The 72,089-nt window shown below is 26.4% G+C and overlaps 3 protein-coding genes across 5 annotated transcripts in view; 1 reads left to right on the top strand and 2 right to left on the bottom strand.

Annotated features, from left to right (window-relative positions):
- Positions 1-36,910: 36,910 nt before the first annotated feature.
- Positions 36,911-46,832, bottom strand: LOC129613777 (uncharacterized). Of its 2 annotated transcripts, none has more exons than XM_055527999.1 (2): positions 46,742-46,832; positions 36,911-37,618 (listed from the first exon to the last, which is right to left on the bottom strand). In XM_055527999.1, the coding sequence occupies exons 1-2, from the start codon at positions 46,763-46,765 to the stop codon at positions 37,037-37,039; spliced, it is 606 nt and encodes a 201-aa protein (XP_055383974.1). In that variant the 5' UTR covers positions 46,766-46,832; the 3' UTR covers positions 36,911-37,036. The 2 variants fall into 2 exon arrangements, with proteins under 2 accessions (XP_055383974.1, XP_055383975.1); XM_055528000.1 differs by lacking the exon at positions 46,742-46,832 and adding an exon at positions 37,714-38,069.
- Positions 46,833-51,581: 4,749 nt separating this feature from the next.
- Positions 51,582-54,331, top strand: LOC129613758 (keratin, type I cytoskeletal 9-like). The gene is made up of 3 exons (XM_055527969.1): positions 51,582-51,671; positions 52,729-53,188; positions 53,588-54,331. The coding sequence occupies exons 1-3, from the start codon at positions 51,663-51,665 to the stop codon at positions 54,145-54,147; spliced, it is 1,029 nt and encodes a 342-aa protein (XP_055383944.1). The 5' UTR covers positions 51,582-51,662; the 3' UTR covers positions 54,148-54,331.
- Positions 54,332-71,287: 16,956 nt separating this feature from the next.
- The window catches only part of LOC129613781 (serine-rich adhesin for platelets-like), a 20,285-nt gene continuing 19,483 nt past the window's right edge, over positions 71,288-72,089 (bottom strand). For both annotated transcript variants that reach the window (XM_055528007.1, XM_055528008.1), the window contains exon 7: positions 71,288-72,089. This exon is cut by the window's right edge and continues 1,926 nt beyond it. The gene's annotated coding sequence lies outside the window, so the exon portion shown is untranslated.

The following is a 72,089-nucleotide window of genomic DNA, read 5'->3' as shown; positions in this document are numbered from 1 at the left end:
CCAGCAGAAAAAATAGGAAGCAACTTTTTATTTTTAATTTTCTGAAATTTACTTTAAATGGTTCATGATCGCCTGTTACTTTTCTTAAATTTAAGTTGGGAGAAATGACAAAAATTATAATTTTTATCAAAAAAAATACCAGGCCAGCAGAAAAAATAGGAAGCAACTTTTTATTTTTAATTTTCTGAAATTTACTTTAAATGGTTCATGATCGCCTGTTACTTTTCTTAAATTTAAGATGGGAGAAATGACCAAAATTATAATTTTTATCAAAAAAAATACCAGGCCAGCAGAAAAAATAGGAAGAAACTTTTTATTTTTAATTTTCTGAAATTTTCTTTAAATGGTTCATGATCGCCTTTTACTTTCCCTAAAATTTGAAATTTGCAAAATTGACCAAAATTATAATTTTTATCAAAAAAAATACCAGGCCAGCAGAAAAAATAGGAAGCAACTTTTTATTTTTAATTTTCTGAAATTTACTTTAAATGGTTCATGATCGCCTGTTACTTTTCTTAAATTTAAGTTGGGAGAAATGACCAAAATTATAATTTTTATCAAAAAAAATACCAGGCCAGCAGAAAAAATAGGAAGCAACTTTTTATTTTTAATTTTCTGAAATTTACTTTAAATGGTTCATGATCGCCTGTTACTTTTCTTAAATTTAAGTTAGGAGAAAAGACCAAAATTATAATTTTTATCAAAAAAAATACCAGGCCAGCAGAAAAAATAGGAAGCAACTTTTTATTTTTAATTTTCTGAAATTTTCTTTAAATGGTTCATGATCGCCTTTTACTTTCCCTAAAATTTGAAATTTGCAAAATTGACCAAAATTATAATTTTTATCAAAAAAAATACCAGGCCAGCAGAAAAAATAGGAAGCAACTTTTTATTTTTAATTTTCTGAAATTTACTTTAAATGGTTCATGATTGCCTGTTACTTTTCTTGAATTTAAGTTGGGAGAAAAGACCAAAATTATAATTTTTATCAAAAAAAATACCAGGCCAGCAGAAAAAATAGGAAGCAACTTTTTATTTTTAATTTTCGGAAATTTACTTTAAATGGTTCATGATCGCCTGTTACTTTTCTTAAATTTAAGTTGGGAGAAATGACCAAAATTATAATTTTTATCAAAAAAAATACCAGGCCAGCAGAAAAAATAGGAAGCAACTTTTTATTTTTAATTTTCTGAAATTTTCTTTAAATGGTTCATGATCGCCTGTTACTTTTCTTAAATTAAAGTTGGGAGAAATGACCAAAATTATAATTTTTATCAAAAAAAATACCAGGCCAGCAGAAAAAATAGGAAGCAACTTTTTATTTTTAATTTTCTGAAATTTACTTTAAATGCTTCATGATCGCCTGTTACTTTTCTTAAATTTAAGTTGGGAGAAATGACCAAAATTATAATTTTTATCAAAAAAAATGCCAGGCCAGCAAAAAAAATTGGAAGCAACTTTTTATTTTTAATTTTCTGAAATTTTCTTTAAATGGTTCATGATCGCCTGTTACTTTTCTTAAATTTAAGTTAGGAGAAAAGACCAAAATTATAATTTTTATCAAAAAAAATACCAGGCCAGCAGAAAAAATAGGAAGCAACTTTTTATTTTTAATTTTCTGAAATTTTCTTTAAATGGTTCATGATCGCCTGTTACTTTCCCTAAAATTTGAAATTTGCAAAATTGACCAAAATTATAATTTTTATCAAAAAAAATACCAGGCCAGCAGAAAAAATAGGAAGCAACTTTTTATTTTTAATTTTCTGAAATTTACTTTAAATGGTTCATGATCGCCTGTTACTTTCCCTAAAATTTGAAATTTGCAAAATTGACCAAAATTATAATTTTTATCAAAAAAAATACCAGGCCAGCAGAAAAAATAGGAAGCAACTTTTTATTTTTAATTTTCTGAAATTTACTTTAAATGCTTCATGATCGCCTGTTACTTTTCTTAAATTTAAGTTGGGAGAAAAGACCAAAATTATAATTTTTATCAAAAAAAATACCAGGCCAGCAGAAAAAATAGGAAGCAACTTTTTATTTTTAATTTTCTGAAATTTACTTTAAATGGTTCATGATCGCCTGTTACTTTTCTTAAATTTAAGTTGGGAGAAATGACCAAAATTATAATTTTTATCAAAAAAAATACCAGGCCAGCAGAAAAAATAGGAAGCAACTTTTTATTTTTAATTTTCTGAAATTTACTTTAAATGGTTCATGATCGCCTGTTACTTTTCTTAAATTTAAGTTAGGAGAAAAGACCAAAATTATAATTTTTATCAAAAAAAATACCAGGCCAGCAGAAAAAATAGGAAGCAACTTTTTATTTTTAATTTTCTGAAATTTACTTTAAATGGTTCATGATCGCCTGTTACTTTTCTTAAATTTAAGTTGGGAGAAATGACCAAAATTATAATTTTTATCAAAAAAAATACCAGGCCAGCAGAAAAAATAGGAAGCAACTTTTTATTTTTAATTTTCTGAGATTTACTTTAAATGGTTCATGATCGCCTGTTACTTTTCTTAAATTTAAGTTAGGAGAAAAGACCAAAATTATAATTTTTATCAAAAAAAATACCAGGCCAGCAGAAAAAATAGGAAGCAACTTTTTATTTTTAATTTTCTGAAATTTACTTTAAATGGTTCATGATCGCCTGTTACTTTTCTTAAATTTAAGTTGGGAGAAAAGACCAAAATTATAATTTTTATCAAAAAAAATACCAGGCCAGCAGAAAAAATAGGAAGCAACTTTTTATTTTTAATTTTCTGAAATTTACTTTAAATGGTTCATGATCGCCTGTTACTTTTCTTAAATTTAAGTTGGGAGAAATGACCAAAATTATAATTTTTATCAAAAAAAATACCAGGCCAGCAGAAAAAATAGGAAGCAACTTTTTATTTTTAATTTTCTGAAATTTACTTTAAATGGTTCATGATCGCCTGTTACTTTTCTTAAATTTAAGTTGGGAGAAATGACCAAAATTATAATTTTTATCAAAAAAAATACCAGGCCAGCAGAAAAAATAGGAAGCAACTTTTTATTTTTAATTTTCTGAAATTTACTTTAAATGGTTCATGATCGCCTGTTACTTTTCTTAAATTTAAGTTAGGAGAAAAGACCAAAATTATAATTTTTATCAAAAAAAATACCAGGCCAGCAGAAAAAATAGGAAGCAACTTTTTATTTTTAATTTTCTGAAATTTACTTTAAATGGTTCATGATCGCCTGTTACTTTTCTTAAATTTAAGTTGGGAGAAAAGACCAAAATTATAATTTTTATCAAAAAAAATACCAGGCCAGCAGAAAAAATAGGAAGCAACTTTTTATTTTTAATTTTCTGAAATTTACTTTAAATGGTTCATGATCGCCTGTTACTTTTCTTAAATTTAAGTTAGGAGAAAAGACCAAAATTATAATTTTTATCAAAAAAAATACCAGGCCAGCAGAAAAAATAGGAAGCAACTTTTTATTTTTAATTTTCTGAAATTTACTTTAAATGGTTCATGATCGCCTGTTACTTTTCTTAAATTTAAGTTAGGAGAAAAGACCAAAATTATAATTTTTATCAAAAAAAATACCAGGTCAGCAGAAAAAATAGGAAGCAACTTTTTATTTTTAATTTTCTGAAATTTACTTTAAATGGTTCATGATCGCCTGTTACTTTTCTTAAATTTAAGTTGGGAGAAATGACCAAAATTATAATTTTTATCAAAAAAAATACCAGGCCAGCAGAAAAAATAGGAAGCAACTTTTTATTTTTAATTTTCTGAGATTTATTTTAAATGGTTCATGATCGCCTGTTACTTTTCTTAAATTTAAGTTAGGAGAAAAGACCAAAATTATAATTTTTATCAAAAAAAATACCAGGCCAGCAGAAAAAATAGGAAGCAACTTTTTATTTTTAATTTTCTGAAATTTACTTTAAATGGTTCATGATCGCCTGTTACTTTTCTTAAATTTAAGTTGGGAGAAATGACCAAAATTATAATTTTTATCAAAAAAAATACCAGGCCAGCAGAAAAAATAGGAAGCAACTTTTTATTTTTAATTTTCTGAGATTTACTTTAAATGGTTCATGATCGCCTGTTACTTTCCCTAAAATTTGAAATTTGCAAAATTGACCAAAATTATAATTTTTATCAAAAACAATACCAGACCAGCAGAAAAAATAGGAAGCAACTTTTTATTTTTAATTTTCTGAAATTTACTTTAAATGGTTCATGATCGCCTGTTACTTTTCTTAAATTTAAGTTGGGAGAAATGACCAAAATTATAATTTTTATCAAAAAAAATACCAGGCCAGCAGAAAAAGTAGGAAGCAACTTTTTATTTTTAATTTTCTGAAATTTACTTTAAATGGTTCATGATCGCCTGTTACTTTTCTTAAATTTAAGTTGGGAGAAATGACCAAAATTATAATTTTTATCAAAAAAAATACCAGGCCAGCAGAAAAAATAGGAAGCAACTTTTTATTTTTAATTTTCTGAAATTTACTTTAAATGGTTCATGATCGCCTGTTACTTTTCTTAAATTTAAGTTAGGAGAAAAGACCAAAATTATAATTTTTATCAAAAAAAATACCAGGCCAGCAGAAAAAATAGGAAGCAACTTTTTATTTTTAATTTTCTGAAATTTACTTTAAATGGTTCATGATCGCCTGTTACTTTTCTTAAATTTAAGTTGGGAGAAATGACCAAAATTATAATTTTTATCAAAAAAAATACCAGGCCAGCAGAAAAAATAGGAAGCAACTTTTTATTTTTAATTTTCTGAAATTTACTTTAAATGGTTCATGATCGCCTGTTACTTTTCTTAAATTTAAGTTAGGAGAAAAGACCAAAATTATAATTTTTATCAAAAAAAATACCAGGCCAGCAGAAAAAATAGGAAGCAACTTTTTATTTTTAATTTTCTGAAATTTACTTTAAATGGTTCATGATCGCCTGTTACTTTTCTTAAATTTAAGTTGGGAGAAAAGACCAAAATTATAATTTTTATCAAAAAAAATACCAGGCCAGCAGAAAAAATAGGAAGCAACTTTTTATTTTTAATTTTCTGAAATTTACTTTAAATGGTTCATGATCGCCTGTTACTTTTCTTAAATTTAAGTTAGGAGAAAAGACCAAAATTATAATTTTTATCAAAAAAAATACCAGGCCAGCAGAAAAAATAGGAAGCAACTTTTTATTTTTAATTTTCTGAAATTTACTTTAAATGGTTCATGATCGCCTGTTACTTTTCTTAAATTTAAGTTAGGAGAAAAGACCAAAATTATAATTTTTATCAAAAAAAATACCAGGCCAGCAGAAAAAATAGGAAGCAACTTTTTATTTTTAATTTTCTGAAATTTACTTTAAATGGTTCATGATCGCCTGTTACTTTTCTTAAATTTAAGTTAGGAGAAAAGACCAAAATTATAATTTTTATCAAAAAAAATACCAGGCCAGCAGAAAAAATAGGAAGCAACTTTTTATTTTTAATTTTCTGAAATTTATTTTAAATGGTTCATGATCGCCTGTTACTTTTCTTAAATTTAAGTTGGGAGAAAAGACCAAAATTATAATTTTTATCAAAAAAAATACCAGGCCAGCAGAAAAAATAGGAAGCAACTTTTTATTTTTAATTTTCTGAAATTTACTTTAAATGGTTCATGATCGCCTGTTACTTTTCTTAAATTTAAGTTAGGAGAAAAGACCAAAATTATAATTTTTATCAAAAAAAATACCAGGCCAGCAGAAAAAATAGGAAGCAACTTTTTATTTTTAATTTTCTGAAATTTTCTTTAAATGGTTCATGATCGCCTGTTACTTTTCTTAAATTTAAGTTGGGAGAAATGACCAAAATTATAATTTTTATCAAAAAAAATACCAGGCCAGCAGAAAAAATAGGAAGCAACTTTTTATTTTTAATTTTCTGAAATTTACTTTAAATGGTTCATGATCGCCTGTTACTTTTCTTAAATTTAAGTTGGGAGAAATGACCAAAATTATAATTTTTATCAAAAAAAATACCAGGCCAGCAGAAAAAATAGGAAGCAACTTTTTATTTTTAATTTTCTGAAATATACTTTAAATGGTTCATGATCGCCTGTTACTTTTCTTAAATTTAAGTTGGGAGAAATGACCAAAATTATAATTTTTATCAAAAAAAATACCAGGCCAGCAGAAAAAATAGGAAGCAACTTTTTATTTTTAATTTTCTGAAATTTTCTTTAAATGGTTCATGATCGCCTGTTACTTTTCTTAAATTTAAGTTAGGAGAAAAGACCAAAATTATAGTTTTTATCAAAAAAAATACCAGGCCAGCAGAAAAAATAGGAAGCAACTTTTTATTTTTAATTTTCTGAAATTTTCTTTAAATGGTTCATGATCGCCTGTTACTTTTCTTAAATTTAAGTTGGGAGAAATGACCAAAATTATAATTTTTATCAAAAAAAATACCAGGCCAGCAGAAAAAATAGGAAGCAACTTTTTATTTTTAATTTTCTGAAATTTTCTTTAAATGGTTCATGATCGCCTGTTACTTTTCTTAAATTTAAGTTGGGAGAAATGACCAAAATTATAATTTTTATCAAAAAAAATACCAGGCCAGCAGAAAAAATAGGAAGCAACTTTTTATTTTTAATTTTCTGAAATTTACTTTAAATGGTTCATGATCGCCTGTTACTTTTCTTAAATTTAAGTTAGGAGAAAAGACCAAAATTATAATTTTTATCAAAAAAAATACCAGGCCAGCAGAAAAAATAGGAAGCAACTTTTTATTTTTAATTTTCTGAAATTTTCTTTAAATGGTTCATGATCGCCTGTTACTTTTCTTAAATTTAAGTTGGGAGAAATGACCAAAATTATAATTTTTATCAAAAAAAATACCAGGCCAGCAGAAAAAATAGGAAGCAACTTTTTATTTTTAATTTTCTGAAATTTACTTTAAATGGTTCATGATCGCCTGTTACTTTTCTTAAATTTAAGTTGGGAGAAATGACCAAAATTATAATTTTTATCAAAAAAAATACCAGGCCAGCAGAAAAAATAGGAAGCAACTTTTTATTTTTAATTTTCTGAAATTTTCTTTAAATGGTTCATGATCGCCTGTTACTTTTCTTAAATTTAAGTTAGGAGAAAAGACCAAAATTATAATTTTTATCAAAAAAAATACCAGGCCAGCAGAAAAAATAGGAAGCAACTTTTTATTTTTAATTTTCTGAAATTTACTTTAAATGGTTCATGATCGCCTGTTACTTTTCTTAAATTTAAGTTAGGAGAAAAGACCAAAATTATAATTTTTATCAAAAAAAATACCAGGCCAGCAGAAAAAATAGGAAGCAACTTTTAATTTTTAATTTTCTGAAATTTTCTTTAAATGGTTCATGATCGCCTGTTACTTTTCTTAAATTTAAGTTGGGAGAAATGACCAAAATTATAATTTTTATCAAAAAAAATACCAGGCCAGCAGAAAAAATAGGAAGCAACTTTTTATTTTTAATTTTCTGAAATTTACTTTAAATGGTTCATGATCGCCTGTTACTTTTCTTAAATTTAAGTTGGGAGAAAAGACCAAAATTATAATTTTTATCAAAAAAAATACCAGGCCAGCAGAAAAAATAGGAAGCAACTTTTTATTTTTAATTTTCTGAAATTTACTTTAAATGGTTCATGATCGCCTGTTACTTTCCCTAAAATTTGAAATTTGCAAAATTGACCAGAATTATAATTTTTATCAAAAAAAATACCAGGCCAGCAGAAAAAATAGGAAGCAACTTTTTATTTTTAATTTTCTGAAATTTTCTTTAAATGGTTCATGATCGCCTGTTACTTTTCTTAAATTTAAGTTAGGAGAAAAGACCAAAATTATAATTTTTATCAAAAAAAATACCAGGCCAGCAGAAAAAATAGGAAGCAACTTTTTATTTTTAATTTTCTGAAATTTTCTTTAAATGGTTCATGATCGCCTGTTACTTTTCTTAAATTTAAGTTGGGAGAAGAGACCAAAATTATAATTTTTATCAAAAAAAATACCAGGCCAGCAGAAAAAATAGGAAGCAACTTTTTATTTTTAATTTTCTGAAATTTTCTTTAAATGGTTCATGATCGCCTGTTACTTTTCTTAAATTTAAGTTGGGAGAAATGACCAAAATTATAATTTTTATCAAAAAAAATACCAGGCCAGCAGAAAAAATAGGAAGCAACTTTTTATTTTTAATTTTCTGAAATTTACTTTAAATGGTTCATGATCGCCTGTTACTTTTCTTAAATTTAAGTTGGGAGAAATGACCAAAATTATAATTTTTATCAAAAAAAATACCAGGCCAGCAGAAAAAATAGGAAGCAACTTTTTATTTTTAATTTTCTGAAATTTTCTTTAAATGGTTCATGATCGCCTGTTACTTTTCTTAAATTTAAGTTGGGAGAAATGACCAAAATTATAATTTTTATCAAAAAAAATACCAGGCCAGCAGAAAAAATAGGAAGCAACTTTTTATTTTTAATTTTCTGAAATTTACTTTAAATGGTTCATGATCGCCTGTTACTTTCCCTAAAATTTGAAATTTGCAAAATTGACCAAAATTATAATTTTTATCAAAAAAAATAGCAGGCCAGCAGAAAAAATAGGAAGCAACTTTTTATTTTTAATTTTCTGAAATTTACTTTAAATGGTTCATGATCGCCTGTTACTTTTCTTAAATTTAAGTTAGGAGAAAAGACCAAAATTATAATTTTTATCAAAAAAAATACCAGGCCAGCAGAAAAAATAGGAAGCAACTTTTTATTTTTAATTTTCTGAAATTTACTTTAAATGGTTCATGATCGCCTGTTACTTTCCCTAAAATTTGAAATTTGCAAAATTGACCAGAATTATAATTTTTATCAAAAAAAATACCAGGCCAGCAGAAAAAATAGGAAGCAACTTTTTATTTTTAATTTTCTGAAATTTTCTTTAAATGGTTCATGATCGCCTGTTACTTTTCTTAAATTTAAGTTGGGAGAAATGACCAAAATTATAATTTTTATCAAAAAAAATACCAGGCCAGCAGAAAAAATAGGAAGCAACTTTTTATTTTTAATTTTCTGAAATTTACTTTAAATGGTTCATGATCGCCTGTTACTTTTCTTAAATTTAAGTTGGGAGAAATGACCAAAATTATAATTTTTATCAAAAAAAATACCAGGCCAGCAGAAAAAATAGGAAGCAACTTTTTATTTTTAATTTTCTGAAATTTTCTTTAAATGGTTCATGATCGCCTGTTACTTTTCTTAAATTTAAGTTGGGAGAAATGACCAAAATTATAATTTTTATCAAAAAAAATACCAGGCCAGCAGAAAAAATAGGAAGCAACTTTTTATTTTTAATTTTCTGAAATTTACTTTAAATGGTTCATGATCGCCTGTTACTTTCCCTAAAATTTGAAATTTGCAAAATTGACCAAAATTATAATTTTTATCAAAAAAAATAGCAGGCCAGCAGAAAAAATAGGAAGCAACTTTTTATTTTTAATTTTCTGAAATTTACTTTAAATGGTTCATGATCGCCTGTTACTTTTCTTAAATTTAAGTTAGGAGAAAAGACCAAAATTATAATTTTTATCAAAAAAAATACCAGGCCAGCAGAAAAAATAGGAAGCAACTTTTTATTTTTAATTTTCTGAAATTTACTTTAAATGGTTCATGATCGCCTGTTACTTTTCTTAAATTTAAGTTAGGAGAAAAGACCAAAATTATAATTTTTATCAAAAAAAATACCAGGCCAGCAGAAAAAATAGGAAGCAACTTTTTATTTTTAATTTTCTGAAATTTACTTTAAATGGTTCATGATCGCCTGTTACTTTTCTTAAATTTAAGTTGGGAGAAATGACCAAAATTATAATTTTTATCAAAAAAAATACCAGGCCAGCAGAAAAAATAGGAAGCAACTTTTTATTTTTAATTTTCTGAAATTTACTTTAAATGGTTCATGATCGCCTGTTACTTTTCTTAAATTTAAGTTGGGAGAAAAGACCAAAATTATAATTTTTATCAAAAAAAATACCAGGCCAGCAGAAAAAATAGGAAGCAACTTTTTATTTTTAATTTTCTGAAATTTACTTTAAATGGTTCATGATCGCCTGTTACTTTCCCTAAAATTTGAAATTTGCAAAATTGACCAGAATTATAATTTTTATCAAAAAAAATACCAGGCCAGCAGAAAAAATAGGAAGCAACTTTTTATTTTTAATTTTCTGAAATTTTCTTTAAATGGTTCATGATCGCCTGTTACTTTTCTTAAATTTAAGTTGGGAGAAGAGACCAAAATTATAATTTTTATCAAAAAAAATACCAGGCCAGCAGAAAAAATAGGAAGCAACTTTTTATTTTTAATTTTCTGAAATTTACTTTAAATGGTTCATGATCGCCTGTTACTTTTCTTAAATTTAAGTTGGGAGAAAAGACCAAAATTATAATTTTTATCAAAAAAAATACCAGGCCAGCAGAAAAAATAGGAAGCAACTTTTTATTTTTAATTTTCTGAAATTTTCTTTAAATGGTTCATGATCGCCTGTTACTTTTCTTAAATTTAAGTTGGGAGAAATGACCAAAATTATAATTTTTATCAAAAAAAATACCAGGCCAGCAGAAAAAATAGGAAGCAACTTTTTATTTTTAATTTTCTGAAATATACTTTAAATGGTTCATGATCGCCTGTTACTTTTCTTAAATTTAAGTTGGGAGAAATGACCAAAATTATAATTTTTATCAAAAAAAATACCAGGCCAGCAGAAAAAATAGGAAGCAACTTTTTATTTTTAATTTTCTGAAATTTACTTTAAATGGTTCATGATCGCCTGTTACTTTTCTTAAATTTAAGTTGGGAGAAAAGACCAAAATTATAATTTTTATCAAAAAAAATACCAGGCCAGCAGAAAAAATAGGAAGCAACTTTTTATTTTTAATTTTCTGAAATTTACTTTAAATGGTTCATGATCGCCTGTTACTTTCCCTAAAATTTGAAATTTGCAAAATTGACCAGAATTATAATTTTTATCAAAAAAAATACCAGGCCAGCAGAAAAAATAGGAAGCAACTTTTTATTTTTAATTTTCTGAAATTTTCTTTAAATGGTTCATGATCGCCTGTTACTTTCCCTAAAATTTGAAATTTGCAAAATTGACCAAAATTATAATTTTTATCAAAAAAAATACCAGGCCAGCAGAAAAAATAGGAAGCAACTTTTTATTTTTAATTTTCTGAAATTTTCTTTAAATGGTTCATGATCGCCTGTTACTTTTCTTAAATTTAAGTTGGGAGAAATGACCAAAATTGTAATTTTTATCAAAAAAAATACCAGGCCAGCAGAAAAAATAGGAAGCAACTTTTTATTTTTAATTTTCTGAAATTTACTTTAAATGGTTCATGATCGCCTGTTACTTTTCTTAAATTTAAGTTGGGAGAAAAGACCAAAATTATAATTTTTATCAAAAAAAATACCAGGCCAGCAGAAAAAATAGGAAGCAACTTTTTATTTTTAATTTTCTGAAATTTACTTTAAATGGTTCATGATCGCCTGTTACTTTCCCTAAAATTTGAAATTTGCAAAATTGACCAGAATTATAATTTTTATCAAAAAAAATACCAGGCCAGCAGAAAAAATAGGAAGCAACTTTTTATTTTTAATTTTCTGAAATTTTCTTTAAATGGTTCATGATCGCCTGTTACTTTTCTTAAATTTAAGTTGGGAGAAGAGACCAAAATTATAATTTTTATCAAAAAAAATACCAGGCCAGCAGAAAAAATAGGAAGCAACTTTTTATTTTTAATTTTCTGAAATTTACTTTAAATGGTTCATGATCGCCTGTTACTTTTCTTAAATTTAAGTTGGGAGAAAAGACCAAAATTATAATTTTTATCAAAAAAAATACCAGGCCAGCAGAAAAAATAGGAAGCAACTTTTTATTTTTAATTTTCTGAAATTTTCTTTAAATGGTTCATGATCGCCTGTTACTTTTCTTAAATTTAAGTTGGGAGAAATGACCAAAATTATAATTTTTATCAAAAAAAATACCAGGCCAGCAGAAAAAATAGGAAGCAACTTTTTATTTTTAATTTTCTGAAATTTACTTTAAATGGTTCATGATCGCCTGTTACTTTTCTTAAATTTAAGTTGGGAGAAATGACCAAAATTATAATTTTTATCAAAAAAAATACCAGGCCAGCAGAAAAAATAGGAAGCAACTTTTTATTTTTAATTTTCTGAAATATACTTTAAATGGTTCATGATCGCCTGTTACTTTTCTTAAATTTAAGTTGGGAGAAATGACCAAAATTATAATTTTTATCAAAAAAAATACCAGGCCAGCAGAAAAAATAGGAAGCAACTTTTTATTTTTAATTTTCTGAAATTTACTTTAAATGGTTCATGATCGCCTGTTACTTTTCTTAAATTTAAGTTGGGAGAAAAGACCAAAATTATAATTTTTATCAAAAAAAATACCAGGCCAGCAGAAAAAATAGGAAGCAACTTTTTATTTTTAATTTTCTGAAATTTACTTTAAATGGTTCATGATCGCCTGTTACTTTCCCTAAAATTTGAAATTTGCAAAATTGACCAAAATTATAATTTTTATCAAAAAAAATACCAGGCCAGCAGAAAAAATAGGAAGCAACTTTTTATTTTTAATTTTCTGAAATTTTCTTTAAATGGTTCATGATCGCCTGTTACTTTTCTTAAATTTAAGTTGGGAGAAGAGACCAAAATTATAATTTTTATCAAAAAAAATACCAGGCCAGCAGAAAAAATAGGAAGCAACTTTTTATTTTTAATTTTCTGAAATTTACTTTAAATGGTTCATGATCGCCTGTTACTTTTCTTAAATTTAAGTTGGGAGAAAAGACCAAAATTATAATTTTTATCAAAAAAAATACCAGGCCAGCAGAAAAAATAGGAAGCAACTTTTTATTTTTAATTTTCTGAAATTTACTTTAAATGGTTCATGATCGCCTGTTACTTTTCTTAAATTTAAGTTGGGAGTAAAGACCAAAATTATAATTTTTATCAAAAAAAATACCAGGCCAGCAGAAAAAATAGGAAGCAACTTTTTATTTTTAATTTTCTGAAATTTTCTTTAAATGGTTCATGATCGCCTGTTACTTTTCTTAAATTTAAGTTGGGAGAAATGACCAAAATTATAATTTTTATCAAAAAAAATACCAGGCCAGCAGAAAAAATAGGAAGCAACTTTTTATTTTTAATTTTCTGAAATTTACTTTAAATGGTTCATGATCGCCTGTTACTTTCCCTAAAATTTGAAATTTGCAAAATTGACCAAAATTATAATTTTTATCAAAAAAAATACCAGGCCAGCAGAAAAAATAGGAAGCAACTTTTTATTTTTAATTTTCTGAAATTTTCTTTAAATGGTTCATGATCGCCTGTTACTTTTCTTAAATTTATAATTTTTATCAAAAAAAATACCAGGCCAGCAGAAAAAATAGGAAGCAACTTTTTATTTTTAATTTTCTGAAATTTTCTTTAAATGGTTCATGATCGCCTGTTACTTTTCTTAAATTTAAGTTGGGAGAAATGACCAAAATTATAATTTTTATCAAAAAAAATACCAGGCCAGCAGAAAAAATAGGAAGCAACTTTTTATTTTTAATTTTCTGAAATTTACTTTAAATGGTTCATGATCGCCTGTTACTTTTCTTAAATTTAAGTTGGGAGAAATGACCAAAATTATAATTTTTATCAAAAAAAATACCAGGCCAGCAGAAAAAATAGGAAGCAACTTTTTATTTTTAATTTTCTGAAATATACTTTAAATGGTTCATGATCGCCTGTTACTTTTCTTAAATTTAAGTTGGGAGAAAAGACCAAAATTATAATTTTTATCAAAAAAAATACCAGGCCAGCAGAAAAAATAGGAAGCAACTTTTTATTTTTAATTTTCTGAAATTTACTTTAAATGGTTCATGATCGCCTGTTACTTTTCTTAAATTTAAGTTGGGAGAAAAGACCAAAATTATAATTTTTATCAAACAAAATACCAGGCCAGCAGAAAAAATAGGAAGCAACTTTTTATTTTTAATTTTCTGAAATTTACTTTAAATGGTTCATGATCGCCTGTTACTTTTCTTAAATTTAAGTTGGGAGAAATGACCAAAATTATAATTTTTATCAAAAAAAATACCAGGCCAGCAGAAAAAATAGGAAGCAACTTTTTATTTTTAATTTTCTGAAATATACTTTAAATGGTTCATGATCGCCTGTTACTTTTCTTAAATTTGAGTTGGGAGAAATGACCAAAATTATAATTTTTATCAAAAAAAATACCAGGCCAGCAGAAAAAATAGGAAGCAACTTTTTATTTTTAATTTTCTGAAATTTTCTTTAAATGGTTCATGATCGCCTGTTACTTTTCTTAAATTTAAGTTGGGAGAAATGACCAAAATTATAATTTTTATCAAAAAAAATACCAGGCCAGCAGAAAAAATAGGAAGCAACTTTTTATTTTTAATTTTCTGAAATTTTCTTTAAATGGTTCATGATCGCCTGTTACTTTTCTTAAATTTAAGTTGGGAGAAATGACCAAAATTATAATTTTTATCAAAAAAAATACCAGGCCAGCAGAAAAAATAGGAAGCAACTTTTTATTTTTAATTTTCTGAAATTTACTTTAAATGGTTCATGATCGCCTGTTACTTTCCCTAAAATTTGAAATTTGCAAAATTGACCAAAATTATAATTTTTATCAAAAAAAATACCAGGCCAGCAGAAAAAATAGGAAGCAACTTTTTATTTTTAATTTTCTGAAATTTTCTTTAAATGGTTCATGATCGCCTGTTACATTTCTTAAATTTAAGTTGGGAGAAATGACCAAAATTATAATTTTTATCAAAAAAAATACCAGGCCAGCAGAAAAAATAGGAAGCAACTTTTTATTTTTAATTTTCTGAAATTTACTTTAAATGGTTCATGATCGCCTGTTACTTTTCTTAAATTTAAGTTGGGAGAAAAGACCAAAATTATAATTTTTATCAAAAAAAATACCAGGCCAGCAGACAAAATAGGAAGCAACTTTTTATTTTTAATTTTCTGAAATTTACTTTAAATGGTTCATGATCGCCTGTTACTTTCCCTAAAATTTGAAATTTGCAAAATTGACCAAAATTATAATTTTTATCAAAAAAAATACCAGGCCAGCAGAAAAAATAGGAAGCAACTTTTTATTTTTAATTTTCTGAAATTTTCTTTAAATGGTTCATGATCGCCTGTTACTTTCCTTAAATTTAAGTTGCGAAAAATGACCAAAATTATAATTTTTATCAAAAAAAAATACCAGGCCAGCAAAAAAAGTAGGAAGCAACTTTTTATTTTTAATTTTCTGAAATTTACTTTAAATGGTTCATGATCGCCTGTTACTTTTCTTAAATTTAAGTTGGGAGAAAAGACCAAAATTATAATTTTTATCAAAAAAAATACCAGGCCAGCAGAAAAAATAGGAAGCAACTTTTTATTTTTAATTTTCTGAAATTTACTTTAAATGGTTCATGATCGCCTGTTACTTTTCTTAAATTTAAGTTGGGAGAAATGACCAAAATTATAATTTTTATCAAAAAAAATACCAGGCCAGCAGAAAAAATAGGAAGCAACTTTTTATTTTTAATTTTCTGAAATATACTTTAAATGGTTCATGATCGCCTGTTACTTTTCTTAAATTTAAGTTGGGAGAAATGACCAAAATTATAATTTTTATCAAAAAAAAATACCAGGCCAGCAAAAAAAGTAGGAAGCAACTTTTTATTTTTAATTTTCTGAAATTTACTTTAAATGGTTCATGAACGCCTGTTACTTTTCTTAAATTTAAGTTGGGAGAAATGACCAAAATTATAATTTTTATCAAAAAAAATACCAGGCCAGCAGAAAAAATAGGAAGCAACTTTTTATTTTTAATTTTCTGAAATTTTCTTTAAATGGTTCATGATCGCCTGTTACTTTTCTTAAATTTAAGTTGGGAGAAATGACCAAAATTATAATTTTTATCAAAAAAAAATACCAGGCCAGCAAAAAAAGTAGGAAGCAACTTTTTATTTTTAATTTTCTGAAATTTACTTTAAATGGTTCATGATCGCCTGTTACTTTTCTTAAATTTAAGTTGGGAGAAAAGACCAAAATTATAATTTTTATCAAAAAAAATACCAGGCCAGCAGAAAAAATAGGAAGCAACTTTTTATTTTTAATTTTCTGAAATTTACTTTAAATGGTTCATGATCGCCTGTTACTTTTCTTAAATTTAAGTTGGGAGAAATGACCAAAATTATAATTTTTATCAAAAAAAAATACCAGGCCAGCAAAAAAAGTAGGAAGCAACTTTTTATTTTTAATTTTCTGAAATTTACTTTAAATGGTTCATGAACGCCTGTTACTTTTCTTAAATTTAAGTTGGGAGAAATGACCAAAATTATAATTTTTATCAAAAAAAATACCAGGCCAGCAGAAAAAATAGGAAGCAACTTTTTATTTTTAATTTTCTGAAATTTTCTTTAAATGGTTCATGATCGCCTGTTACTTTTCTTAAATTTAAGTTGGGAGAAATGACCAAAATTATAATTTTTATCAAAAAAAATACCAGGCCAGCACAAAAAATAGGAAGCAACTTTTTATTTTTAATTTTCTGAAATTTACTTTAAATGGTTCATGATCGCCTGTTACTTTCCCTAAAATTTGAAATTTGCAAAATTGACCAAAATTATAATTTTTATCAAAAAAAATAGCAGGCCAGCAGAAAAAATAGGAAGCAACTTTTTATTTTTAATTTTCTGAAATTTACTTTAAATGGTTCATGATCGCCTGTTACTTTTCTTAAATTTAAGTTGGGAGAAAAGACCAAAATTATAATTTTTATCAAAAAAAATACCAGGCCAGCAGAAAAAATAGGAAGCAACTTTTTATTTTTAATTTTCTGAAATTTACTTTAAATGGTTCATGATCGCCTGTTACTTTTCTTAAATTTAAGTTGGGAGAAAAGACCAAAATTATAATTTTTATCAAAAAAAATACCAGGCCAGCAGAAAAAATAGGAAGCAACTTTTTATTTTTAATTTTCTGAAATTTACTTTAAATGGTTCATGATCGCCTGTTACTTTTCATAAATTTAAGTTGGGAGAAAAGACCAAAATTATAATTTTTATCAAAAAAAATACCAGGCTAGCAGAAAAAATAGGAAGCAACTTTTTATTTTTAATTTTCTGAAATTTACTTTAAATGGTTCATGATCGCCTGTTACTTTCCCTAAAATTTGAAATTTGCAAAATTGACCAAAATTATAATTTTTATCAAAAAAAATACCAGGCCAGCAGAAAAAATAGGAAGCAACTTTTTATTTTTAATTTTCTGAAATTTACTTTAAATGGTTCATGATCGCCTGTTACTTTTCTTAAATTTAAGTTGGGAGAAAAGACCAAAATTATAATTTTTATCAAAAAAAATACCAGGACAGCAGAAAAAATAGGAAGCAACTTTTTATTTTTAATTTTCTGAAATTTACTTTAAATGGTTCATGATCGCCTGTTACTTTTCTTAAATTTAAGTTGGGAGAAATGACCAAAATTATAATTTTTATCAAAAAAAAATACCAGGCCAGCAAAAAAAGTAGGAAGCAACTTTTTATTTTTAATTTTCTGAAATTTACTTTAAATGGTTCATGATCGCCTGTTACTTTTCTTAAATTTAAGTTGGGAGAAAAGACCAAAATTATAATTTTTATCAAAAAAAATACCAGGCCAGCAGAAAAAATAGGAAGCAACTTTTTATTTTTAATTTTCTGAAATTTACTTTAAATGGTTCATGATCGCCTGTTACTTTTCTTAAATTTGAGTTGGGAGAAATGACCAAAATTATAATTTTTATCAAAAAAAAATACCAGGCCAGCAAAAAAAGTAGGAACCAACTTTTTATTTTTAATTTTCTGAAATTTACTTTAAATGGTTCATGATCGCCTGTTACTTTTCTTAAATTTAAGTTGGGAGAAAAGACCAAAATTATAATTTTTATCAAAAAAAATACCAGGCCAGCAGAAAAAATAGGAAGCAACTTTTTATTTTTAATTTTCTGAAATTTACTTTAAATGGTTCATGATCGCCTGTTACTTTTCTTAAATTTAAGTTGGGAGAAATGACCAAAATTATAATTTTTATCAAAAAAAAATACCAGGCCAGCAAAAAAAGTAGGAAGCAACTTTTTATTTTTAATTTTCTGAAATTTACTTTAAATGGTTCATGAACGCCTGTTACTTTTCTTAAATTTAAGTTGGGAGAAATGACCATAATTATAATTTTTATCAAAAAAAATACCAGGCCAGCAGAAAAAATAGGAAGCAACTTTTTATTTTTAATTTTCTGAAATTTTCTTTAAATGGTTCATGATCGCCTGTTACTTTTCTTAAATTTAAGTTGGGAGAAATGACCAAAATTATAATTTTTATCAAAAAAAATACCAGGCCAGCAGAAAAAATAGGAAGCAACTTTTTATTTTTAATTTTCTGAAATTTACTTTAAATGGTTCATGATCGCCTGTTACTTTTCTTAAATTTAAGTTGGGAGAAAAGACCAAAATTATAATTTTTATCAAAAAAAATACCAGGCCAGCAGAAAAAATAGGAAGCAACTTTTTATTTTTAATTTTCTGAAATTTACTTTAAATGGTTCATGATCGCCTGTTACTTTTCTTAAATTTAAGTTGGGAGAAAAGACCAAAATTATAATTTTTATCAAAAAAAATACCAGGCCAGCAGAAAAAATAGGAAGCAACTTTTTATTTTTAATTTTCTGAAATTTACTTTAAATGGTTCATGATCGCCTGTTACTTTTCTTAAATTTAAGTTGGGAGAAAAGACCAAAATTATAATTTTTATCAAAAAAAATACCAGGCCAGCAGAAAAAATAGGAAGCAACTTTTTATTTTTAATTTTCTGAAATTTACTTTAAATGGTTCATGATCGCCTGTTACTTTTCTTAAATTTAAGTTGGGAGAAAAGACCAAAATTATAATTTTTATCAAAAAAAATACCAGGCTAGCAGAAAAAATAGGAAGCAACTTTTTATTTTTAATTTTCTGAAATTTACTTTAAATGGTTCATGATCGCCTGTTACTTTCCCTAAAATTTGAAATTTGCAAAATTGACCAAAATTATAATTTTTATCAAAAAAAATACCAGGCCAGCAGAAAAAATAGGAAGCAACTTTTTATTTTTAATTTTCTGAAATTTACTTTAAATGGTTCATGATCGCCTGTTACTTTTCTTAAATTTAAGTTGGGAGAAAAGACCAAAATTATAATTTTTATCAAAAAAAATACCAGGCCAGCAGAAAAAATAGGAAGCAACTTTTTATTTTTAATTTTCTGAAATTTACTTTAAATGGTTCATGATCGCCTGTTACTTTTCTTAAATTTAAGTTGGGAGAAATGACCAAAATTATAATTTTTATCAAAAAAAAATACCAGGCCAGCAAAAAAAGTAGGAAGCAACTTTTTATTTTTAATTTTCTGAAATTTACTTTAAATGGTTCATGATCGCCTGTTACTTTTCTTAAATTTAAGTTGGGAGAAAAGACCAAAATTATAATTTTTATCAAAAAAAATACCAGGCCAGCAGAAAAAATAGGGAGCAACTTTTTATTTTTAATTTTCTGAAATTTACTTTAAATGGTTCATGATCGCCTGTTACTTTTCTTAAATTTGAGTTGGGAGAAATGACCAAAATTATAATTTTTATCAAAAAAAAATACCAGGCCAGCAAAAAAAGTAGGAACCAACTTTTTATTTTTAATTTTCTGAAATTTACTTTAAATGGTTCATGATCGCCTGTTACTTTTCTTAAATTTAAGTTGGGAGAAATGACCAAAATTATAATTTTTATCAAAAAAAAATACCAGGCCAGCAAAAAAAGTAGGAAGCAACTTTTTATTTTTAATTTTCTGAAATTTACTTTAAATGGTTCATGATCGCCTGTTACTTTTCTTAAATTTAAGTTGGGAGAAAAGACCAAAATTATAATTTTTATCAAAAAAAATACCAGGCCAGCAGAAAAAATAGGAAGCAACTTTTTATTTTTAATTTTCTGAAATTTACTTTAAATGGTTCATGATCGCCTGTTACTTTTCTTAAATTTAAGTTGGGAGAAAAGACCAAAATTATAATTTTTATCAAAAAAAATACCAGGCCAGCAGAAAAAATAGGAAGCAACTTTTTATTTTTAATTTTCTGAAATTTACTTTAAATGGTTCATGATCGCCTGTTACTTTTCTTAAATTTAAGTTGGGAGAAAAGACCAAAATTATAATTTTTATCAAAAAAAATACCAGGCCAGCAGAAAAAATAGGAAGCAACTTTTTATTTTTAATTTTCTGAAATTTACTTTAAATGGTTCATGATCGCCTGTTACTTTTCTTAAATTTAAGTTGGGAGAAATGACCAAAATTATAATTTTTATCAAAAAAAATACCAGGCCAGCAGAAAAAATAGGGAGCAACTTTTTATTTTTAATTTTCTGAAATTTACTTTAAATGGTTCATGATCGCCTGTTACTTTTCTTAAATTTAAGTTGGGAGAAATGACCAAAATTATAATTTTTATCAAAAAAAATACCAGGCCAGCAGAAAAAATAGGGAGCAACTTTTTATTTTTAATTTTCTGAAATTTACTTTAAATGGTTCATGATCGCCTGTTACTTTTCTTAAATTTAAGTTGGGAGAAATGACCAAAATTATAATTTTTATCAAAAAAAATACCAGGCCAGCAGAAAAAATAGGGAGCAACTTTTTATTTTTAATTTTCTGAAATTTACTTTAAATGGTTCATGATCGCCTGTTACTTTTCTTAAATTTAAGTTGGGAGAAAAGACCAAAATTATAATTTTTATCAAAAAAAAATACCAGGCCAGCAAAAAAAGTAGGAAGCAACTTTTTATTTTTAATTTTCTGAAATTTACTTTAAATGGTTCATGATCGCCTGTTACTTTTCTTAAATTTAAGTTGGGAGAAAAGACCAAAATTATAATTTTTATCAAAAAAAATACCAGGCCAGCAGAAAAAATAGGAAGCAACTTTTTATTTTTAATTTTCTGAAATTTACTTTAAATGGTTCATGATCGCCTGTTACTTTTCTTAAATTTAAGTTGGGAGAAATGACCAAAATTATAATTTTTATCAAAAAAAATACCAGGCCAGCAGAAAAAATAGGAAGCAACTTTTTATTTTTAATTTTCTGAAATTTACTTTAAATGGTTCATGATCGCCTGTTACTTTTCTTAAATTTAAGTTGGGAGAAATGACCAAAATTATAATTTTTATCAAAAAAAATACCAGGCCAGCAGAAAAAATAGGAAGCAACTTTTTATTTTTAATTTTCTGAAATATACTTTAAATGGTTCATGATCGCCTGTTACTTTCCCTAAAATTTGAAATTTGCAAAATTGACCAAAATTATAATTTTTATCAAAAAAAATACCAGGCCAGCAGAAAAAATAGGAAGCAACTTTTTATTTTTAATTTTCTGAAATATACTTTAAATGGTTCATGATCGCCTGTTACTTTCCCTAAAATTTGAAATTTGCAAAATTGACCAAAATTATAATTTTTATCAAAAAAAATACCAGGCCAGCAGAAAAAATAGGAAGCAACTTTTTATTTTTAATTTTCTGAAATTTACTTTAAATGGTTCATGATCGCCTGTTACTTTTCTTAAATTTAAGTTGGGAGAAATGACCAAAATTATAATTTTTATCAAAAAAAATACCAGGCCAGCAGAAAAAATAGGAAGCAACTTTTTATTTTTAATTTTCTGAAATTTACTTTAAATGGTTCATGATCGCCTGTTACTTTTCTTAAATTTAAGTTGGGAGAAATGACCAAAATTATAATTTTTATCAAAAAAAATACCAGGCCAGCAGAAAAAATAGGAAGCAACTTTTTATTTTTAATTTTCTGAAATATACTTTAAATGGTTCATGATCGCCTGTTACTTTCCCTAAAATTTGAAATTTGCAAAATTGACCAAAATTATAATTTTTATCAAAAAAAATACCAGGCCAGCAGAAAAAATAGGAAGCAACTTTTTATTTTTAATTTTCTGAAATTTACTTTAAATGGTTCATGATCGCCTGTTACTTTTCTTAAATTTAAGTTGGGAGAAAAGACCAAAATTATAATTTTTATCAAAAAAAATACCAGGCCAGCAGAAAAAATAGGAAGCAACTTTTTATTTTTAATTTTCTGAAATTTACTTTAAATGGTTCATGATCGCCTGTTACTTTTCTTAAATTTAAGTTGGGAGAAATGACCAAAATTATAATTTTTATCAAAAAAAATACCAGGCCAGCAGAAAAAATAGGAAGCAACTTTTTATTTTTAATTTTCTGAAATATACTTTAAATGGTTCATGATCGCCTGTTACTTTTCTTAAATTTAAGTTGGGAGAAATGACCAAAATTATAATTTTTATCAAAAAAAAATACCAGGCCAGCAGAAAAAATAGGAAGCAACTTTTTATTTTTAATTTTCTGAAATTTTCTTTAAATGGTTCATGATCGCCTGTTACATTTCTTAAATTTAAGTTGGGAGAAATGACCAAAATTATAATTTTTATCAAAAAAAATACCAGGCCAGCAGAAAAAATAGGAAGCAACTTTTTATTTTTAATTTTCTGAAATTTACTTTAAATGGTTCATGATCGCCTGTTACTTTTCTTAAATTTAAGTTGGGAGAAAAGACCAAAATTATAATTTTTATCAAAAAAAATACCAGGCCAGCAGAAAAAATAGGAAGCAACTTTTTATTTTTAATTTTCTGAAATTTACTTTAAATGGTTCATGATCGCCTGTTACTTTTCTTAAATTTAAGTTGGGAGAAAAGACCAAAATTATAATTTTTATCAAAAAAAATACCAGGCCAGCAGAAAAAATAGGAAGCAACTTTTTATTTTTAATTTTCTGAAATTTACTTTAAATGGTTCATGATCGCCTGTTACTTTTCTTAAATTTAAGTTGGGAGAAATGACCAAAATTATAATTTTTATCAAAAAAAATACCAGGCCAGCAGAAAAAATAGGAAGCAACTTTTTATTTTTAATTTTCTGAAATATACTTTAAATGGTTCATGATCGCCTGTTACTTTTCTTAAATTTAAGTTGGGAGAAATGACCAAAATTATAATTTTTATCAAAAAAAAATACCAGGCCAGCAAAAAAAGTAGGAAGCAACTTTTTATTTTTAATTTTCTGAAATTTACTTTAAATGGTTCATGATCGCCTGTTACTTTTCTTAAATTTAAGTTGGGAGAAAAGACCAAAATTATAATTTTTATCAAAAAAAATACCAGGCCAGCAGAAAAAATAGGAAGCAACTTTTTATTTTTAATTTTCTGAAATTTACTTTAAATGGTTCATGATCGCCTGTTACTTTTCTTAAATTTGAGTTGGGAGAAATGACCAAAATTATAATTTTTATCAAAAAAAAATACCAGGCCAGCAAAAAAAGTAGGAAGCAACTTTTTATTTTTAATTTTCCGAAATTTACTTTAAATGGTTCATGATCGCCTGTTACTTTTCTTAAATTTAAGTTGGGAGAAAAGACCAAAATTATAATTTTTATCAAAAAAAATACCAGGCCAGCAGAAAAAATAGGAAGCAACTTTTTATTTTTAATTTTCTGAAATTTACTTTAAATGGTTCATGATCGCCTGTTACTTTTCTTAAATTTAAGTTGGGAGAAAAGACCAAAATTATAATTTTTATCAAAAAAAATACCAGGCCAGCAGAAAAAATAGGAAGCAACTTTTTATTTTTAATTTTCTGAAATTTACTTTAAATGGTTCATGATCGCCTGTTACTTTTCTTAAATTTAAGTTGGGAGAAATGACCAAAATTATAATTTTTATCAAAAAAAATACCAGGCCAGCAGAAAAAATAGGAAGCAACTTTTTATTTTTAATTTTCTGAAATATACTTTAAATGGTTCATGATCGCCTGTTACTTTTCTTAAATTTAAGTTGGGAGAAATGACCAAAATTATAATTTTTATCAAAAAAAATACCAGGCCAGCAGAAAAAATAGGAAGCAACTTTTTATTTTTAATTTTCTGAAATATACTTTAAATGGTTCATGATCGCCTGTTACTTTTCTTAAATTTAAGTTGGGAGAAATGACCAAAATTATAATTTTTATCAAAAAAAAATACCAGGCCAGCAAAAAAAGTAGGAAGCAACTTTTTATTTTTAATTTTCTGAAATTTACTTTAAATGGTTCATGAACGCCTGTTACTTTTCTTAAATTTAAGTTGGGAGAAAAGACCAAAATTATAATTTTTATCAAAAAAAATACCAGGCCAGCAGAAAAAATAGGAAGCAACTTTTTATTTTTAATTTTCTGAAATTTACTTTAAATGGTTCATGATCGCCTGTTACTTTTCTTAAATTTAAGTTGGGAGAAAAGACCAAAATTATAATTTTTATCAAAAAAAATACCAGGACAGCAGAAAAAAGTAGGAAGCAACTTTTTATTTTTAATTTTCTGAAATTTACTTTAAATGGTTCATGATCGCCTGTTACTTTTCTTAAATTTAAGTTAGGAGAAAAGACCAAAATTATAATTTTTATCAAAAAAAATACCAGGCCAGCAGAAAAAATAGGAAGCAACTTTTTATTTTTAATTTTCTGAAATTTACTTTAAATGGTTCATGATCGCCTGTTACTTTTCTTAAATTTAAGTTGGGAGAAAAGACCAAAATTATAATTTTTATCAAAAAAAATACCAGGCCAGCAGAAAAAATAGGAAGCAACTTTTTATTTTTAATTTTCTGAAATTTACTTTAAATGGTTCATGATCGCCTGTTACTTTTCTTAAATTTAAGTTAGGAGAAAAGACCAAAATTATAATTTTTATCAAAAAAAATACCAGGCCAGCAGAAAAAAGTAGGAAGCAACTTTTTATTTTTAATTTTCTGAAATTTACTTTAAATGGTTCATGAACGCCTGTTACTTTTCTTAAATTTAAGTTGGGAGAAATGACCAAAATTATAATTTTTATCAAAAAAAATACCAGGCCAGCAGAAAAAATAGGAAGCAACTTTTTATTTTTAATTTTCTGAAATTTACTTTAAATGGTTCATGATCGCCTGTTACTTTCCCTAAAATTTGAAATTTGCAAAATTGACCAAAATTATAATTTTTATCAAAAAAAATACCAGGCCAGCAGAAAAAATAGGAAGCAACTTTTTATTTTTAATTTTCTGAAATTTACTTTAAATGGTTCATGATCGCCTGTTACTTTTCTTAAATTTAAGTTAGGAGAAAAGACCAAAATTATAATTTTTATCAAAAAAAATACCAGGCCAGCGGAAAAAATAAGAAGCAACTTTTTATTTTTAATTTTCTGAAATTTACTTTAAATGGTTCATGATCGCCTGTTACTTTTCTTAAATTTAAGTTGGGAGAAAAGACCAAAATTATAATTTTTATCAAAAAAAATACCAGGCCAGCAGAAAAAATAGGAAGCAACTTTTTATTTTTAATTTTCTGAAATTTACTTTAAATGGTTCATGATCGCCTGTTACTTTTCTTAAATTTAAGTTGGGAGAAATGACCAAAATTATAATTTTTATCAAAAAAAATACCAGGCCAGCGGAAAAAATAAGAAGCAACTTTTTATTTTTAATTTTCTGAAATTTACTTTAAATGGTTCATGATCGCCTGTTACTTTTCTTAAATTTAAGTTGGGAGAAATGACCAAAATTATAATTTTTATCAAAAAAAATACAAGGCCAGCAGAAAAAATAGGAAGCAACTTTTTATTTTTAATTTTCTGAAATTTACTTTAAATGGTTCATGAACGCCTGTTACTTTTCTTAAATTTAAGTTGGGAGAAATGACCAAAATTATAATTTTTATCAAAAAAAATACCAGGCCAGCAGAAAAAATAGGAAGCAACTTTTTATTTTTAATTTTCTGAAATTTACTTTAAATGGTTCATGATCGCCTGTTACTTTTCTTAAATTTAAGTTGGGAGAAAAGACCAAAATTATAATTTTTATCAAAAAAAATACCAGGCCAGCAGAAAAAATAGGAAGCAACTTTTTATTTTTAATTTTCTGAAATTTACTTTAAATGGTTCATGATCGCCTGTTACTTTTCTTAAATTTAAGTTAGGAGAAAAGACCAAAATTATAATTTTTATCAAAAAAAATACCAGGCCAACAGAAAAAAGTAGGAAGCAACTTTTTATTTTTAATTTTCTGAAATTTACTTTAAATGGTTCATGAACGCCTGTTACTTTTCTTAAATTTAAGTTGGGAGAAATGACCAAAATTATAATTTTTATCAAAAAAAATACCAGGCCAGCAGAAAAAATAGGAAGCAACTTTTTATTTTTAATTTTCTGAAATTTACTTTAAATGGTTCATGATCGCCTGTTACTTTTCTTAAATTTAAGTTGGGAGAAAAGACCAAAATTATAATTTTTAACAAAAAAAATACCAGGCCAGCAGAAAAAATAGGAAGCAACTTTTTATTTTTAATTTTCTGAAATTTACTTTAAATGGTTCATGATCGCCTGTTACTTTTCTTAAATTTAAGTTGGGAGAAAAGACCAAAATTATAATTTTTATCAAAAAAAATACCAGGCCAGCAGAAAAAATAGGAAGCAACTTTTTATTTTTAATTTTCTGAAATTTACTTTAAATGGTTCATGATCGCCTGTTACTTTCCCTAAAATTTGAAATTTGCAAAATTGACCAAAATTATAATTTTTATCAAAAAAAATACCAGGCCAGCAGAAAAAATAGGAAGCAACTTTTTGTTTTTAATTTTCTGAAATTTTCTTTAAATGGTTCATGATCGCCTGTTACTTTTCTTAAATTTAAGTTGGGAAAAATTACCAAAATTATAATTTTTATCAAATAAAATACCAGGCCAGCAGGAAAAATAGGAAGCAACTTTTTATTTTTAATTTTCTGAAATTTTCTTTAAATGGTTCATGATCGCCTGTTACTTTCCCTAAAATTTGAAATTTGCAAAATTGACCAAAATTATAATTTTTATCAAAAAAAATACCAGGCCAGCAGCAAAAATAGGAAGCAACTTTTTATTTTTAATTTTCTGAAATTTTCTTTAAATGGTTCATGATCGCCTGTTACCTTCCTTAAATTTAAGTTGGGAAAAATTACCAAAATTATAATTTTTATCAAATAAAATACCAGGCCAGCAAGAAAAATAGGAAGCAACTTTTTGTTTTTAATTTTCTGAAATTTTCTTTAAATGGTTCATGATCGCCTGTTACTTTCCCTAAAATTTGAAATTTGCAAAATTGACCAAAATTATAATTTTTATCAAAAAAAATGCCAGCCCAGCAGGAAAAATAGGAAGCAACTTTTTATTTTTAATTTTCTGAAATTTACTTTAAATGGTTCATGATCGCCTGTTACTTTCCATAAAATTTAAGTTGGGAAAAATGACCAAAATTATAATTTTTATCAAAAAAAATACCAGGCCAGCAGAAAAAATAGGAAGCAACTTTTTATTTTTAATTTTCTGAAATCTACTTTAAATGGTTCATGATCGCCTGTTACTTTTCTTAAATTTAAGTTAGGAGAAAAGACCAAAATTATAATTTTTATCAAAAAAAATACCAGGCCAGTAGAAAAAATAGGAAGCAACTTTTTATTTTTAATTTTCTGAAATTTACTTTAAATGGTTCATGATCGCCTGTTACTTTTCTTAAATTTAAGTTGGGAGAAAAGACCAAAATTATAATTTTTATCAAAAAAAATACCAGGCCAGCAGAAAAAATAGGAAGCAACTTTTTATTTTTAATTTTCTGAAATTCACTTTAAATGGTTCATGATCGACACTTAATTACACGTATAACCAGGCCAGCAGGAAAAATAGGAAGCAACTTTTTATTTTTAATTTTCTGAAATTTTCTTTAAATGGTTCATGATCGCCTGTTATTTTCCTTAAATTTAAGTTGGGAGAAATGACCAAAATTATAATTTTTATCAAAAAAAAATACCAGGCCAGCAGGAAAAATAGGAAGCAATTCTTTATTTCTGATTTTCTGAAATTTTCTTTAAATGGTTCATGATCGCCTGTTACTTTCCCTAAAATTTGAAGTTTGCAGAAATGACCAAAGTTATAATTTTTATCAAAAAAAATACCAGGCCAGCAGAAAAAATAGGAAGCAACTTTTTATTTTTAATTTTCTGAAATTTTGTTTAAATGGTTCATGATCGCCTGTTACTTTCCCTAAAATTTGAAGTTTGCAAAAATGACCAAAGTTATAATTTTTATCAAAAAAAATACCAGGCCAGCAGGAAAAATAGGAAGCAACTTTTTATTTTTAATTTTCTGAAATTTTCTTAAAAGACCAAAATTATAATTTTTATCAAAAAAAATGCCAGCCCAGCAGGAAAAATAGGAAGCAACTTTTTATTTTTAATTTTCTGAAATTTACTTTAAATGGTTCATGATCGCCTGTTACTTTCCATAAAATTTAAGTTGGGAAAAATGACCAAAATTATAATTTTATGAAATAAAATACCAGGCCAGCAGGAAATATAGGAAGCAACTTTTTATTTTTAATTTTCTGAAATTTACTTTAAATGGTTCATGATCGCCTGTTACTTTCCCTAAAATTTGAAATTTGCAAAATTGACCAAAATTATAATTTTTATCAAAAAAAATACCAGGCCGGCAGAAAAAATAGGAAGCAACTTTTTATTTTTAATTCTCTGAAATTTTCTTTAAATGGTTCATGATCGCCTGTTACTTTCCCTAAAATTTGAAATTTGCAAAATTGACCAAAATTATAATTTTTATCAAAAAAAATACCAGGCCAGCAGAAAAAATAGGAAGCAACTTTTTATTTTTAATTTTCTGAAATTTACTTTAAATGGTTCATGATCGCCTGTTACTTTCCCTAAAATGTGAAATTTGCAAAATTGACCAAAACTATAATTATTATCAAAAAAAAATACCAGGCCAGCAGGAAAAATAGGAAGCAACTTTTTATTTTTAATTTTCTGAAATTTTCTTTAAATGGTTCATGATCGCCTGTTACTTTCCTTAAATTTAAGTTGGGAAAAATTACCAAAATTATAATTTTTATGAAATAAAATACCAGGCCAGCAGGAAAAATAGGAAGCAACTTTTTATTTTTAATTTTCTGAAATTTACTTTAAATGGTTCATGATCGCCTGTTACTTTCCCTAAAATGTGAAATTTGCAAAATTGACCAAAACTATAATTATTATCAAAAAAAAATACCAGGCCAGCAGGAAAAATAGGAAGCAACTTTTTATTTTTAATTTTCTGAAATTTACTTTAAATGGTTCATGATCGCCTGTTACTTTCCTTAAATTTAAGTTGGGAAAAATTACCAAAATTATAATTTTTATGAAATAAAATACCAGGCCAGCAGGAAAAATAGGAAGCAACTTTTTATTTTTAATTTTCTGAAATTTACTTTAAATGGTTCATGATCGCCTGTTACTTTCCTTAAATTTAAGTTGGGAAAAACTACCAAAATTATAATTTTTATGAAATGAAATACCAGGCCAGCAGGAAAAATAGGAAGCAACTTTTTATTTTTAATTTTCTGAAATTTACTTTAAATGGTTCATGATCGCCTGTTACTTTCCTTAAATTTAAGTTGGGAAAAATTACCAAAATTATAATTTTTATGAAATAAAATACCAGGCCAGCAGGAAAAATAGGAAGCAACTTTTTATTTTTAATTTTCTGAAATTTACTTTAAATGGTTCATGATCGCCTGTTACTTTCTCAAAATGTGAAATTTGCAAAATTGACCAAAATTATAATTATTATCAAAAAAAAATACCAGGCCAGCAGAAAAAATAGGAAGCAACTTTTTATTTTTAATTTTCTGAAATTTACTTTAAATGGTTCATGATCGCCTGTTACTTTCCTTAAATTTAAGTTGGGAAAAACTACCAAAATTATAATTTTTATGAAATAAAATACCAGGCCAGCAGGAAAAATAGGAAGCAACTTTTTATTTTTAATTTTCTGAAATTTTCTTTAAATGGTTCATGATCGCCTGTTACTTTCCTTAAATTTAAGTTGGGAAAAACTACCAAAATTATAATTTTTATGAAATAAAATACCAGGCCAGCAGGAAAAATAGGAAGCAACTTTTTATTTTTAATTTTCTGAAATTTACTTTAAATGGTTCATGATCGCCTGTTACTTTCCCAAAATGTGAAATTTGCAAAATTGACCAAAATTATAATTATTATCAAAAAAAAATACCAGGCCAGCAGAAAAAATAGGAAGCAACTTTTTATTTTTAATTTTCTGAAATTTACTTTAAATGGTTCATGATCGCCTGTTACTTTCCTTAAATTTAAGTTGGGAAAAATTACCAAAATTATAATTTTTATGAAATAAAATACCAGGCCAGCAGGAAAAATAGGAAGCAACTTTTTATTTTTAATTTTCTGAAATTTACTTTAAATGGTTCATGATCGCCTGTTACTTTCCCAAAATGTGAAATTTGCAAAATTGACCAAAATTATAATTATTATCAAAAAAAAATACCAGGCCAGCAGAAAAAATAGGAAGCAACTTTTTATTTTTAATTTTCTGAAATTTACTTTAAATGGTTCATGATCGCCTGTTACTTTCCTTAAATTTAAGTTGGGAAAAACTACCAAAATTATAATTTTTATGAAATAAAATACCAGGCCAGCAGGAAAAATAGGAAGCAACTTTTTATTTTAAATTTTCTGAAATTTACTTTAAATGGTTCATGATCGCCTGTTACTTTCCCTAAAATGTGAAATTTGCAAAATTGACCAAAATTATAATTTTTATCAAAAAAAATACCAGGCCAGCAGAAAAAATAGGAAGCAACTTTTTATTTTTAATTTTCTGAAATTTTCTTTAAATGGTTCATGATCGCCTGTTACTTTCCTTAAATTTAAGTTGGGAAAAATTACCAAAATTATAATTTTTATGAAATAAAATACCAGGCCAGCAGGAAAAATAGGAAGCAACTTTTTATTTTTAATTTTCTGAAATTTACTTTAAATGGTTCATGATCGCCTGTTACTTTCCCTAAAATGTGAAATTTGCAAAATTGACCAAAACTATAATTATTATCAAAAAAAAATACCAGGCCAGCAGAAAAAGTAGGAAGCAACTTTTTATTTTTAATTTTCTGAAATTTTCTTTAAATGGTTCATGATCGCCTGTTACTTTCCCTAAAATTTGAAATTTGCAAAATTGACCAAAATTATAATTTTTATCAAAAAAAATACCAGGCCAGCAGAAAAAATAGGAAGCAACTTTTTATTTTTAATTTTCTGAAATTTTCTTTAAATGGTTCATGATCGCCTGTTACTTTCCTTAAATTTAAGTTGGGAAAAATTACCAAAATTATAATTTTTATGAAATAAAATACCAGGCCAGCAGGAAAAATAGGAAGCAACTTTTTATTTTTAATTTTCTGAAATTTACTTTAAATGGTTCATGATCGCCTGTTACTTTCCCTAAAATGTGAAATTTGCAAAATTGACCAAAACTATAATTATTATCAAAAAAAAATACCAGGCCAGCAGGAAAAATAGGAAGCAACTTTTTATTTTTAATTTTCTGAAATTTACTTTAAATGGTTCATGATCGCCTGTTACTTTCCCTAAAATTTGAAATTTGCAAAATTGACCAAAATTATAATTTTTATCAAAAAAAATACCAGGCCAGCAGAAAAAATAGGAAGCAACTTTTTATTTTTAATTTTCTGAAATTTTCTTTAAATGGTTCATGATCGCCTGTTACTTTCCTTAAATTTAAGTTGGGAAAAATTACCAAAATTATAATTTTTATGAAATAAAATACCAGGCCAGCAGGAAAAATAGGAAGCAACTTTTTATTTTTAATTTTCTGAAATTTTCTTTAAATGGTTCATGATCGCCTGTTACTTTCCTTAAATTTAAGTTGGGAAAAATTACCAAAATTATAATTTTTATGAAATAAAATACCAGGCCAGCAGGAAAAATAGGAAGCAACTTTTTATTTTTAATTTTCTGAAATTTTCTTTAAATGGTTCATGATCGCCTGTTACTTTCCTTAAATTTAAGTTGGGAAAAATTACCAAAATTATAATTTTTATGAAATAAAATACCAGGCCAGCAGGAAAAATAGGAAGCAACTTTTTATTTTTAATTTTCTGAAATTTACTTTAAATGGTTCATGATCGCCTGTTACTTTCCTTAAATTTAAGTTGGGAAAAATTACCAAAATTATAATTTTTATGAAATAAAATACCAGGCCAGCAGGAAAAATAGGAAGCAACTTTTTATTTTTAATTTTCTGAAATTTTCTTTAAATGGTTCATGATCGCCTGTTACTTTCCTTAAATTTAAGTTGGGAAAAATTACCAAAATTATAATTTTTATGAAATAAAATACCAGGCCAGCAGGAAAAATAGGAAGCAACTTTTTATTTTTAATTTTCTGAAATTTACTTTAAATGGTTCATGATCGCCTGTTACTTTCCTTAAATTTAAGTTGGGAAAAATTACCAAAATTATAATTTTTATGAAATAAAATACCAGGCCAGCAGGAAAAATAGGAAGCAACTTTTTATTTTTAATTTTCTGAAATTTACTTTAAATGGTTCATGGATCGCCTGTTACTTTCCCTAAAATGTGAAATTTGCAAAATTGACCAAAACTATAATTTTTATCAAAAAAAATACCAGGCCAGCAGAAAAAATAGGAAGCAACTTTTTATTTTTAATTTTCTGAAATTTTCTTTAAATGGTTCATGATCGCCTGTTACTTTCCTTAAATTTAAGTTGGGAAAAATTACCAAAATTATAATTTTTATGAAATAAAATACCAGGCCAGCAGGAAAAATAGGAAGCAACTTTTTATTTTTAATTTTCTGAAATTTACTTTAAATGGTTCATGATCGCCTGTTACTTTCCTTAAATTTAAGTTGGGAAAAATTACCAAAATTATAATTTTTATGAAATAAAATACCAGGCCAGCAGGAAAAATAGGAAGCAACTTTTTATTTTTAATTTTCTGAAATTTACTTTAAATGGTTCATGATCGCCTGTTACTTTCCTTAAATTTAAGTTGGGAAAAATTACCAAAATTATAATTTTTATGAAATAAAATACCAGGCCAGCAGGAAAAATAGGAAGCAACTTTTTATTTTTAATTTTCTGAAATTTTCTTTAAATGGTTCATGATCGCCTGTTACTTTCCTTAAATTTAAGTTGGGAAAAATTACCAAAATTATAATTTTTATGAAATAAAATACCAGGCCAGCAGGAAAAATAGGAAGCAACTTTTTATTTTTAATTTTCTGAAATTTACTTTAAATGGTTCATGATCGCCTGTTACTTTCCTTAAATTTAAGTTGGGAAAAACTACCAAAATTATAATTTTTATGAAATAAAATACCAGGCCAGCAGGAAAAATAGGAAGCAACTTTTTATTTTTAATTTTCTGAAATTTTCTTTAAATGGTTCATGATCGCCTGTTACTTTCCTTAAATTTAAGTTGGGAAAAACTACCAAAATTATAATTTTTATGAAATAAAATACCAGGCCAGCAGGAAAAATAGGAAGCAACTTTTTATTTTTAATTTTCTGAAATTTACTTTAAATGGTTCATGATCGCCTGTTACTTTCCCTAAAATGTGAAATTTGCAAAATTGACCAAAATTATAATTATTATCAAAAAAAAATACCAGGCCAGCAGGAAAAATAGGAAGCAACTTTTTATTTTTAATTTTCTGAAATTTTCTTTAAATGGTTCATGATCGCCTGTTACTTTCCTTAAATTTAAGTTGGGAAAAACTACCAAAATTATAATTTTTATGAAATAAAATACCAGGCCAGCAGGAAAAATAGGAAGCAACTTTTTATTTTTAATTTTCTGAAATTTTCTTTAAATGGTTCATGATCGCCTGTTACTTTCCTTAAATTTAAGTTGGGAAAAATTACCAAAATTATAATTTTTATGAAATAAAATACCAGGCCAGCAGGAAAAATAGGAAGCAACTTTTTATTTTTAATTTTCTGAAATTTACTTTAAATGGTTCATGATCGCCTGTTACTTCCCCAAAATGTGAAATTTGCAAAATTGACCAAAATTATAATTATTATCAAAAAAAAATACCAGGCCAGCAGAAAAAATAGGAAGCAACTTTTTATTTTTAATTTTCTGAAATTTACTTTAAATGGTTCATGATCGCCTGTTACTTTCCTTAAATTTAAGTTGGGAAAAACTACCAAAATTATAATTTTTATGAAATAAAATACCAGGCCAGCAGGAAAAATAGGAAGCAACTTTTTATTTTTAATTTTCTGAAATTTTCTTTAAATGGTTCATGATCGCCTGTTACTTTCCTTAAATTTAAGTTGGGAAAAACTACCAAAATTATAATTTTTATGAAATAAAATACCAGGCCAGCAGGAAAAATAGGAAGCAACTTTTTATTTTTAATTTTCTGAAATTTACTTTAAATGGTTCATGATCGCCTGTTACTTTCCCTAAAATGTGAAATTTGCAAAATTGACCAAAATTATAATTATTATCAAAAAAAAATACCAGGCCAGCAGGAAAAATAGGAAGCAACTTTTTATTTTTAATTTTCTGAAATTTTCTTTAAATGGTTCATGATCGCCTGTTACTTTCCTTAAATTTAAGTTGGGAAAAACTACCAAAATTATAATTTTTATGAAATAAAATACCAGGCCAGCAGGAAAAATAGGAAGCAACTTTTTATTTTTAATTTTCTGAAATTTTCTTTAAATGGTTCATGATCGCCTGTTACTTTCCTTAAATTTAAGTTGGGAAAAATTACCAAAATTATAATTTTTATGAAATAAAATACCAGGCCAGCAGGAAAAATAGGAAGCAACTTTTTATTTTTAATTTTCTGAAATTTACTTTAAATGGTTCATGATCGCCTGTTACTTTCCCTAAAATGTGAAATTTGCAAAATTGACCAAAATTATAATTATTATCAAAAAAAAATACCAGGCCAGCAGGAAAAATAGGAAGCAACTTTTTATTTTTAATTTTCTGAAATTTTCTTTAAATGGTTCATGATCGCCTGTTACTTTCCTTAAATTTAAGTTGGGAAAAACTACCAAAATTATAATTTTTATGAAATAAAATACCAGGCCAGCAGGAAAAATAGGAAGCAACTTTTTATTTTTAATTTTCTGAAATTTTCTTTAAATGGTTCATGATCGCCTGTTACTTTCCTTAAATTTAAGTTGGGAAAAATTACCAAAATTATAATTTTTATAAAATAAAATACCAGGCCAGCAGGAAAAATAGGAAGCAACTTTTTATTTTTAATTTTCTGAAATTTACTTTAAATGGTTCATGATCGCCTGTTACTTTCCTTAAATTTAAGTTGGGAAAAACTACCAAAATTATAATTTTTATGAAATAAAATACCAGGCCAGCAGGAAAAATAGGAAGCAACTTTTTATTTTTAATTTTCTGAAATTTTCTTTAAATGGTTCATGATCGCCTGTTACTTTTCTTAAATTTAAGTTGGGAAAAACTACCAAAATTATAATTTTTATCAAAAAAAATACCAGGCCAGCAGGAAAAATAAAAAGCAACTTTTTATTTTTAATTTTCTGAAATTTTCTTTAAATGGTTCATGATCGCCTGTTACTTTCCTTAAATTTAAGTTGGGAAAAATTACCAAAATTATAATTTTTATAAAATAAAATACCAGGCCAGCAGGAAAAATAGGAAGCAACTTTTTATTTTTAATTTTCTGAAATTTACTTTAAATGGTTCATGATCGCCTGTTACTTTCCTTAAATTTAAGTTGCGAAAAATGACCAAAATTATAATTTTTATCAAAAAAAATACCAGGCCAGCAGGAAAAATAAAAAGCAACTTTTTATTTTTAATTTTCTGAAATTTTCTTTAAATGGTTCATGATCGCCTGTTACTTTCCTTAAATTTAAGTTGGGAAAAACTACCAAAATTATAATTTTTATGAAATAAAATACCAGGCCAGCAGGAAAAATAGGAAGCAACTTTTTATTTTTAATTTTCTGAAATTTTCTTTAAATGGTTCATGATCGCCTGTTACTTTTCTTAAATTTAAGTTGGGAAAAACTACCAAAATTATAATTTTTATCAAAAAAAATACCAGGCCAGCAGGAAAAATAAAAAGCAACTTTTTATTTTTAATTTTCTGAAATTTTCTTTAAATGGTTCATGATTGCCTGTTATTTTCTTTAAAATTAAAATTCTATAAAAATTACCAAAGTTACAATATTTTTTAAGTATAACACCAGGCTAACTGGTGTCATAAATAGGAAGTGTAATTCTTATATTAAGCTCAACAAAACGTTGGTGTTTCTTTTTGCGCTTCAACTAAAGTAGGTCTTCAAATCTTCAACTAAAATAAATAAAGCAAAACAAGAACTAAACAATGAAACTCGCAATATTATTTCTAATTTTATAACAAAATTATATTTTTGTCTTTTGACCTACCCAAATTGCTTAGTATATACATTGAAACAAGTCCAAAATATAAAAATAATTTTGTTTTAATTTTAGTTCTCTTTGCTTCAGAAGCATAAAGACTTTAAAGTGGTAAATACCATTAAAAACTAAAAAACAAAATAGTTTATTTACCTTAATTTAGGCAAATAATAGTTATTTCCTTTAACAAGAGAATAAGTTTTTTTCTTCAATATCCTAAATGTATGCAAAATATTTATATTTAAATTTAAACATAATATTACGCAATATAATTACATATTTAAATTTAACACAGAATACAAAAAAAAAATTTTCATACAAAAAAAAATTTTTTATTTTTTTATTAACTACAGTTAAAATATCACTAATAAATTCAAAATATTTTGCGCATAAATTTATAATTTACTAAATTTTTTAAATATTTAAAATTAGAAATATTATAATTTTTTTACTTTATATTACATATTTACAATTATTTTCTATCATACTTCAAAGTTTGATTATTTTTAACACTTTTCTAAATTACCAGCCACCACCATGATGACCACTACCACCTCCACTATGAATAATTTTAATTATTTTAATATGACCTCCACCATGACCACCAGTATGACCACCACCAAAACCAACTCCACCATAGCCAGCTCCACCATGACCACCACCATAGCCTCCTGAATAACCAGCAGCATAACCACCGCTGTAGCCGCCACCATGACCTCCTCCACCGAAACCACCACCAGAATGAGCACTTTCATGAATTACTCGTATTACTTTTACGCCACCACCGGCGCCATAAGCTGCATGACCTCCACCACCATAAGCCCCACCTTCATAACCACCACCATGTCCACCTGCAAAACCACCTCCATGTCCAACTTCAAAGCCTCCACCATGTCCACCATCGAAACCACCTCCATGTCCACCTCCTCCACCAATAAAGCCACCACCGCCATGTCCACCTCCAAAGCCTCCACCATGTCCAACATATCCACCACCTCCACCTATATGATGACCACCACCACCTCCTCCTCCAAGTCCTCCAAGACCACCTAATAAGAATCCAGCATTAGCTACGGTTAGAGTAGCACAGAGGCATAAAATTATCTAGAAAGGATGAATAGAAAACAACATAAAGAAAAAGAAATTCATTGTTTATTTAAAAGTTCTAGAAAATAAAAAAAAAGGAAAAAACTACTGACCTTCATAATTCCAACGTCTTAAATAATTTTTCTTTTTTTGGTAATATTCCGTTATTTAATCAAAATGGAATTGATTCATAAGTATTAATCGATTTGCCTTTTTATATCTTTACTTGCACTTTTTTGTTTGTATGTTTTTTTTTTCTTTTTTTTTTCTTTTTCAATTCTATACCATCATTTTTATCATTTAATATTTGAGATTATAACAAAAAAAAAAACCCCATGGTTATACTAGCTAATTTTAGGTTAATAACACTTTTTATACCCGTACGAACGTATGTTCAAAATTTTCCTTACCGTTTGTAACGCTAAGAAATAATGGTCTGAGACATAGACTCAAGCATATGTTTTTGATCAGCATTAAATTCTGAGTCGATTTAGCTTTGTTTGCCTGCCTGTCCGTCCGTCCGTCCTAACGGTAACTCAAAAAGTAATTAAGGTACGTTCACCAAATTTTCACGAATGATTTATTATCGTAAATGCCAGAAACTTATTTAAATTGGATATAATCGAGTTACTGGTTCGGGTAGCTGCCATATAATTTATTTGGCTATATCTAAAAATTTATAGAAGCTACAGTATTGAATTTTGGCACAAGCGATTATATCATTGGTGCCATTGTGTTTAATAAAAGTTATCGAAATTGCTTGCTCCTTCTGATAGCTGCCATGAAACTTGAAAAGTTATTTGGCTTAAAAACTGTTCAATCTAGCTATACACTACTAAAATTTTGCAAAATGAATTATAGTAAAATGACATCTATATTCATTAAAAGTGAGCACTTGTGATAGCTACCATACTACTCCAAGAATTATTTGGCATTATCTCAGAAAATATTGAAAGCACAGTACTGAAATTTTGCACAAATTAATATGGTAATACGGAAACTTAAAGTCATAGCCTGTCCCATAGTTAGTAATGGGATATTTACTAGCACATTGGATATCAAATTCGTACGGGTATCACAGAGTTGACACGGTCAACTCTATTTTTTCTCGTTTATTATTTAAAATCAATTAATTTAACAGAATTCAGAAAGAATAATAGGTGGGCAACGCATTTTTATTGCAACACAATTCATTTTATGAGTTACTCTTTCTGAATTGTGTGTATACTCGTACCTTGTTAAAATTAATTTTGAATTTGAAATACTATTTACTTGATTGAATTTCTTTAAATTAATTATGGAATACCTCTACAACTTCATACCGATTTCATATAAAAACGATTACCATAATAACCCCTAAAAATAGTAAATAGTTTTTATTAATAATTTCATATACATATACAGAAAATCTTGATTTCTTCAATTTTAAACAAATAGTCTGTGTATGTGAGTATGCGTAATGATTGGTATATATATATAAATATATATATGTATATATTTAGTTTAATCTAAAAACTTACAAAAAAATATCCAGTTTAAATTCATATTTTTTTTTTACCATTTATTTTTTTAATTAAAAGAAAAAAGAATTAAGTTTAGTAAAATTTCAGAATAGCTCTATGATTCGCATTTTGAGAAAATCATTATAGCTTAGTTTAATTTTTCGGATTTCATACAATTCACTGAATATTAATAGAGAATCCTTGAGTTTTGTTTTCTAGTAATATTCAACTATTGCAGTTTTTCCTATGAAATTTTTACACGTTTAAAAATACACAATTTTTATTTTGATCCACTGGTAAAAATTTAAAAATTTAAAATTTCTGACATTTAATTTAATATTAGACAGATATGTGCATACCAACGCACAAATAAAATATTGTCGTTTTAGGAAGAATTTGTCACTTTGAAATTGAATGTCACAAAATATTCTTTGTCTCTATACGAAGAATTAGTGTAATTAATAATTTTCATTCAATTTTTTCATTTAAATTTTATTTCATTTACTTACTGCTTAGTACTTAGATTGTAAAATAAAACGATTATTCCAACTATTAATGAAAAAATAAAATAATTTAAAGGCATTCTGTGCAAATAATTACAGTGGCGAATACAGTATAACAAAAAATGGTATGGTAATCCCAATGTTATTTGAAAGATAAACACTTAAAAATTAAAGCTATACATTTAATTCCTTTTAAAGTTATTTGCTAAATAGAGATGTTTCAATGGCAATATTTTTAATAAAGATCGTAACTTAAACGTATGAACTCAACGATTTTTTCTCATAATTATTTTAATTATACTCCTTGGCTGTAAAAGAAGTGGTCTTAATAAATCATCATGCATTCCACCTGAAATCACAATACCATATTGTAGCCTTGATTTAAATAAAACATAATATAGTGAGATCAGTAGCCTTTAGGAACCAATCTGCTTAAAATCACACCTAAATATTAAAAAGACCTATAACACATTTTGGCCGCTTTAAAGCAGCCAAAATCACAACTGCCAATGTCATTAAAATAGAAATTTAATTCAGTATAATCCAAATCATTCAAGTATTTCATTAACCTAGACATGTAGGAAAATAATAATATAAATTATGAGCCAGTGGCAACGAATCATTCAGACTAAAAAACAGTACTTTAGTTTTAATCACTTGCTTAACATAAGAGTTTTTATGTTAAGCAAGCCAATGTTTAATAATTTTTGAATCAAAATTAATATCACAAACAAGCACAAAACTAGAGGAATATGAGCAAGCAACATCGTCAGCAAAGGCTCTAACTCTAAAATTTTGCTCTAAAAAAAATTGAATTAAAAAAAAAGTAAGTATACAAAAATTTGAAATTGCCAGCCAAGTTTTCGAGCTAAAGTCATCCAACTGATTTTTGGATCCAAAAAGTTAAATTCAATGAAGTTGTTGGACCAAAAAAGGACTATTACGGGTGTTCATATACACAATTTAGCTTATGAGCTTCATAATAATTAAAGTTTATATTAAAATAGTGGCAATGTTGAGGTCTCATTATGCGTACTATATTATTATTTTTATACAATATTTCTTTTAAGATGAACTTAATTGTACTAAATTACTATACGTTATCAATAATATTATGGACCTCATTTAAATTGCGGATATTTCAAATTTTTATAAATTAATATTATTATTTTTATTAATTGACCTTTTTACGATTTATACTATATATATGTTCTTACTACATAGCAAAGTTTTGAAATCATAAATTAAAAAAAAAAAAAAATAATTAAAAAATTATTAATCCAAAGACCAATCTTAAAATATACTACAAAGTACAATAATAACAATGAATTTTTGACATTGAACATTAATAGTAGCATAGACACAATAGCGAAATGAAATTTTATAAAAACAAAAAATTACCAAAGTTTTGTGCAAAATTTTGATTAACTAGTTTGTTGTGAGCTAATAACTTCCCCAAAACAAACAAAAATCAAATAAAAATGGTTAACATTGATGCTTTTAATGTTTTTTTTTTATTATTATAAAACGATTAAAGGCACTACTCAACTCATCACAATAAAACAATTGAGCTAAAAAAAAACAACAAAAAATAATGAAGAATGAAGCGGGAAAGAAAAATAGACAAATCCAATAGTTTGTAATGTAGCACTTTCCACTTTAACAAGTGAAAATACTGCTGCTTTTAAGAACAGTCTCTGTACTACATTATTAAAATTAGTTTCATTCATATACCAATATGTTTCAAAAATTGCATACATTTAGGATGAGCAATGCAAGCAATCTTTGGAAAAAAAAATAAAAAAAATTTAAAGAGGCATTAACATAATGCTCGAGTTTAAGAGTAAATTTGCCCGAGTTAAGAGAAATAATTTTTATTTTTAATGGCATGGAATTTTAGAAAATTTTTGCTTGCACTTTCGCAACTATAAGGTGCAAATTTTCAAACTTCGAGAGGCGATAATGGTGGAATGGAATGAGAGGGATTGATGGTGGAAAAAAATTTTCTTCAAATGAAATGAACTACTTATGAATATCTAAACCTGAGGTCTAGAAGAAACACAATATCAAAATTTTGTAAAAAACGGAGTTTAGATAACCCTAAATTTTAATAGCCATTTTGTTTTTTTAAAGTTCAAATATGCCACTACTTCTCTGTATTTGCAGAATTTAAAACCTATTTCTGGTTTGGCTACAATAATTACTTAAAGAATGGTATTTTAAGGACTTTGAGGGACTATAACTTTTAAAGGGGGTGAGAGATAGGTAAAAATTTTCTTCTACGAAAATAAGTTTCTAGTAAAGATCCGTGTACATAAGAAATTTCAATTTTCTATACATCTTCAAGTGTGTAGAGACGGACGGACGGACAAAGTGAAACAAATAAGTACATTTTTAATAAGTAAATTTTTTTTGTGGAAAAGTGCTAAAAAGGAAGAGAACTATAAAAAAAAAACATGGTGTGAACAGCACATAACCGACCGCATTGTCAATGTGTTGCATAAGATTATGAAAATTTCCTTTAAATATGAAACTTTAAGTAAATTGATTGATTATTTCTCTGGTTATATGAGCAAAAGTGTAAATTCGGTCCGTAGTAAAAGTCCATTTGCTTCTACTTAATTTCCTCAAAAAATTGGGTGACTTGTTGTATTGCCAGCTAAAGAAGATTATGTCTAAAATTTTAGGAAAATGAGCTACTTATTTTTTTAAGTTTAACACGAGAAATAGTAAAGATCGAAAGAGCTCCTGAAACAGATGGGTCCAGCGAATCAAAAACATCAGTTTTCATTCCTTTAATCTTTTATTTTTGAATAAATAAAAGTTTAAAGGAAAATTTATTCAGTAATTTTTTTTTTGAAATTATAATTTACATTAAATACATACCATATACACTGAAAAGTCTTTGAGATTCATAACCTTTAAAAAAATAAATATAGTTGTCCACCAAGTTGGTTTTGTCTGTTTAATTTTTTCCGAAACCATTGTGAAATCTTCTATGCTTCGAAAGTGTATCATCGAATTTTGAACATCTTGTATAAAAAATATTAATATGAAATATATTGATCGTAAATAAAAATATCGTATTACGCTATCTATCTTTCATTCATATCGGAAATTATAGTATAATAATTAATGATTAATAATTTCAAAATACACTGAATGTTTTATACTAGAACAATATACTATAAATATATATATATACATATGTATATATATATCATATATATCATATATGTATATAATTTTAATCTGTTTTGAGCAATATAATATAATTATGTCGATTTAAATAAATTTTAATTTGATTATAAAGGTGATTGAAAATTTAATGTAAATTATAAAATTAATTTCTATTTTATTATACTTACACCGAAATCGCACTTGAAGTTTGTATCCACTCAAAGGACTCATTTGCGGTATGAACATATTCTTGTTCAGAATAAAATTTTACGTTTATTTACACATTTCCGGTCGATCGGACGATAACTCAAAAACGAAAAAAAGGCGAGCACAATCAAACTTTCTTCTTGGTATATTTTCTTGTTTAATTAGAAAAATTTGGACAAGCAGTTTCAGATAGCTGCTATTACAAATCAAAGAGTTTATCTTAAATATATCAAAATGCTTAATAAAAATTTATTACGAAAATTTATAAATTCGTTTAATAAATAGAATCACCCCGAAATTAATTGGTTAACTATAATTATTCTCGTTTTTGGAAATTTAAAATTAAATTACATTGTAGATTATTTACCATCATAGAGATTTTTGAAGGATACAACAAAAACAGAAAAATATAATTAAAAAATTGTCTTAATACACTTTTTTTAGGTCACTTGTATAACATTAAATATTTTCATTATGTTTTGATTATGAAAAAATATCATATAGATAGAAAGAAAATTTTCATGTGGTTTGAAAGAATTATTCGTCAATATTTACGTATGTATACATGCATAAAACGCAGTCATGTTGCTTAAAATAATTCAAAATTATTATTTAAAATTTAAATTAAAATTAGTTAATCATTTACATATATACTTATAAAAAATATTTATATATTTTCAATATTACCAATTCAACTTGTATGTAATTTACATGAAATATAATTAAACATTGTAAAAAATTATACGGATCTCATACGATAACTCAAAAGCCCAAAGGAATGTATTGAGTTGATCGTGTCAAATCTGTCATACTAGTATACGAATCAACTGCTACGTGTATAGCGACATTCATTAATATATTGTATTTATATTTAAACTCAATTGTAACGTGTAATTTCAATATTTACTTAAAATGATATTGCATAATTTTTGAAAATGTATAACAGATGTATCGTATATAAAGTAGAAACTATTGATAAAATGACATACTTATGTTATAACCATTCTTTGTACTCAGCGCATTATTTCAAATTTCAATGGTCATCGTATGCAAATATGTAGCGCAGTTCTTCATATACTCGTATTCTAATAAAAATTTGTTCTATACAAATGTTCTATATTGTATATTAATTATAATGATATAGAACTTTTGGCTTATTAGCAGGCTTATTCAACTTGTGTCCAATCATGAAATAAATTTGATTGTGTTGGTTAAATTTTAATTTTCTATTTTCAAACAATTGAACCTGTTTTTGTCATAAATAAAACATAAGGGAGTTTTAATTATTCTGCTATTATGCAAATATATATATATATAAACATGTTTATATCGTATAATGTTATACACAAAAATGACGATATCAGTTGTGGGATTTAAATTTTTTTCTTGCGTATTATGACAATAAATAAGATTCAGAAAAATTTTTTATTATTAAATAATATTTTACTATAAAAAGAAATATTTTTTTTTGCAATTTTGCAAATATATTTTTGCAGCGTATGAAAATCTCATCCAATAACCCTTAAATTGAATCAGGAAGAATCAAAATTCCAAAAATAATCATTGAACTCTTAGTATAGCAGCACATCGGGAATATTTGAATATATTTGCTGGAAACTTTGGGACTTGAAGCAAGTTAATAAAATTAAGGATAGACGAAAAGAAAAATAGCAAAAAAAATAGGGAAATACTCTTTTTCCCCTATTCGGCGTTCAGCTTTTCAAGGTGTTCGTGGTCTTAAACTTGATCTTATGACTGGTTTTTTAACAATTGCCTTTTTTTTACATATTCTCTCGAATTATCCAAAAAATATAAGAGGCAGACTTAATTTATTAAATTTATTTTTAAGTCTTTTGATTTCTTATGTCATCAAATTCTTAAATTAATTTTTTTTAACAGTGTCAACGTAACCGAATTTTTTTCAATATAATCTTTTGTATTTATGCATAACATGTGTATAACTGTACCTATATGCATAAATTTTTATAGTTAAAAAATTGACTTATATAGATGAGAAAATTTAAATCCCAAATAATACGACAATATTACACTATATGGAATTCTTCTAGCGGAAAATATTTTACGTCTTATGTCAAGTCACGCGAAATTTAATATGAGAAAAAAAATATTTTCAATATTGCATGTGATGCATTCGATATATATATATATACATAGAAAAACCCCAAAAACAAACAAAAAAAACAGAAGAAATTCATTTAAATTGAAAAAGTAAAAATCATTTGGAATGTTATTTTTAGTATCATAATAATAAAAACACAAAAATAAAAATAATTAATTCAAAACTTGAACGTAAATTAAAAAAATCTGATGTGGTCAGCATATAACCGATCGCAATGCGTACTGCTTAGTTTAGTGAAAGTGTTACAGAAGATTATAATTATGCTTTTTGAACACTTCCTTTTAATTTTAGGGAAGTTAGCAAGCTTTTAATTAACATACCTAGAAAAGTGTAAATTTAGCTCTTAACAGAGTTTCGCTTTGTTCCACTTGAATTCAATGAAGAGTTCACCAGTTAGTTTCGGTAACAACCAGAACATCAAATTTCAAGAAATTCTATCAATTATTTTCGTAGATATGGTAAAAAATGTAAAATCGGCCTCTAGTTCAATTTCCGAGCTATGATGTTTCCAAAAAATTTATAGATTCATTGGTTTAACACCCCGAATTTAAATATTAATTTGCAAGAAAATTGGTTCATATTTCCTCTTTGTGTACCCAAAAATGTTAAGTTGACCCGCAAAAAGTCCAGTTCCCGAGATTTGATATATTCCAAGAGTTGCACAATCTATGCCATAGCCAAATTCACATATAAAATTTGATCAAAATCGGTTAAACCGAACTTGACATACTCGCGCGCACACTAACCAACAGACCGATATCTCTCTAAGAGAGAAGTGCGTTCCCACCGAAAACTCGGCATCAGAAATTTGGTGCCATTACATAACCTACCTCATTGTATACAATGCAGTCAGTAAAAAGCAAAGAATAATTTTCTTACACTCTGTCATCAGCTATCTTTGTCATCTTTAATTTTTTTTTAATTATTTTTCTAATATTATACAAATCGGCATGGAAGACCTACATGGTCTCGAGATCTCGTGTGTACTACTTAGTCTTTGTTGGTATCTATGATCGATTTAGGGCTCTTTTTGAATTCCTTTATTGGAGACATCTTCATTGGAATCATAGTGAGATTTTTGTAGATTCTAAAAAATTTTTTGAATATTTTAATAGTAAACGTTGGTTTCATGGTTACTCGGGGCCTATCCAGTTTCTTGGTCGGACCTCAATTTACCCTGATATTATATCGAACTATTTTTCTTCTCATTTCTCTAGCTAATATTAAATTAATACAGCTAATATTATTTTTTCTTCCCCGTTTTCCCTTTCCTTTCCCTTTCCATCTGTAAATGATGACGATTTTAGTTATAGTTACTGAGAATCACGTTTGTTGGCATATTTTTGCTACACTAAATGCTATTTATAACACTATTAGCTATAACACGCTAATAGTGTTATACGTTAGAATTTCATGCAAAAGCCCAAAAAGAGGAAAGCATCCAAGTTAATCATTATCCGCTAATATTTTAAAATTTAATTCAGAATTAATTAATATTCTTAAAATGATTTTTTATAATAAGTTTTATAAGAATAATTTTGAGAATATTCAAATAGTAATCTGTAATACTAACAAATAATAGTATATATAACACATATTATGTACTCACCTTTTCTTGTTTAATCTGATTCATTGTCTACCAAAATGTTCTTTAATTATTATCAAAAGCATACAAGTATGTCTAATGTTATTGATGTTCGTTTGTTGATTATTTATTATTTAATATTCATCTAACGTCATAAGTATGACGATTTTCAAGCCGGAACTTAAAATATTATTATATGCTTAGTAAAGCTAAAAATTTATTATAGAGCAGAGAACGGATATCGTTAGCAAAAGCTTTTCTTTTATATTGAAATGAAAAAAAATAGAGTGGATCATTTTAAATGAATATTAATTGAGAATAAAAGTTTAAAATGCTTTTTACTCAAAACTTAATTTTTTGACTTAGTACACATTAAGAGATTTATAAGTGCATATTTTAGTTTAGTATTTGAATACACAATTATTATTATATTTTTTTTTATGTACATATATCCAAAATATTTACTATATTTATGAATAGTAGTTTTCAACAATAGAATTAAAACTTCCCCGAAAATAAAACGCATAGTATTCTCACGAAATTTCTTTGAAATAATTTGAACTTGAACAAGATCTCTGTTTGGAAAGTTATGTTGATATTGTCTTCATTTTAATTGTTATTACATCAAATAGAACTAATTATAATATAATATCCCGATATATTCCAATTTTTCATTTTTTATTAATATGTAAATAATATTTTTGTAAGACTTTTAATATTATTATTGTTATTATAATTGTTAATATGAATTATAAACCGGATTACCTATAATACCTCTTGTACCGGAAATATTTTTAAAAAAAATTGTTATATTATAATATTTTTGACGTCAATAAGCTTTTCAGGAAAATTCTTAATTTAAATGCATTTAAACGAAAATTTTGTAATAACTACCCCAACATCGAAATTTCATCAATATTGTATTATTGTTACTATTCAGCTTGTATACTCGTATAAGTTATAATTGCTGAATTGTATAGTAATATAGCATCATTGTAAAATCTGTATCAGATTTTAAATAAAATTATATTATTATATAATTCAAAAACATATAAAATTTGGAAGAGATAAGCTGAAGAGAAGTCGAATGAGTTAAGAGTAGAACATCCAAATTGAAAAAATACTGTCTGACAAAAATATCCATAATCCTTCATAGCACTGTAATGACAATATTAGTGGATGCTAAAAATTGAAAATCCCACCAATATGTTGACGTTCACGAAAGTAAATTAACAATGAAAGAATAATTATTTTCACTTTCTTCGACATTTTTTATTCGAACTCCAAAAATGTTGCGAAAATACTAAAAATGTTACGAGTACATGCTTATAAATATTTGGATATGTAAAAAGTTTCTCATTTAAGTCTTTCGTTTTATCTCTGCAACAATACTTCAAATTACTTACTTACTTACGAGTTGAAATTAGCAGCACTAAGCCAAAAACTCCATGATTGCCTATATTGTTATGTTATATGACTCTCAGAAAACATTTGTGCTGGTATCACATAAATAATAATGTATGCATTAAGTTTTTCGCTATACAGTTTACACACTCGTATATGTATGTATGTATGAATGTACCTCTATGATTTAATATCAAGTGATGATGTAATATACAAAAAACAAAAATTAGAAATTCTTAATGCGATTTTAACATAAAGACGTTGATTTTGTTATTATTTTATTTTTATTATTAAATTGTATATAAGAAAAATATTTAATTATTAATGGTGCTTACTTTTTAGTTTAGTATGTCCATTTCGAATTTTTTTTAAAAATTATTATAGAAATTTCCATTTGACTTGATGACGCTACAAAATACAAAAAGATACAACAAAACGAAAATATATATATATGGTAATGAGAGAATAATACAAAAGAAAACTCCGATTTTATCCGAATTTATTCCGAAAACTCCGAATCTATTCCGAAAACTATTATAAGGAAATGCGCTTATTTAAAATAAGAATGAATTAAAATTTAAATTAAAAAAATTTATAAAGTGCACGAATTTCTAATTTACTTGTGTTTTTTTTTTATGGTCATAAGTGACCAAGTAAAAATAATTAAACTTTAATTTTATTATTTTATTTATTGTATAGATTCTACTTGATCAATAACTTATTTCATATTTGTATATACAATATATTGATGAGTTTTATGTAAATTTTAAATAGTTATACGATTTGTGATTATTATTTAGATATACCCGATGTTCCGGGAACAGTAAAAGAATGTCGGAAAAAATATTGGCGCTTTTTCATATTATGGTATTCTTATACGAGTATACATCAACTTATACGGCGAGTAATTTGGATTTATATTTTAATAAAAATATTGTAATATTTATTTAATAATGTAAAAATGTATTCAGGTATCGAATCAAGATTTTTGTTAAGTGTGAGAATACAATTGAGCTCGTTCAGATACACTTAGGTTATTTTATATAACGAAGAGACTTTTATGTTCTATTTTATTTCCGACAAACTGTTTTTTGTTCTAGGGAAGAACTTTGTATTTCAATGACAAGGCTGAGTTAATAGACAGATGTTTAACATTTGTATATTTAATAAATCAACCTTTTCTAATATGCTTTTCTAATATACAGTATTGAAGAAATATTTTTTAAATACAAATATTAAAATTTAGTATCCAATACTAAAAGACTGCAAAAAAAAAATTAACTTATTGCATTAATTCATCATAATGTTTGTGAGAATTATTTATAATAATTTTTGAATTGAAAATTATTCAATAATGAAAATATACCAAATTAAAAATTTTGAATAATTTTTATGCACAGTAAAAAAATTGATCTGGAAATTCCCAATTTTTTTTTTGTTAATTTTAACACAGTAAGGTTAAATAAGTTTTTATTTTGTAAAATTTTCAAAACGTGTCTTGAAAATTAAATTTTTAAAATTTTTAAAATTAAAGTAACAAATAGAAATCAAAAAATATCTTAACCTTTAAGTATTACTTCCAAAATGTAGTATAAATACAATATTAATACACAATTCAGTTTATAAGTATTTTGTTCGTTTTTTCATATTCGTTAGCTCAAGTCTCATTCGAGTTTCTTCGCTTGTTCGTTCGTTTCGTTCATTCATTTTTCAATTCGTTTGAGTATACAGTTATATTAGAAAGAAAAGTCTGTATATCCCGCTCTCTATATGTTGAAGAGTTTTTCGATTATTTTAAAACTATCAAGCTAGTATGTACATTAATTGCGAAAAATTTTTCGTTTTCAGATTGCAAGAAAAAAACTATAGAAACGGAAAGTATTATTTATGATTTTTATACCCGTACGAACGTATGTTCGAAGGTTATACTAAATTTGCCTTACCGTTTGTAACGCTAAGAAATAGTGGTCTAAGATATAGACTCATGTGTATGTTTTTGATCAGCGTCGAATTCTGAGTCGATTTAGCTTTGTCTGTCCATCCGTTCGTTCGTCCCAACGATAACTCAAAAACTAATTGAGCTAAGTTCACCAAATTTTCACAAATCATTTATTATAATAAATGTCAGAACCCTATTTGATATAATCGGGGTACTGAATCGAGTAGCTGTCATACAACTTTAAAAATTATTTGGCTATATCTCAGAAACTATAAAAGTTGTTACATTGAAATTTCACACAAGCGAATAACTATGTATATTAGTAGGGCCAAAGTGTTTCGATACCCGTACAAATTCGTACGGGTATTATACGGTCAACTCTATTTTTTCTCGTATTAATAAAAAATTTCATTATAATTGCAATTATTGTATAAAAATTTTGTCATTACAATTAGTTTAAAATGAATAATGTTATATAGTCAAGCTTTTTTAATTATTGTACATAATATTGTTTTTATTATACATACATATATACCAATATATCACTTGAACGCAGAAAACGGAGAAAAATTTTTATTTATGGTATAAGTAGTAGTGTTATGAATTTTTAAAGCTCAACGGTAAAACTCAAAATACAAGGTGTATTATATAAAAATTTTACAATTTCAAATATACTTAACTTTTTGAAAAATTCTAATAGAACAGAATATTTTAAATTACATAAAGAATTTACATTATTAATGTGAATTAAAAGGCTGTTGCCAAAAATAAATGTGACCCTCCATATGAGTGACATATAAAGGTAGTTTTCAAAATAAATTTATATTTTTCATCGTGCAACGCACAAAAATCTCGTCTATGAATATTTGTTTTTTGTACTATTTTGATTATTTATACATTATTGTCTTAGACACCCTATAGAAGGAAGAGTATTTACTATTGTAGAATCGAATTATTACATCAAAATAATAAATATTCAACAAAAGAATCAAAAATAATTTGCACAATGTTTAACAATACAGTAATATTATATTTTAACAAGATACATTCAATTCACATATTACAATATATACAGTGTTGTAACTTAGAAGAAACCTAAGTAAGAATTTAACTATTACATTGTGTGAATTGAAGAATGTGAAGAACTTATTAAATTTCGATTCGTCCGAGAATATATATGCTTTTCTATTGTTAAGATGATTTACGGGTTTTTATCAACGAACATAGTTATTACGTTTAGAATTCTTTTGGATATGGCTAATACTGTATATTTGATAATGTATTTCAGTTTGAGTACGCTACAGTATATAATATTTTTACATGAATCTTAGCATATTCTAGAGAGGGTGGTTGCAATTCTCATAATCTTATTTTGTTTTTTTTTTGTTGTTTTTTTCCTTTCATATGGATAACTGAAGGGGTAAAAAATAAAAGAAGGAACTTAAGGCGCTTAAGGAATAAAAATATGCATGTGAATTTTAATATATTTAGAATTTTAATAAGAAAAAAATATATAAATAATGGTTGGGCATAATAAATGTTCATCAGTATTTTTTTATTAATCGTGTTGAAAACATTGTTGATCGAATTGATTACAAAATAATGAAATCGGTATGTGCGATAATTGAATTTTGAAAAGAAAAAGTAAAATTTACTAAAAATTTAAATTGAAAATTAATAAATTAAGGAAAAATTAATTAAAAATAGAAAAAGAAATTTAAATTGAAAATTTGTGATTAAAATAATTATTTAAATATTTTGAAAATGTTATACATATATAAAGTAATTAATTAATTTAAACAAAACTTTTCTTAAAATACAAAAGGATTACTTTATAGGAAAACACGTTGATCGACTAATTTTCTTTTGATTTATATTATACGAATTCTGAATTTAAAATTACAGTTATCCACAATTCAGTTTATGAATATTAAATTCAGCAATTCAAAATTTTCGAACTGACTAACTGGATTGTATAATTAATACGAAATTTAGCAATTTAGAATTTATGAGCTGAATAGTGTTACAATACGAAATTCAACAATTTAGAAATTATGAGCTGAATTCCTCTTTAACTATTAATACTACTATTATATAGATATCGAAAATTTTTAAGGATTATTAGAATAAATTCAAAAACAATATTAACAGTTTAAGCTCTTTCTAAATTTTTAACGATTTTTTTGTTGATAATTATTAAATTATGTTTATAGCCAAATATAAAATTTAAATATACAGCCCTATCATGAATTTCATTCGTAGCTCTGAAATTCGAAATAATACGAATATCTTACTGTGAATTACGAATTACTAAAATTCTGCACCGAATATTCGTAATAGAAAATGTATTCAAACATTACGTTCATAGTAGAAATAACCCTCAAAATAATTAACCAACGTAACAAACAACTAAAAGAGGATGGTAAAAATATAAAAAAACATTTGTCAGTTGAAATAAATTACTGATTTTGGCGCTTCGAAAAATGTTGCTGCCATTGGTGATTCATAGTCTCTATGAAAGGCTTTTCTAATAATTCAAAAGTCTACGTCGTAGCCTAAGTTCGTAATTTATAGAATTTTACGAGTGGAATTCATGAATTTTTATTCAGCTAAATAATAACAGTTTATAAATTAATTTTTTTTTTCATGATTTGATTCTTTTTTGTAGATATTTTTTGTATTTATTTATTTTTGTGGACTATCATTTAGTTCCGGTCACTTACTAAAAAATTTATTAGGTGGTTTTGGAATTAAAAAAGAGATATCAATTGGATTTGGTGGTGGTGGTATCGGTGGTCATAATACTGGTAGCGGTGGTTGTGGAAATCCAGGATGTGGTAATAACGGTGGTGGATCATTTAACGGAGCCGGTAATGGAGGGGGATATGGTGGTGGTTTCGGAGGAGGATATGGAGGTGGATTTGGTGGAGGTTATGGGGGTGGATATGGGGGAGGATATGGTGGTGGCGGTGGGGGTGGTGGTGGAGGAGGAGGAGGATACGGAGGAGGAACAGCTGGAGGATCATCAGGATATGTAGGATCTGGAGGTCATCCAGGATCTGGTCAACAAGGATCTCTTGGTGGAAATATTGTAAAAGTAATAAAAGTTGCTTTACCGGAAATAAGTGGTAATTGTTTTTTTCATTTTTATTTTAAGAAAACAAAAACAAATTAAACATTTTCATTCATGCAACATTAAAAATATATGACATTCTTAGAACTTTAACAACTAAAAAAGCTTTTTCTTCAGTTGAGTCTTTTAGTGTTGTCTAAGTTATTTAAGTTCTAAGTTAGAAAAGCGAAAGAATATTGCATTATCAAAGTCACAATATTTTCATAAATTTTTCCGGCAACAGATAAGCATATCTCTTTTTCTTTCCACTTAAAATTTGATCTTATAATATTTAATTATGAAGATTAACACCTTGCGTATTAATATAAAATTCAGAATAATTTATAAACTGAATTGTGCAGTCAAAAAAATTTTTATATAATTGCGTTTTTTTTCTTTTTTCAAAATGATAAAGTGAGTGGCGGTGGAAGCCATTATCCAAGTGGTGGTAGTGGTCATTATCCAAGTGGTGGTAATAGTCAACATTATCCAAGCAGTGGTGGAAATGGATGTGGATATGGTGGTGGTTGTAGCTCAGGTAATGGTAACGTTTATATACATAAACCTGTTGGTGGAAATAGTGGTAGTGGTTGTGGTCCATCTGGATGTGGCAGTAATATTTATTATGAAAAACAGAAACCATCATATGGTGGCTCTAATGATTGCGGTTCTTCTGGATGTGGTAGTTTTAAAAAAGTTAAAATACCAAACGAATCATTTCATGCTCCATCTCATGGAAGCCCTTGTGGGACTGGTAATTGTGGTGGTGGTGATAATTATGGTTATGGAAATGCTGGCTCAAATGCATACAGTTCAGCAAATACATGGTCATCCAATGGTAATGATAATAATCTTGGCGGTGGTTATCCATCATCATCATGTAATGATTGTCAAAATAAATGGCCTTCCTCATCACATGGAGCTTATTCTAGTGCATCAGCACAAGCATCTGCATCTAGTTACGCTCATGGATAAAATAGAAAAATTAACTGTTGATTTTTAAAATAGAGTCTTGTGAATTTTGTATTAATTTTTGTATTTAGTTTTTTTTTTTATAACTTTTTTAACTTTTCCATTACTTATTAAAATTATATGGAACGAATGCCTAACATAAAGTAGCTGTGAAATTATTTAATAAATTTTTTTATTCATATAAATATATAGATATATTTATACAATATTTTATAGTTTCTGGTTACGAGTAATAATTTATCAATTAAATATTTATAATAATTTTATTTATTAATATTTTTTATATTTGGGGACAAGAATAAGATTCAATGGATTCTGATGTTAAAATTGTAATATCACGGGATTTATTTACTTATCAACTTGTGACTTTTAATATTATTTAGCCAGATATTTTCACTGAGAGTTTCAAAAGTTAGAACTTTGGTTCTATATATATAATCTGATCAGTATTTTATTGCTTTTATTAATTGCAAGTATCGTTACATAGGAAATCTCATATTAAGCCCTATCAAGAGTTCCAATTCCTATGAATGATCCTTTGGATTCCTATGATAGATCTCCAAAAGTTAATTTAAAATATTCGAAAAAACAATTGAGTTAGGTTCATGAAATTTAGCAGTCCTATGTCCAATTATACGTCACATGTATCCTTGAAGTTTTAGTAGAAAGATTTGACAGATTCAGGTAGCTGCCCTTACAACTCCAAAAGAAAATTTTAAGTATTTGGAAAAATATTAAAGCTAGATTGTTGAAACTTGTCAGTCTTGTCTCCACTTATAGATCAGACATAATATCGCAAGGTTAATACTACAACTAGATAATTCGAAAATTTTATATTTTTGGATAATTAACCAAGCTTAGAAGTGTTCTTAAATATCTGAAAATTATAATGCCAAAACTTTCAAATTGCAATGTTTCTGGAGGCATCTGAAGAAGATAACAACATTTTCTTTTCATTATAATATTCCAATATCAATTTGATTGTGCCATCGATCCACACGAAATCCTTGAAAAATTAGATTAAATACAGTTTTAAAAATTATCAAAAAATTAACTTCATCTCTTCTATTAGTTCATCTATATCATATGTTGCGTTTATTTAAAACTCTAAAAATATAATTAACATTTTACAAATAAAGACTATTTAAATTCTAAATTGTATTATTATAAAACATAACTACTTTTTATTACTTACCATTATCATCACGACCTTATTTTATATGGGTTTTTTGAAAGAAGAGTACAAATAAATTTCAGAAACACTAAAAACAACATGTTTGAAACACTAAAAACAACATGTATATAATAGGAATATATGGAATAGATATATGGAATTGATTATTGAATTCAATTTTTTTTACGAAGCATTCCGATTTGTTGCCTTCGTTTCAATTTTTTAAATTTCAATGATCGTTTTATATTTCTTAATATTCTTTAAATCATACACATTTCTTAAAAACATTCTCATTTAAATTTTATTGAACGAAAAAGGAAGAAATGCAGGAAGAAAGGAATTCATAATTCATAATGGATGTTTATTTGACATCTCAAAATTATGTAAAATTTTCATAACTTGAAATAAAACAAGTTTTGTAACAGTGTGTGCAGAGATTTTAAATAATTCATGGAGTGTTCGTTTTAAACACAATATGCTATAAAAGTTCCAAATTAAATCTTAAAAGTCTTTTAACACAAATACTTACAAATCTACAGAAACTAAATATTTTACTTTTGCAGATTTATTACATACTCGAAAAAATTTAAAAATTACCTTAGAATTACCTTCATTCAAATTTTTGAATATGTTTTTTCGTAGATTTTGCGGTTTAGATTTATCGAACGTTCGCTACTCCTGTACCTACTCAAGCAAGAAAATTTATCGTACTTGAGTTGGAATTAAAGATCCATTTTTTTGCAATTACTTTTGTACATGTTTATAAAATTGTATTTTATATTATTTTTCTTCCATTTTTTTCGTATATAGTAAGTAAAATTCAAACAAAAAGTTAAATAATTAAATTAAATTTAAATTTTAATTATTAAATTTTTTTATGCATAATTTTATATTTATAAAAATATAATATCATTTAAATTAAATGTAATAATAAGGAAAAAAAACCGAAATTGACATTAAAATAATACCATATTTATATTATATATATTTTATTAGCTTATCACCATATCCAATCCAGCAAATTAACGCAGGAATTACTTTTGAAATATCATCATAAGATTTATAAGTATCACGTATTAATGTGTTTAATCTAAAGAAATTAATTTAATTACATAATTTGTTTAGATTTCCAATTTTCCATAATATGTCTGAATTTTTAATTCTTTTACTCAAGAATTTAATTTTTTTAATGATACTAAATTAAATAAATTTGACAAGCTTATATTATTATTCATATTACATATTTATTATAGGGTTTAATTGTTAAAAAAGCTAATTTTTTTTTAGAGGGCATCCATCAAAATTCAGACCTAACATTAATTTGATTTATTCAACAATACAATTTTAATTGCTGAATAACCCAAATTGACGTTAGATGTGTATTTTAGTAGACACTCATATATACATACATGTTTTTTAGATTTTCGCGATTTATGAATTGAAATTTCATTAAAATAAAAAGCACCAAATAAACTACTATAAATAAAAATTTATTTTCAATAAATATAATATAATAATCTTAAAAACAATATATGTATATATATATATGATATATTATCATGTATATATATGTATATATATACATGATTTTTGATATGTATATATATATATATATTCTTCAAATTTATAATAATTAAATAAATCATATTAAAAAGAGCTTATATTAGTAAGTCACATTTTACGAATACTTTTTTTTACTTTTAAATTTTTTATAAAGTGTTTTTATTAAATTTAAATGTAAAATAAACAGAAAAAAATTTTATTATATCGAAAATACGAAATTAAATAAAATTTTCTAAATATAAAATTTCCCTCTTTTAAATTTACATTTTGTATAAAATTTTATAATTAAATAATTTTCAAAATTTGTAAAATACAAATTAAATATCAAATAAAATTGATATTTGATAAAAAAAAAACAATAAAATGCAAATTTAAATAACAAATATAAATAAATATATTAAAGAAAAAACAATTTCTGTATTTGTTAAATAATAATGGTTGTTTTAATGAAAGATTTCATTTTGAAATGTTTAATTAGAAATAAATGCACTTTTTTTACAAATCGTTTAAATATAAAATACACAGCCTTATTCTAATACAAGTAGACGCACGTCTGACTATTTGTCACAAAAAGCGTTCATAATGTCATTCTGCTAGACGCATTTTCGAAAACTGTCACATTTAGTCGCGTATATTTTATTTGCGACAAAAATAATAAAATTAAAGAAAATAAATTTAAAGAAAATAGAGAAGATATGTATATTTCAATATTAATATTGAGTAATTTTATTGATTTCCGTATAAAAGTGTAATTAAAAAACAATTTCAAATTTTAGTCGAATTAATGTAAAATTCAATTTCTTAATTTTCTTCATCATTTTCACTTCTGCTTTTATCCAAAAACCAAAAAAGTTCAAAAAACCATTTTTCTCTCTCTAATTAACTATTTGTTATTTATACTTTTTTCTGTCACTAGTTTATTTAAAAACAATAATTTTCCATGAATTCCATTCGTAGAATCCTACGAATTATGTAGAATTCTACGAGTGCAAATCATAACTACGACGTATATTTTTAACATTACTACAAACGTAGAGTGATCACGAATTCTTTTCGTAGAAATTATGAATCATCAATGGCGGTATCTTTTTTCGGAGTGTCAAAATCTATTTCAGTAAACAACTTTCAAACAAAAGGATATTTTTTAAAATATTCATGCAAAAGAAAATATTTTTTGAGCTTTTTAGTCTTAAAATCTTATAGTCTTTAAATATTTGTGAAAAGTGGAAAAAAAATTAATTTTATTATCATTAAATATTTATTCATGTAGATGTTTTAGAGCAATTCAAACTCAAACAAAAAAATTCAAAATTTAATAATTTAATACGACTATTCTCTTTTAATTGCTTTAGTAATTATTTCTAAAAATTACCTCAAAAGTCTACACTTTTGAGGTAATTTTTACTACGAACGTAGCTTATGGCTGCTCCATTACACAAATATTGGGAGAAGATTTTTAGTAATTTGTATTTGATAATATGTTTTTACGAAAATTTCATATCTACAAACGATATTCATGATAGGGTTGATAGTTTTTTAACATCAAAAAATTTCGAGTCTCGCTTCTCCTGTCACATTTCGCGTTTAGTATAATACCAAAAAAAATGTAACAGTCATAAATGCGCGACGCATCTAGCAGAATAAGGCTAACAATGTTAATTCTTATTAACTCGAGAAAAGACGCAAAAGGTTTTTGACAATTCAATTTAGAATTCTTCAATATAAAGTGTGTTCAATAAACCAAACCTACAAAATCTACAAAATTATTATGTTTAAATAAATCTCTGCGAAATACACTACCACAAGAAAATTAAATATTATATAACTGTTTTAAAGTGTTTTCATTCATCATAAATACTTTCAAAAATATTTTAAATTAGAAAAAATATTGTAATCCGTGTCTTTGTCGATTGAAACATCTTTATACTTATTACTAATTTGGCCTACTGAATGTTAAACACTGAACATACTTTACCTTACTAAACGCAATTTTTTGGTATCAAACGAACTTTAATGACTTTTTTGTTGTAATGTCAACAGCGGCATTCCTTTGAGGACAAAATAATATTTCTCGATGGAAATGACGAAATTAATTTTAAGTTTCCTAGATTAGATTGCCTTCAGTAAGTGTTGCGCTATTTTACAAAGCCAGATTATTTTGATTCATCGTATCTGTTATATATTGTTACGTCACCACCATGCTTTACTCTGCATGATACGTGTAATAAAACAGAATTGCCCATAACAAATTCAATTAAAGATTGCCCTCTACCTTTCCAATAAATAAAAATCGTTTTTATCAAATAAATTTTTTTCCCTTCGTAATAAAATTCTACTTGCACTTTTTAAAGTAAACATTTGTGACATGCGTTATGTAACATCCGTTTGCAATTTATCGAACTACATAAAATTTTAATTAAATTGTAATTATGAATTTTAAATAATAAACAAAAATTGCCTATCAAGCAATTTTTACTTTGAATCAAAAAATATTGGGAAAGAAAGTTAATAAAAAATAAAAAGTAAGTTAGTTCTAAGAAGCCATACGTGGAATTAACCAGTTTGTAAAATTGATAAAAATTATTTAAGTGAAAAATAATTTAAGTAAAAAATAATTTTAAATAAAAGAAAAAACTTTTGAATACAAAAAATAAAAAAGTGTTTTTAATCCACGTATAAAAAAAAATACAACTTTTCTTACGCGAAATCTTGAAACACGTAAGTATATAAGTTGAGACACTATGATACACACGAGTTACGTATAATACCGTTGTTAAAATAAAAATTTGAAATAAAAAAGTTCTCATAAAATAATAAAATAAATACAGGCACTCCAATTACAAAATTTTATATTTGATATCAATAAAACGGTACAATCCAAATGCAGACATCAGTAATGTTGTCGATATCAGTAATTTTACATTAAAATAATAAAACTTTGTTATAAGTACTTAATTGTAAATTCAGTCACAGTTTATGGTTTATCAATAAAGGTTGTTTTTAGTTAAATCAAATCAACAATAAAAATAAAAGTGTCTTTTGATTAAAATTTAAAAATTTTTTTTTTTAAATAATAAATCAAAAGTACATTTTGTCGCGCATAACATCAGACGCTGAGGTCAGCATAATTTTTATGAGAATGTTATTTAGTAATTTACCTGTGAAACCTTTATTTTTATGATTCCCACAATAAATGTCTAACAAGCATTTTTAGTCATTTAACTTTATAATTTTTCTGCTTAATAATCAATTATTTTGTATATGTTCTAAAATAGTAATTAAGTTCAGTTAAGTTTTGTCATTATAATTAAATACATTAACTCAATAAAACGGAAATCAATCCAGGAAAATATTTTTTTATAAGAAATTGGACTATAATTTATTTTGCTGACGCTCGGGCAGACACCTGGAACTACAGAACGTTATCACCGTGAGAACTTAACGCGTTAGTTGCAGATCATATAAAAAAGTTATACCAATCGAACCGCAGTAGGCATTATCAAGGCTAAAAAGGATCACTACGACGTATCCAACGAAAACCAAAGCGAAGCATTCTACTCCTAATGTGAGTACAACTTAAACCAAGAATTAAAATTCTTCATCAAATTAATACAAGTGACTAAAAACATTTTTCGAGCTGAAAAAAAGCCGATAACCAATCATAATTTAAAAAAACAAAAATACAAAATGCAATCAGAGGTATGAGTGGCGCACTCAATGCCCAACTCAAGATATTTAAAGAGGACTAAATTGCAAATTTCTTTTAGAAAACTAAAAGATATTTGCAAATTGTCAGATGCAGTGAAAGAGCTGCAAGTGTACGCAGCACATACCATGGGTCCATAGCGTCGAAAGAATACTAGCAGACTACGCAATTGTATAACACAAACGAATATATAGAACGATATTACAGAACATTCGCCAGAAAATCCAGGCCAATGCGATTGGTGCTGTCCCGATGGAAGTTGATCACTCAATACACACAAAACAGGTAGACTATTCATACCGGCCTAGTCGAAATTTCAAACGGCCAAGTGATACAAGCTACATAAATCATAAGAAGCAGAGAGTTTATAACTTATAAACTTCCGAGATGCAGCACAGTATGAAGAGCAACTAAGAGAATGCGAAAAAGAAAACGAGTTAACTTTTATAAAACAAACATTTATAAAACCAGAACACGCAAAGAAACCAAGTCCCACAGTACCCCCATTTAATATACGATCAGCTGCAGGTATGTCACCTGCAAAAAGTCAGCGCAAGACTCTTCAAACCATACGACAACAACATAAAGTTAGATTTCTTCCTGCTACCAGGACTGAAATCATTCGATGAAATCATCGGCGATGATAATCTGAAACAACTGTAGGCATTTATCATGAAACCGTTAAGTAGCAAGAAATCGATTCAAGTTAACAACATCAAAGCACGAATTGATCTTCAAAGTTAGGAATCCAAAAGCAAGTCATCAGGCTCCTAAGCAAGTATCAGTAGCAAAACTGTCATATTTAGTCGCGTATATTTTATTTGAGACAAAAATAATAAAATTGAAGAAAATAAATTTGAAGAAAATAGAGAATTCAATATTTATTTTGCTGACGCCCAAGCAGACACCGGAACTACAGAACGTTATCACCGTGAGAACGTAACGCGTTAGTTGCAGATCATATAAAAAAGTTATACCAATCGTACCACAGTAGGCATTATCAAGGCTAAAAAGGATCACTACGACGTATCCAACGAAAACCAAAACGAAGCATTCTACTCCTAATGTGAGTACAACTTAAACCAAGAATTAAAATTCTTCATAAAATTAATACAAGTGACTAAAAACATTTTTCGAGCTGAAAAATAGCCGACAACCAATCCTAATTTAAAAAAACAAAAATACAAGAACATACACGAAAAAATACAAGATGCAATCAGAAGTATGAGTGGCGCACTCAATGCCCAACTCAAGATATTTAAAGAGGACTAAATTGCAAATTTCTTTTAGAAAACTAAAAGATATTTGCAAATTGTCAGATGTAGTGAAAGAGCTGCAAGTGTACGCAGCACATACCATGGGTCCATAGCGTCGAAAGAATACTAGCAGACTACGCAATTGTATGACACAAACGAATATATAGAACGATATTACAGAACATTCGGCAGAAAATCCAGGCCAATGCGAATGGTGCTGTCCCAATGGAAGTTGATCACTCAATACAAATAAAACAGGTAGACTATTCATACCGGCCTAGTCGAAATTTCAAACGGCCAAGTGATACAAGCTACATAAATCATAAGAAGCAGAGAGTTTATAACTTATAAACTTCCGAGATGCAGCACAGTATGAAGAGCAACTAAGAGAATGCGAAAAAGAAAACGAGTTAACTTTTATAAAACAAAAATTTATAAAACCAGAACACGCAAAGAAACCAAGTCCCACAGTACCCCTATTTAATATACGATCAGCTGCAGGTGACATCACTATCACGCAAAAAGTCAGCGCAAGACTCTTCAAACCATACGACAACAACACGAAGTTAAATTTCTTCCTGCTACCAGGACTGAAATCATTCGATGAAATCGTCGGCGATGCTAATCTGAAACAACTGTAGGCAGTCATCACGGAACCGTTAAGTACCAAGAAATCGATTCAAGTCAACAACATTAAAACACGAATTGATCATCAAAGTTAGGAATCCAAAAGCAAGTCATTAGGCTCCTAAGCAAGTATCAGTAGCAAAACTGTCACATTTAGACGCGTATATTTTATTTGAGACAAAAATAATAAAATTGAAGAAAATAAATTTGAAGAAAATAGAATATCAATATTTATTTTGCTGACGCCCAAGCAGACACCGGAACTACAGAACGTTATCACCGTGAGAACGTAACGCGTTAGTTGCAGATCATATAAAAAAGTTATACCAATCGTACCACAGTAGGCATTATCAAGGCTAAAAAGGATCACTACGACGTAGCCAACGAAAACCAAAACGAAGCATTCTACTCCTAATGTGAGTACAACTTAAACCAAGAATTAAAATTCTTCATCAAATTAATACAAGTGACTAAAAACATTTTTCGAGCTGAAAAATAGCCGATAACCAATCATAATTTAAAAAAACAAAAATACAAAATGCAATCAGAGGTATGAGAGGACGCACTCAATGCCCAACTCAAGATATTTAAAGAGGACTAAATTGCAAATTTCTTTTAGAAAACTAAAAGATATTTGCAAATTGTCAGATGCAGTGAAAGAATACCAGCAGACTACGCAATTGTATGACACAAACCAATATATAGAACGATATTACAGAACATTCGCCAGAAAATCCGGGGCAATGCGAATGGTGCCTAAATATCACATAATAACCTCACAATTGACGAATTTCATGCCAACGTCAATTATCAGCTGTCCTTGATAATTAACAAAATAAAAACTGAGAATTACAGTATCAACACGTTACAAATATGTTCATAAAAGGACTAAGCTGAGACTTATCAAGAAGGCTCATCACTAATCGGCCTCAATTCTTACCAGAAGTGTATTCTTCATATTTCGAATACTGAATGCTAGTGTACGTAGTATACCGATACACAGTAAGGGCTCAAGCAAAAGAGTCATAGCCCCAATCAATTCACTTTCGAAGAAAAACCCTTCATTCAACCAATTATAGTCGAAAAGCTCTTATTACCAACAGCCATACAATTACAACAAATACGCATTCAGGGAACCAAACGAAGAAACACCCGCCAGGACAAGCCAACCAAAACCGCCTGTCCCGATGGAGGTTGATCACTCAATACAAATAAAACAGGTAGACTATTCATACGGGCCTAGTCGAAATTTCAAACGACCAAGTGATACAAGCTGCATGAATCATAAGAAGCAGAGAGTTTATAACTTACAAACTTCCGAGATGCAGCACAGTATGAAGAACAACTAAGAGCCATCTACGAGCACGAACCAGAGGAATCAGAATGCGAAGAAGAAAACGAGTTAACTTTTATAAAACAAACATTTATAAAACCAGAACACGCAAAGAAACCAAGTCCCACAGTACCCCCATTTAATATACGATCAGCTGCAGGTGACATCACTATCACGCAAAAAGTCAGCGCAAGACTCTTCAAACCATACGATAACAACACGAAGTTAGATTTCTTCCTGCTACCAGGACTGAAATCATTCGATGAAATCATCGGCGATGATAATCTGAAACAACTGTAGGCATTTATCATGAAACCGTTAAGTAGCAAGAAATTGATTCAAGTCAACAACATCAAAACACGAATTGATCATCAAAGTTAGGAATCCAAAAGCAAGTCATCAGGCTCCTAAGCAAGTATCAGTAGCAAAACTGTCACATTTAGACGCGTATATTTTATATGAGACAAAAATAATAAAATTGAAGAAAATAAATTTGAAGAAAATAGAAAATTCAATATTTATTTTGCTGACGCCCAAGCAGACACCGGAACTACAGAACGTTATCACCGTGAGAACGTAACGCGTTAGTTGCAGATCATATAAAAAAGTTATATCAATCGTACCGCAGTAGGCATTATCAAGGCTAAAAAGGATCACTACGACGTATCCAACGAAAACCAAAGCGAAGCATTCTACTCCTAATGTGAGTACAACTTAAACCAAGAATTAAAATTCTTCATCAAATTAATACAAGTGACTAAAATCATTTTTCGAGCTGAAAAATAGCCGATAACCAATCATAATTTAAAAAAACAAAAATACAAAATGCAATCAGAGGTATGAGTGGCGCACTCAATGCCCAACTCAAGATATTTAAAGAGGACTAAATTGCAAATTTCTTTTAGAAAATGAAAAGATATTTGCAAATTGTCAAATGCAGTGGAAGAGATGCAAGTGTACGCAGCACGTACCATGGGCCCATAGCGTCGAAAGAATACCAGCAGACTACGCAGTTGTATGACACAAACCAATATATAGAACGATATTACAGAACATTCGCCAGAAAATCCGGGGCAATGCGAATGGTGCTTTAATATCACACAACAATCTCACAATTGACGAATTTCATGCCAACGTCAATTGTCAGCTATCCCTGATAATTAACAAAATAAAAATTGAGAATTACAGTATCGACACGTTACAGATGTGTTCATAAAAAGACTAAGCGGAGACTTATGAAGAACGCTCCTCACTCATCGGCCGAAATAGAGGCTAATATCGTAAGAGGCGTATTCTTCATGCCTCGAATTCGGAATGCCAGTATACGTTGTATACTGATACACACTAAGGATTCAACCAATATATTGATAACCAAAATTCACTACCGAAGAAAAAACCGTCTTTCAACCAATTGCAGCCGAAAAGCTCTTATTATCAACAGTCATACAATTACAGAGAACCGAACGAAGAAACACCCGCCAGGCCAAGCTAACCGAAAGTGCCTGTCCTGATGAAAGTTGATCACTCAATACAAGCAAAACAGGTAGACTATTCAAACCAGCCAAGTCAAAATTTTAAACGGCCAAGCTTCATATACAGTAAATTTGATTCCAAATTTAAAATCTATTATAGAATGGAATCATCAGGTCTTTAAAAAGTCCATACAACGCGCCTATTTGGATCGTCGAAAAGAAAATGGACTCCACAGGAGCAAGGAAATAGAAAATGGTCGTAGATTTCAAAAGACTCAATGCAGTTGCAATACTCGACGCATATGCAACATCGGATATTCAAACATAAGACTCAAACGATAGTGAGTTTAAGTAGCTCTCATTACACCACCGATAGACCTAATTTTCGGGTTCCACAGTAACAAGATGAAGATGTAATGAAAACAGCGCTCTCCATATTGAATGGTCAATTTGAATTTTTTCGCCTACCTTTTGGGCTCCAAAATGCACCCTCGATTTTCCAGAGAATGATCGACGATGTATTAAAGGAATTTATTGGCAAAATATGCTTTGTCTTTATCAATGATGTGATAATATTCGCAGGAAAAACTGAGGACAAATATCTGAAAAACGTCGAGAAAATTTTTGATACATTAGAGAAGGCTAATTTGAAAATAAGTGATCAAATTAGCCTTCTCTATAAGCCATCACGAGTGAAGGCATAAAAAAAGATCCCGAAAAATCACAGCCATACAAAAAATTAAGACACCAGAAAATTTGTAAGAACTAAAAGGTTTCCTAGTGTTAGCATCTCACATTTAGCTAAATCTCTTACTAAACTAAACCTCGAGAAAAAAATGCTCAAATAAAGGCCAATCAATCAAGGAAAATAGCAATCAAATTCAATCAAGGGAACTTAGCACATTCAAAGGGCTGAAATAGGTCCTGATAGGGAATTATGTAAAATTTTCTTTCAATAAAAAAGTTATTAATATTCCTCGATTTTGACTAATCTTTTATCTTTACGACCGATCCTTCAAACGTAGAACTCGGTGTAATGTTGTCACAAGGCGACATAGATAAAGATCGCCTAATATCATATACGTCACGAGCACTCAACAAAACAGAAGAAGCATACCCAACTTATGAGCGAAAACTATTAGCAATAGTCTGGGCTCTGGAAGGGTTTAGGTGTTAATTCTATGGAGCAAAAAAAGTGAAGATTCTAACGGATCATCACCCTACGCCATTCAATCTAAGCAACAGAAATAACAACGCCAAGCTCAAGAGATGGAAATTATGAATAGAAGGATATAACTACGAGTTAGTATACAAAGCAGGCGTTACTAACACGGTTGCCTATGAACTTTCGAGACTTTTTCAACGAGACGGTCAAAGCTAACAACACAACAAAAAACCTTAACTTCGTCACCGAATTTTACAATGAAACAATTCAAATTAAAAACGAGACCTACATCAACAAAGAATTTCAATCGTCTAAAAACATTTTGCCACCAACAATGAGCGACAACCATTCTCCAGGAAGAATGAAATATGATACATGCGCAAGCTATATGTAATATGTGAACAACGTTCCCACGTTTCGGGTTGTTTATTAAAATTTGACTGGAAAATTTTATAAGTTAAAAATGAATAGTCAACAAATTTGATCCAGCACAACGGTTCAATTTATGAAAAATGTATATTACGAGTATAATAAGTTAGTTGTAGTTAAACTGTCAACCAGTAAATTGTATTACATATACGTATAAAAATTTGTGAACTTTAGAATTATGTAAAATTTTGTTTAAATAAAAATAAAGAAAATAAATTAGAGTTAAAGAACAAAAATTAATTTTTTTTTTCTTAGATTAATAAACGAAATACATTAGTCGCATGACATCAGACGCTGAGATCAGCATAACTTTTATCAGAATATTGTTTAGTAATTTACGTGTGAAAACTTTATTTTTATGATTCCCACAATAAATGTCTAACAAGGCTTTTTAGTTATTTAACTTTATAATTGTAATATCCGCTTAATAATAAATTATTTGCTGTAAATATGTTCAAAAATAGTAATTGAGTTCAGTTAAGTTGTTATAATTACGAGGGCTGTCCCAGAATTAAGTAGCCTAACCAAGAAAACACAAAAATTTTGAAAAAAAATAAGCCTGGCAGAATAATTTTAAGGATTAACTGTCACACTTTTATTTTTATTTTTTTTGCTTTTCAGATTACCGACTATTAATAGTGAAGCTTTTCAGTAAATTTTTAATATGGATAAAATTGGTCATCGTTATGTCATTCAATATTTTTATTTGAAAGCTCTTAGTTCAGCCGGTATCAAAAGTGTACTAGATTCTACACTAGGGGAGTCGTAAATACATTAACTTAATAAAACGAACAACTGTCCAGGAAAATATTTTTTTATAAAAAAGTCGGACTATAATTTCTTAATTTGTGTATAACATTTTTGGATTAAATTATTATGAGTTTTGAACTAAAATAAACTATTTTGTCGGAATTAAAATTTTTTCATTTTAAAATAACATTTCAAATACACTTTAAATTCACTTAAAAAAGAAAAATATTATTTCAACAAAAAATATAACAATTTAATAAAAAGAATTGGAGGACATTTTATTAAGGACATTTTATTTCACGATCCATTGAACGTATTAATAAATTATTTAGTTAAATGTATACCCTTGTTCTTTTTTCGATCCTCACCATATCTTACTAATTCACCATATCTCATTCAACAAAATTTTTGCTAGCCAATTTTTATCGAACTGTGATTACCTTTTGAATATTTAATAAAAAATAAAATGTAAACTATGTATTTCATTTCTACAGATCTCTAATTATGAAACAACAAAAGTAAAATTGTATTTAAGTTAGTATTACAATGGACTTCATATTCTAAATTATCGAAAATGCTGTATTAGTGAGTATCATTATTTAAAAAATGTTAATCCTTTTAACTTTACTGATTGTAAGCTTGATATCAAATTTATTTTCTTGTATATTAGGTCAGAATATTTCCTGTAGATACAGTCAATGTATAAGATTTTCTACTTTATAAATTTTAATTGATGATTATTAAATACATATGAACTTGTTTAATGTTTTTAATTTGTATCATTATGTAATTTCAAAAAAAATTCTTTATATATATTAATAATTATACGCAATATTTAATATATAATATTGTATAGTTTTTTTCAACATCCGCACTAAATTCAATTTAAGGAAATTTAACTACCACAATTCTTATTCATGAAATTCATGCAGATCAAGAATGAAATTTTAAATATTTATGTGTACCTTCAAAATTCCTAATTAAAATAATTAGTAAATAAAATAATTTTTATTGAATTTAATATTATCCACGGACCGTGTTTTACAGCACAGATTTTTTTTTAAATTAAAAATAGATAAAAAAATACTATTACATAAAAAAAAGCTATTTAAAGAAAATCATATAACTAAACCCATTTTGAAAATTTGCAAAAAAATTAATTGTTAAAAGAATTAAAATTTTGAAAATTATACTTTTGTGCTTTATTTTTAATTTTTTTTATATTAAAGTTTTTATGAAAAATATTCAAATTTCATTATACAGTAATCATATTTTTCTTATTTAAAATAAAATTAAAAATATTGAAAATCCAGTTTTCCTGATTTTTTCGATTAAATGTTAATTTTCAATTAGAAATTGCAGTTAAATAGAATAAGTTATTGAACTTTTTCTTTATTAATTTAAATTATCTTATGATAAGTATTTCATTCTTATATTAATATCAAGTATTTTGCATATGTATAATATCAGTTCTACAATGGCAAACTTTCGAATTCGCAATATTGCAGTTATGTTAAAATAAATTTTTATATAGCATTTAAGGTTAAAATACGCTTAATCTCTAAAACAAAACCATAACTTTGATTTGGTTTAAGATACATAAACAATACCTTGCCAGAATGAAGGTCTTATGTACTGAAATGTTAGGACTAATAATATTAGCTGCTAATTTTGAACATTCGCGTTCTGCTATTTTGGACAAACTGTCAGTGTTGGAATGATATATTTACTTTTTATATGGGTTTTTTATATATATTCTGATTAAAAACTTACATTTCGAAAAATTTCATAAAAAAATTACAATTGTAAACTCTAGAATTTTACAAATTTTGTATAATAAATTAAATAATTAATTTTTAAATTAAAATTTTTAATTTTACCAACGCTACATTTTTTTCTTTGTTAGTATTTAAAATTTATACCAGCATCATTCGAACCCGAATTATTTAGTTTTTATTCACCCAATTGTTTTTATTTTTATGCTTTTTTTTTTTGATATTATAATTATTGTTTTTGACTAGCATGAAACTAAAACATATTATTAAATTAATATTTATAGATTATTTATATGAAAAGTATTTAATTAAATAATTATTTCCAAGAGAAAAACATGTATATTTACTACTTTATAAAGTAGATTTGAATTTTTTTATCGTTTAATTTAAATAATAATATATTATATATAATAATATGATATAATATATTTTTAATTTTACATCGTTTTTTAGGTTTAGATTGATCAAAAATTTTTCATTTTTTAGTTTTACATTTTATAAATATACATTTTTCTCGCAGCTCCTAAATAATTCAGAAATATTTAAAATTAATTTATCCGAATGTGATGCTTACTTATAACAACTGATTCTTTTAAATTTTATTTGGTCTCTTAACGATCAGTGATTCATTTCATCCAAATTTGTTAGTGATAGTATGAAAGAAAATATATATACAATTATCTAAATATTTTTTAATCTTATTAATTTTAAAACAAAATATATTAATATAAGTATTTTTTTTAATAAATAATTCCATAAAATGTATTAGACAACATAATTTTAAATTTCGAATGTTACATTAATTTTTACAAAAAAAAATTTTTAATCGGCACCAACATAAAAATCATTCATATATATATATATAAAGATCCCTTAGAAATAATAAAAATATTTTTTTTATTTTATACGGAATGAAATCTATTAATAAGTAAGCTTATACAAAATGACAGAATAATATCTGCTAGTATATACTATTAAAATTTCTTATAATATTATATAAGTGTACACATAAAACAAATATTAAAATTTGTAATTTTAAATATAAAAACACAAATATTAAATTTTTATAAACAAAAGAAAAACTAAATAATTTAAGCAATTAAAGTTAAAATATATAAATATTTATATGTACTTTAAAAAAATTAGAACTTCATTTTTAATTACTTGGTACATAATTAAACGAATAAAAAAACTATGGTATGTATTGTGATATAATATATACATCATTCTTTAATTTTCTAAATATTTTTTTTAATTTTTAACTAAATACTGGGAATAAAGAAAATTTTATGCTCAAAAAATGCATCTTTAAATTCAGTTATTTATATGATATAAAATTATTTTAATGCATTTTAAAAACTTTTCTTAAATTTTTTTTTTTTTGTTTTTTTTATATTAAGTCCATTTTTCCTAAAAATATATACATATATTATCTTATTTTTTAATTATTGGCAATTTTTCAGTATTAATAATGAAATTAATATTTTCTTTTAAATATAGATATTAAAATCTAAAATAATATACAAATATTAAAATAAATCCACATACATAATTATAAATAATTAACAATTGAGCATAATATATAAATTAATAAATGAGTTCTACTTAAAAAAAAACAACATAAAATTAGTTTTTAAATTATGATAAAAAATTGTAAGCATTGAAACGATAAATTTATTGAAAATATTTCCAATTTAATTTAATTATTTTGCATAATAGTGAATTTTTGAAGAATTTCGAAACATATATATACAAATATCTATTTATTATAATTATTTTTCGATTTTATTTTAATATTTTAAGTGATTCCATATAATGAATACAAAATATTTTATTTGTACAATGAATACAATTTTGGTTTAAAAGTTAAATTTCGAATCTTAAATTTGCGATACAAAGGCTTACAACAGAAAGAAAATTTCACAAAACTTTTATTTATTCACATTTTTGGTTATCTATGATTTTTAACTTTTCGAAAATATTAAAAATATTTAATTTAAAAATTATATAGCGTTATTTTTTCTATTCGATAAACTTTTTTTTTATATTCGATAAATTGACTAAATTTTAATTGGATTTTTTTTGCTCCCGTAAATAATAAAAAGACTAAATGTAAAATCAGTTCCCAGAATGGAAATAAAATCTAATTTTATTCTTAAAACTTTGTTTTCATGAATAAGATGTGCGGTGTTATAATATGAATATACTTATATATATATACATACTGATTTGAATTGTAATAATATTGTAAAATGGAATTTTATCATTATATATATATCTAGAGTAAGATTTGCCAAGGATAAAGCAAATTTGTTTGCCGAATATCTCCAGAACAGTTTAACGCCATTACCTACATTAGCTCATGAAGAAAATGTCCCGCAAATAGAGAACTTGGATCTCAGAACGGTGCCCAAAGTTACTATTAAAGAATTGAAAAACGAAATCAAATACAATATTAAACGTAAAAAGGCTCCTGGATACGATTTTATATCAGGAGAATTATTAAAAAAAAAAAATAAAAAACGGCCAACCATAAAAAAACGGGTATATATAATGAATGCTATCGTTAAACTAGAAGTATGTACCTAGACAATGGAAGATGACCGAAGTCATCATGATACCTAAACAAGGTAAGCCACCGAGCGATAAAACATCATAGGGGCCGATAACATTGTTGCCGATCATGTAAAAAATT

The sequence above is a fragment of the Condylostylus longicornis genome, unplaced genomic scaffold (assembly GCF_029603195.1).
Source record: "Condylostylus longicornis isolate FDR11 unplaced genomic scaffold, ASM2960319v2 ptg000091l, whole genome shotgun sequence".
In the NCBI taxonomy this organism is placed as follows: Eukaryota; Metazoa; Arthropoda; class Insecta; order Diptera; family Dolichopodidae; genus Condylostylus; species Condylostylus longicornis.
Note: the sequence above shows the minus strand (reverse complement) of the source record. Positions and strands in the feature narration are given on the sequence as shown.

What these genes read in the sequence shown, in the direction of transcription:
- LOC129613777 (XM_055527999.1), bottom strand. Translation starts at nt 46,765, where the DNA reads ATGAATCAGATTAAACAAGAAAAG. An exon ending in ATCAGATTAAACAAGAAAAG is followed by an intron (nt 37,619 to 46,741) that starts GTGAGTACATAA and finishes CATCCTTTCTAG; the next exon opens with ATAATTTTATGCCTCTGTGC.
- LOC129613758 (XM_055527969.1), top strand. An exon ending in TGCTTTACCGGAAATAAGTG is followed by an intron (nt 53,189 to 53,587) that starts GTAATTGTTTTT and finishes AAAATGATAAAG; the next exon opens with TGAGTGGCGGTGGAAGCCAT.